Here is a 68,570-nt window from a genome sequence, read left to right as displayed (position 1 = left end):
TAGGTTAATCGGTAAGTTTTTGGAGTGGAGGATCATGTGTTCTAAGTTAATAGAAAAAACTAAAAGCCTATTATCTATTAAATATTAAAAGCCTGTAATTTTTGTAAATTTGAAAGTTTTTCCTAAACTTCTGAGACAACCGGTTTTTGTATTTTCGATGTTATAAATATTTTAAATGTTCTTTTGTAGAATTTTTTTCAATAAATGTAGAAATGCTTCAGGTATTAACCATTAAAAGGTGCTAATTTTACTCGTCGTATTTTGCTCGTTATTTAAAAAAGTGCATTATCTAAACTTTTGACGAACTATATCTTGGAAATATCGGTAGGCCGGAGCACGTTGATACAGCGAGATTTTCTCAGGGTGTGCGAGTAGAGAAAGTTACGACACCGGTTGGGGACATAATCAACATCAGTACTCACCTATTAACCATGTATACGTTACTGTAAAAGTGATGTGGTAAGTTTGATGAATGCGGTGTGTAAGTGATGAAAAAGTTATCGACTCTCTTCTGTTCATTTAACAGTTTACTAGTTTTCTCCCTACGTTATGCCTAAACTGTACGCATTTCGTCATAAAAATTGAACCAAATTAAAATAAGTCTGAAGAAGATAAAACACATAAAAACCATTCAGTCTTGTATATATAATATTGACTTTCTCCATACATACCAACATGTGTAAACAAAACTATTGACACACCATTACCGATTGAATTTATCACATCTTAGACTTAAGTTTAAGCTTCTTGTCTAATACATGTACATCACATTTATTTAACAAACACTATATCGGATAAAAATGGCACTGCAATATGCAATACCTATCGGTATCATTCCCTGCGAAGAATGGACTGTGAAAGCCAAAAATGCTAATGTGGATCTGCCCTGATGATACCAATCAGAATCATCAGGGCAAAAAGGGTTGACAAAGTTTTTTTTCCCGACTCGATTGAATATATTAATAGAATTTACAGTTGATTATTCACCATGACTCATGGATAAATATTTATATCACTTTTCCATTAGTCGTACTAATGAATGATGAATTATGTACAAAATTTCTTGGTAACATACAAAGGTATATTCTACAATAGCTGCAGGCAAATCACACCAAATATATTGCTCTCTTGTGTTATACACTACCAGACTCTGGTGTGTTACATATGATACATTACAGGCTTATTTTCCTACACCGAATATGTATCCATATTTTTTCTCCTTAAATTTCCAAATTTATTAACCATCGAATGAAATGAACCACTCAATATCTGTTATTTCGAGTATGCTATCTTTTATAGCCTTCTTAAACATATAAAATGACTGCTGCTGTCTAATAATAACATCAAATTCTCTACATATTCCCGGATCAAGAAAACAATGATTTTTTGAAAATATTTTTTTTAGGTAATGGTATATGATACACAGATATTGTGATCTCATAGTGCTTCTTTGTATACTTACTCTGGGGTTCCAATCAGGGGTCTTATACATGTGAATAGTAAAACTTTATACAAATAAAGTTGACGTATATAAAATTGAATTTGTGGCAACATTTGTGGCAACTTTTTTCCGGTGGCAACGGCACGGAGTCATACGCATCCCGTTGATGCTCGTAAATTAAAACAATAACAAAAAGTTAAAATTATATATTCAAACAATTAAATTCTAGTCAATATACTATAATTAGTAAAGCTTGTCGGGGTTGCTACCCTAATCATGGTGTACAACAACATTCAGATGTGTTTACCATGCAGTACATCTATTCAATCTGATGAAGACAAAATTGTGTGTTCGAATTGTAAGGCAATGTTTCACTTTTACTGTGCTGGACTTGCAGAAAAAAATTTCAGAAAATTAACAGTGTCGCGTAAATCGGCATGGAAATGTGGCAGGTGTGTTTATGGTGCTCCTACAACTTCTGGTGTTTCGACGGTAAAATCAGTGGCAAGTGATGTGACTATTAATACAGAATCAACAAGTGTCGCTGAATTGGTGCCGCGTATAAATGAAAATCTCGCTAAAGAAATTGGTGAAATTATAACCGATTCATCGCCGGAATCTACCAGTGTCATAAAAAACGTTATCGCAATATTCGAAAAGCAGTTTCAATCTCTGATGGTCTATATCACCAACCAATTTACAACTTATTCACAATCTGTAGATTCATTGAAATTGTTGCTTGAACAAAATTGTAATGAACTGAGGGAATGCAAAGAAAAACAGCTTCTCTTGACAGAGGAAAATTCAAGCTTAAAAAATGAAATAAAACGATTGCATTCCGAAGTTGTTGAACTTCAACAATATTCTAGGAGGTGTAATGTTGAGGTTTTGGGTCTGCCAGAGACAGCTGATGAAAACATAGAAACGATCAAGACAGCTTTGTTCCAACACCTAAAATTAGATATAGCTGAGAGAGTTACAGCCATTCATAGAGTACCAACTTCAAGAAAGGACAAGATTAAGCCTATCATAATCCAATTTGACTCAAAAAAAACCCGTGATATGTGTTTAGCTGCGGCTCGTGAACTGAAATTATGTGCTTCGAAAATTAATTCTAGGCTGAGACCGAATACTGTTTATTTCAATGAACATTTGGCTCCTTATTTAAAACAGGTATTGTATCACGCTAAACAATTCAAAACGGAGCATGATTACAAGTTTTGTTGGGCAAAAGGAGGTAAGATATTTTTACGTCAATCGGAGGGTTCCGGAGTGTACAGGATAAGTACTATTGAGGATTTAAATAATATCGTTCATTGATAGAGAAATAGATTGTCTTGTACTGTGCACTCTGGATGATCTCCGAAATTTTTTATACCCGAAATGTGATTTATCTTGCCCAAAACTACAATTTAACATACTCCATTACAATATACGTAGCCTACGAACAAATTTTGACGAATTAATTTTAACTTTAACACCTGTGTTGAAATATATAGATGTCTTGGTTTTAAGTGAAATATGGGTTTATGAAAATGAGATTGCTTTGTACAATATCCCCAATTTTTCAAAATTTTTTCAGTGTCGTAATGAAAATAGATCTGGAGGAGTTATGGTTTTTGCAAAAAAATCACTCAATTTCAATCAAATCGCCTTTGTAACTATGCAAACCGCTGAATATGTTGTAATTTATAGTGATCTCTTGGAATTGTTGGTTTTTAGTGCATATAGATCTCATGCGTTCTCCTCTGACTGTTTTGTATCTGAAATTAGTCCGATTTTACAAACACTTAAATATCGGAATGTTGTTCTGATTGGTGATATAAATATAGATTTATTGAATGTTAATGATAACGTTGTCATTGATTATCTTGATTTTCTCTATGGTATTGGTTTCCAATGTTTCATCAATAACATAACCAGATCATATTCTAATGGCAGTGGATCATGTATTGACCACGTTTTCATCAGAATGAGCAGAAACATGGAATGTGTTAATTCATTTGTTTTCCAATCTAGTTTGACTGATCATTATGCAATTGGTTGTAAATTAAATTTTATTAACAATACTTACAATTCCAATAAATTGAGAAAGAAATTTATGTCTGTTGATTACCAAAATATTACTGATTACTTAAACAATTATGAATTTGCATATGTAGAAAGTGATCCCAATATTTCATTTGACTCTTTTCTCAAAACTCTTGAAATTATCACTATGAATCATACTAAATGCTTTAATAAACCGAAAAACAGAAAAAAAAAATAGTTGGGTTACAAAGGAGGTTTTGGATCTTGTAAAACTAAAACAAAGTCTCTATTTGAAATGTAAAAAAATTTCCATTTGATGTCTTGGTGAACATTGCATATAAATCGGTTACTTCTTGTGTTAAAATGAAAGTTACTGAAGCAAAAAATAAATTTTTTCTTCATGAATTTAATAAATGCCATACATCACAACAACAATGGAAATTTGTAAATAAAATATTAGGTACCGATGGGCCAAAACAATCTTTGCCTATGGGAAGGGATCCAATTTTAACTTTAAATAATATTAATACCCATTTCATCACGATGTCGGGTGGAAATAACTCTTCATATCAAAATTATGTTCCTGCCTATTCAATTAACAATAACTCTCAATCAATGTTTTTTTCTGAAATAAGTTATACTGAGGTCTCGAATATTATATTTGATATATCTCGAGGTAAAAATTGTTCTAACATTATTAATTCAAAGATACTAAGAGTGCTTCCAAATAATGTGGTTTCTTATATGACCCAACTTTTTAATGACTGCATTAAATACTCTATTTTTCCTGATGTTTTAAAAATTGCAAATGTTACACCAGTTTACAAATCAGGAGATGTGAATGTTTTTAACAACTATAGAGCAATATCTGTTCTTCCAACATTTTCGAAAGTGTTTGAGACCATCATAAAAATCCGAGTATTTGACTTCCTTAACAAAACAAAATTCTTTTCTGATAATCAGCATGGGTTTCTACCTAAAAAAAATACTGAAACAGCATTATTAACTTTTACTCAATTTGTCTATGAAAACGTTGATAAATCCCACAAAGTAATAGCAATATTCTTGGATATAAGAAAAGCTTTTGATTCAATAAATCACGATATTCTCCTTTCGAAAATGTATTCAATTGGCATCAGGGGTGGTACACACGATTTGATGAAATCATACTTGGAAAATAGAATCCAAAGAGTCAGATGTTCAAGTTTCTACAGTTCTCCTTTAATAATTAAAAGGGGAGTCCCTCAGGGCTCAGTTTTAGGTCCCTTATTGTTTCAAATATTCATAAATGACTTTTGCGACATTGATATTTTTGGTAAAATTATCTGCTTCGCAGATGATACGGTGGTCATGTATGCAAGTAATGATCCACTAGAGGTATTGAACCAAAAAATAAATGAAGATCTTTTAAAAATTCGGAATTGGTTTCTTATTAATGATCTGGAAATTAATATTGAAAAGAGCAAATACATGAAATTTTCCCTACGAGATAATTCTCCTGACCCTATTCAATTGATATACCATACTAACCAATGTAATCTCACTTCATGTTCATGTAACTGTCTTAAAGCTGTCAAGAGTATTAAATATCTCGGCCTCTATTTCGATAATAATTTAAAATGGAAATCACACGTAAACTTTCTACATAAAAAATTGAGGTACATGATTTTCAAGTTTTTTCATCTCAGAAGTCAGGTTAATAAAGTGTTCATCAGAAATTTGTATTTTTCGTGGTTTCAATCACACATATATTACGGTCTTTGTATATATGGTGGAGATTACAATAGTAATATTCGTCCTATAATTAATCTACAAAAAAAAGTAATTCGACTAATATATAATGACTATAACACCCAGTCTAATATTCTTTTCCGTAATGCTGACGTCTTAACTGTTCGTCAGCTGTACTTGCTAAAAGTTACAATTACTCTGTACAAAAAACAATACCATTTGCCCATGCGCACTACAGTAAATCCACGTAGACCAAATTGTATTTTTTCTATTCCACATGCACACAAAGATATTTTGCAAAAACACTTCATTTTCATAGCGCCAAGGTTCTTCAAGTCAATACCTTATGAAATGCAAACAATTACAAATCTGCCTCATTTCAAAAGAAAACTTAAAGAATATCTTCACTCAATAAATGATATTGAAATTTATTTTCACATAGCTCCATAACTGCAAATCTTATTAATCCCTTTTTATGTGTAATTAAAGTAGCACTCCGAAAGCCAGCCACAATATGTACATGTATATACACACACACATTTCTTCCCTCCCCCTTTTTCTTTTTTACTTCAATGTAATGAACACATTATAAATATTTACTAATTAATTTCGAAATACTTGTACTACTAATTAACTTGATTTTGTATTTATGATTATTTTTGTGTTTGAATTTATGTATATATATATATTTTTTCCCATGAAACGTTGTATCAGTTTTTAATTTTTTTTTTCATGATCATAACCCCAGTATTGGCAGCCATTTGCCTCTTGGGTAGTGTTATTTTTGCGAATGTAACTGTTATTTAATAAAATAAATTGAAATTGAAAATAAATTGAAATTGAAAATAAATTGAAATTGAAAATAAATTGAAATTGAAAATAAATTGAAATTGAAATTTTAAGTAGATTTCCAAGGGTGAATGTTCAAGTAAATTATTATTATTTAAAAAAAAAAAAATTAATGTGAAGGACTGTTGGTTTGTAGAACATGACGTCGAAAACATTCATAAAGATGATTTATAGTATAGATTGCATTTTTTTATATGTAAAAACCTCTCCCCCAAACTGTTAATCCATATAAAATATGTGGGCACACCCATGCATAGAACACTTCTCTCAAACTTCGGTGTGTGATGACAGTCTTCAATTTGAACACCATCTCTATAATTGCTCTGAATTTATTGACAATTTGATCAGTATGATCTTTGCATTTTAGGTTAGCCGAAATAATAATTCCAAGATATTTATAACGCATCACTCTTTCCAGGGGCGTAGCCAGAAATTTCGTTCGGGGGGGGACCAAAGTGACAGAACAATAGATTCGGCCATCTTTTTCCCTTTTTTCGGTCATTTTCTCACATTTCGGGGGGGGACCCAGACCCCCAAGTCCCCCCCCCCCCCGGCTACGCCCTTGACTCTTTCAATGTACGAACAGTTACATATAATGTTTAGGGGGAAATAGAAGGGCACTTGGGCAAAAGAAGCCATTTAGTTTTGTTATTCTTTTGCCCAAGTCGAAAATTTCGAATTATTTTATATTTATTGTATATATATAAATACCTTTTCACAAATTTTTAATCAACTTTTCAGTTTTTTCAGCGGAGGGAATCAGAAGCGTATCATCTGCGAATGAGAAAGTTCACCGGAAATATTGATATTGTGAATTTCATTAATGTAAATAGAAAACAAGTATTGGGCCCAGAACCGATGATAATTCATTAACGATTTTAAATAATTCAGTGACGATTTATTATAGTCATCAGTACGAGCCGGGGATGATACATAATTACAGGTAACTGTGATGAAATACGCAATACAAATTATAAACACTATACGAAAACTGCCAAAATGATCGATGACTCTATTCAAGGTTTTCTTCGTAGTTGCAGTAGACTTTCTTCGTCGCTTATGGATGATTTTCAGTAATTTAAGCAATAATTGGCAACTTTATTAACTTCAATTTGCGCTATTTCGTATTTCTCTCGATGAAATAGTCACTTTAGGCAGGTAGTGTAAATCGTTTGGTTATATTGGTGCTGCCATCTCTTAGACATGGATGATATGACGAAAGTAATCACTAGAGCCCGGATTATATGCACTAAAAAGTGGCAAAATATGCTCTAAAAATACCAAAATGTGCATCAAACACCTCAGAATATGCATTAGAAATCTTGAAAAGTCAAAAATTCCGAAATATGTATTAAAAAAATGGGAAAATCATGCAAAAAATAAGCTGATGTGTTTGTAAAATGCACCTTTTCTATTTCTTAGTGCATCTTATGTATTTACTTACAAAAAATATCCCCTCATATAGCTACATATATCGCATATGCAAATATCTTCTTCATACTTTTACTCAAACATTTTTTCAATTTTCAGTTTCTTGTAGCTGCTCAATAACGAAAATAGCATTAACCAAAGAATTTCGACACTATTTCTAAAAAAATTTAATACTTTGACATATCTCTAGAAATAGCCTTTACAATAAAACGGTTAATATTATTCGTAAAATACTTCATAAATTTCACCTGCGGGGTGAAAAAAAGAAACCCAAAAAATTATTTAAAAAAATTGAGTGAGCTTAAACAAACCTTCAAAAATATGCACTTATACTGAAAATTCTTTGATTTTATGCATTTATATGCATTAATGCTAAAAAAGGCCAAAATATGCAAATGCATATGCACATATGCATTTGCATATAATCCGAGCTCTAGTCATCACATTTAGATACACGAAGGAACCAGAATTGACTTATAAAGAGTTTGTTATTTGAAAAATTAACCAAGGGATTGTGCTGGCATTCTATCAGCAAAATTGAAATTAAAAATCTAACGGATTTTCCCAACCAGACATGGCCTCTGAGGCAGGAAAGAAATTTTTCTGTCTCATTGACTTTAGCCTACCAGGCCTTTTGTAAGCCGCTGTAATCGCCCTGAGGGCAGGACTCGGCGTACCAATTCCTCGCATTCCGTAAAAATTAACCAAGTGTATATGCTTTTTTATGAAGTCCCCCAACCGATCTGAACATTAAAGCAAAAATAAATATTTGGAGGTTAGGAAGACTTATCAACAACGGCTTTACCAAAATCTAGAAAAATCACATCTCATGCTATAGAAGCACGAAAAAGTACTAATTTTCAACTTTTTTTTTCTTTCATCAGCTGGTTGGATGCCTAATTTTGCTATCAAAGTTTTGTCGGAAACGTAAATGTTTCACCCCTATTTATATATATGTTACAAAGCATTTGAGGAGAATGACACATAGAGTAGAGTCATGGGAAAATGTCATTTTCCACGTTCTTTTTTACCAATGATATTGCATACTTGTGCTTCTGGATTGAGGGGGGACGATATGTATAGTGATTAGAGCCCGGATTACACGCAAATACATATGACCATATGCATATTTTGGCACTTTTTAGCATTAATGCATATAAATGCATAAAACTAAAGAATATTCAGAATAAGTGCATATCTTTTAAGGTTTATTTAAGTTCAATCACTTTTTTTTTACATAGTTATTCAAATAAAAATTGCTCATAATATTTTCATACCATCGGTTTCTTTCCGGAGATAGGATTTAGGAAATTAATAGAGATGTTTGTAAGATACGTATTTTCCAAATATCGACCGTTTTATTGCATTCGGGGCCGCAACTAGGCGGGGAGCAGGCTGGTCTCGTGCCCCGGCGCTGGACCAGAGAGGCGCAAATTTTATTCTCAAACCTCTCCTTCAACACTACAAGGGGGCGCCAAAATGCGCACTTGCCCCGGGTGACCAAGCATCTAGCTGCGGCCCCCGATTGTACCGCTATATCTAGAGTGTTAAATTTTTTAGAAATAGTGTCGAATTTTTTTTTTTGTTAGTTTGTTACTGAGCAGCTTCTACAGACTAGAAATTAAAAATGCCGAAATAAAAGATATTTACAAATTATTAGTAATAGAAGTTATTTGCACATACAGTATACACATACATGGGGATATTTTTTGTAAATTAATATGCACTAAGCAATAGAAAATATGCATTTTAAAAACACATATATGCTTTTTTTCTTTGCATGGTGATTTTTTAATGCATATTTTCTCATTTTCAGTACATATTTCGGAAGTTTTAACATTTTTAGAATTTTTTAGAGCATATATTGGGTTTATTAATGCATATTTTGGCATATTTATTTTTAAAGCATATTTCGCGGCTTTTTTGTTGCATATAATTCGGGCTAATGATAATATAGACGTACTATGTACACATGTATAGATATTTCTGTATCTACGTTATTGAAGTTGCATAAAACTGAAGCATCAACAATTCCGTAAGAAAAATTGCTCTTTCTCACTCTTTTTTTCAGGAAGTAGTACAAACTTTGCAGGTCTGCTCATGTTTACATCAACATACGCTGAAATATAATTATACAATCAAGATTTTCGGGGTTATCTAGCAGGAAGCGAAAAAAATTAATTACGGGGCTGAATAATTTTTGCTGATTCATCTCCTTTCCTTTATTAAGATTTATATTTTCATACTTTAGCTCAGCGATCTTTTTCAGGGGTTCTTGAACTTTTGTGTTCCATGGATCCTTTGAGCTAATAACAATGACGCCAGGGACCTCTTTTGCCAGTAATATGAAGGCCCGAACATTATTATACAATAATTCAGTATATAATAGTGCAAAAACATTAAATCAATTGCTTTCTCAGTCAAGATAACGGACCTTCTAAAACCTTTCAAGGACTCCTGGTTAAGAACCACCGCGTTAATACAAATTTCTCTTTTCTTTTCAATTTCTATTAATGCTAACCGTGTCCCCCGGTGCGACCGTACCTATACCCCCTGAGGGTTCCTCTGCTACCTAACGATAATGTGCTAGTGACATTTAGATTCATCATCCCATTAAAGTTTGTTTCGTTGAACGATTTTTCCTTTCTGTGGCAGCAAAATATAATCGACTATCGGTAAAGAAAAGTTACACGCTGTTTCTTCATCAAAAAGGAATCCTCGTTTAATCCATAAATTGGCAACTTTTTGGTATATATTCCGAAAAATTGCCTTCAATTGTTTCAAGCATTCGAACCCTTCATTTTTTTTTCTTTCTGTGTTGCTGATATTTTGCACAATTGGAGATTACCGGAAACAGCAGTCAGTAGTGAAGGATACAAAGAATGAATTTCCCACTAGTGGTGTTGAATGAATGAATTTACGTTGTCGGTTTTACTAGGAAAGATAAGCTTGTGCTAAGTTAGATATTTGGAATGCAAAGGGAAATTTTGAGAGTTGCTGCTATACAAGTAAGTACGATGGCTAGTCAAAAAAGAATGAAAATTATTTCATTAAACATCTAGAAATGGAACCATGGGCGGAGATACGGGGGGGAGGGGGGGCAATGCCCCCCAGGACCAAAGGTGGAGTCGACTGATATAATGTATATATGTATATATGAATTGACATCATCATCGTGCCCCCCCCACCCAGATTTCCAAGTCTATCTCCGTCTATGAATGGAACCCATTATTTGACATGAAAATCACCTCCGCTTTCTCCGGAGTTGTTGTTGATGAGTGAAATCGTCTATAAGCCTTCTCGTTGCTCACCTTTTCACCTACGTTCGCTCACTCTTCCCGCAAAAGGGTAATTGACTTGCTCTTACAATAAACCCTTGATATTGCTAGAAAAAGAGAAACTTTTTCATCAATAGTAGTTTCGGGGAGCACGATGGTAATTCTGTAGAATGGGAGCACCATTTCGAAACCGATGTCAAAAGCCGGGCCTTACAGAAAGTATAAAATTTTTTATTCCTTTGTTGGTCCTCTAACGTTCCAGCAGGACCAGAAGCTGGGTCAGATGCAAACAAGTCGATCAGGACCATTTAACCTCTTTACGATACGTATTAATGTCCAAACACCAGTGGAATAAATTCAAACAAGTGATCTATGTTTTCTTTCTTCTCTCTTCACAATCGCGAAGTTTTATAGCAGTCTTCGTTTTTTCTTTCCCCCTCCTCTTTCACTTCTGATTTTTTTTTCACACATATAATGTATCTTTCTATACATGTGAGAGCGAAAGAGAATATGTAGAGTTAGGGGTGAAAAAAGGACTCTAAAAAAATCATCTTATCCACCTTATGTATTATAACTTTTCTTTTTATATATTTTTTTTCTTCCCCCCCCCCCCCTTCTTCCTTTTTCCAACGTGTGGTTAGGTTAGGATAAGGTTACCATATTTATCACCGATGCGTCAAATAGAGATAATCCAAATTTCTTGCAAGAAAACTTGTACGTGAAGTGGTTAACAAATCGTAAAAATAAAAATTAGACTATATGATTGTAACATTCAAATCCCTTGACTTCGGTTTTGAGAATTTCACCGATATCAACTATAATATCTTCTTAAGTCAGTAAAATTACAAAAAATAAGGAAATCTATGATCTTATTATAGCCTTTTTTATTTTTTTCAGAAGAAACACGTTTTCGAGTTCAATTGCAGCGATGCCTGTAGAACGACACGCGCGAACGGTGCTGTGGCCAAACTACTCGAAATTATAATCAAGGAACTCGACTACAAGTAAGCGAATATTCGTTCCTCTTTCTTTTCACTCGATAGATTTTTTTATTCACTTATTTTATTTTGCGTATGTAAATAGTTTTATATCTACTCTAATTTATACACGATGTATATATATTACGGCAAAGACCGAAATTGGCCAATTCATGAAGTGGCCAATTTCGTTGTAAATTGACCCGGTCAATGTACGGAATTTCGGGCTTTGGCCAGACTATTGCTATCCGGTTCGCGAAGTGGCTGGAGATCCCTGACCGAAGTCCGGGATCATCGCCTAGTTGGGGTAATTTTTTTTATTTTGTGAAAAAATTATGATCATTTATGATTACGGTTAGCTATGACAACCCTAACAATCAAAGGAATCGGAATATCGATATCTCAAATAATATAATACTCACTTGAACTTTTTTTTTTTAAAATCTTTTATATTTTATCACCTGGTCTCATCGTATATTATCACATTTTAATAATCAATGCTTTTCAAGACGTGTGCTATCGGACTACTAATGAGCGAGGTTTAGTTCAGGGGTATCCAACGTAAAGTTTCTTGTGGAACCCTTGATAGAGTTGCAAGGCCGGTTTTGCAGAACCCACGATGATAATGAGACTGTTCTATGCAAAACTTAAACACATTTTTCAATATTTATACAAAAAAGTGTCTTCTTACTGCCGTCTCAACAGCATCCTAGCTCCAGGGCAAAATGAATGAAAGCTTCGTCAGAACCTCTAAATATACATATTTATTGTGACTAACCACAATGGGCCAGATCTTATCGTGGAAGCCTCTATCCAACTGAGGTCACTGCATCGCCCCCCCCCCACAAGAGGGTGAGGCTTGCAGGGCTCCAGCTCGGGGTGGGGGTGTTTTTCCACACTATGAATTCACAATAGAGGGTCCCGTGAAGAGTCTGACCTGGGGCCCACCAGAGGTCTCAGCGAAGGGTCCCTACTGTGGGATGTGAGGCCATGGGGTCTCTGTGCCGTGGCCGTTGAACTCATGGTTCGTACTCATGAGGTTGTATCCCTGTCACCTTATTGGGAGACATATTCACGAATCAAGAGCCTTGATTATAACCATCACCAGAAGGAAAGCTCCCGTAAGAGAACTTCAACATATGCTTTAACCGAAATAATCATGATGCTAACCATTGAATCACAGGGTGTTTATCTGAGGTGTCGGCAAATTTACCCAAGTACGAAATCCTGCATCTATCTTCAATGGTTTAAGTTAGGAAGCCTAAAACTACTAGAGCGGGCTCATCATTAAGAGTTGCAACGCTTTTGAACCAGGTAATCGCCGACGATGCCTCGGAAATCGTAAAAGAAAAATCCTTAAAACGTCACTTTCTTCATAAAGACGAGAATATCTAGTAGGGGTTCACGTACCAATATTAATCACTTTACGATCAAGGACGTAATAGTGCGTGCAAACGCCAGTGGAATAAATTCAAAAAAGTTCTTTGTTTTCTTTTCTCTCTACTCATCATCGGAAGGCTTTGTCTACTTTGTACCCTACGAAAAAAAAGTAGTTATTTTTACCTCCGTGATATATCCGCCTACTATTTACAAGGCGACCATAATTAAAAGACCCTATTTAAGAGTAGTGCAGATAGAGATATCTACTTCGTACCTATTCTTTTATCTGCTTATCTATTATACTATTTTTTTTCATTTATTTTTTCTACTTTTTCCCTTCTTTTTCTAACGTGCGGTTAGGTTAGAACAAGGTTACCATATTTATCGCCGATTCGTCAAATAGAGACCATCTTACTTTTGGCCAATATCTTGTAAGCGAAGGGGTTAAAAACAGAAAATAATAAATCAAAAACTAGCTTACGTATAGCAACAGCAAATGCGTAGCCATCATATCTGCCATTACCTAGCACTTTGACGTCAGCATTATCACTTGATGACGCTATAGTTTAAGTGAGCACCATAACTCCCGCAGGACTCTAGCACGGATCCGGGGCGAATATATTTTTTGTTTAAGTTATAAATTCAATACAGAGGAGAGACCTCCACCAAATATCTCAGTCTAGGGTCACATCAGTTGAATACTGAAAAGATGGGAAAAACTTTAAGAGGTGATAGTAATGAATATAAAAACAATATTCATTAGCCTTTGGCCAAAACTCTCGGCCAGTTCGCGATCTGGCCGCACTTCCGACTTTGGCCGTAACTTGTATTTTTACTAATTTATAATTCGTAACTTATGAGTTCAATATTCAAACATGTTCCATTATAATTTCCCCTGTGTGTTGTGGTTCATGCACCGAAACAAATGAGATTGATTTTATTGAGTGATATTCAATCATTACAGAGATCCGCTTCAAAACGAATGTGTGAATATTCATGATGAAGAACTTAAATTTTTGAAATAGGCAGGAGAAAAATACCGTGCATCATGTTTATTAATATTAGAATATATTTCTACATGACATAAAAAAAAACAAAAGAACATAAACGAATACGACAAGAAAATTGATGTTGTCGTGGAAGTCATTCAAATACAGTTTACATAAAAGATTAACGATTATCAAACTAAAAATGTTGTTTGTATTTTACATTTCGCTTCTATTCTGTAGCGATCGTTACTTACGTCGTGATGAAAATTGTGAAGCCAAACGAAGTGGAACTTTTTTTCACCTTTTGAATTCAAAACTCTATCGCCATGGGCAATTTACTATTTACTACCGATTGAGTTGTGCCAGAAGCGCGTGTAGGTAACTAACAGTCTGAGTGCGTATCTAGTGTCATGTTTTTTGAATTTTCAGTGCTACCATCTATAAGTGATTGAACATTTGTACCGTTGTAGGCCTTAAGCTCTCTGTGGCGAAAATTTTTAACGGGGACATCGGCTCGCGATCACGCTTCGAAGTTGGAAACCACAGAAAACCTTCAGCCGACCACCACTGTTGTGCCGGTGGGGTTCGAACCAGGTCTCCGCGATTCGAGTCCATCACTATGACCGCTCGACCACCACAGCGGTAGTAGTGGAGATATTATATAAAGAGATATTATTAAACAGTTGTAGATTGATTGATTGATTTTTTTTTCATCACATCTAATCTCGATATATATGGCCAGCTGTTATTAAATTACAGTACTTGAACTTGATATTGAAATTTTGGTACAATTTCCCCGATGAAATAATCTGATAAGTACGTGACATAATGCATTATTATTTTTTATTTAATACAGGTTAGAAATCTCGACTCCAGAAGATAAGTCCTGGGGTACAATTTCAGCGGACGGTAAATGGTCCGGAATGATCGGAATGCTCACTAGAAACGTAAATTAAAAATTAATCAATATTCTTTTTTCTTCTTATTATTATTATTAATTATTCGTTAAAAATTTCAGGAATGCTGTGTATCACATTAACATCCTCATTAGCGGTTGTATCATGAGATTGCACGAGCGAACGCGACTCTTTTCCGCATTTTTTACCAGCGTTCCAAGAGAAAGTAAACGTTAAAGAAGCGTGATTCACAATAAATGTCGATATTTTTCGTATTATGTCTATAGGCCGCCTTCGTGGAAAACGTGCCCAGGCACGTTTTCCAGAGATGTTATACGGGAAAAAACAATCCTATGTAACCATACAAACCATATATTTTCTACTGGTTTGAATGGTACACACAATTCAAACACCCTAAAGCAAAATTGAAATAATGCAATCTCAACATTCCGGTGATTTATACTTATTTGTTCGGAGAAAATCGTGTTTCATGCAAATAGCTATTGAACGACTCAAGCTGCATGGTGTATTTTTCTTTTTAATGCTGTGGAAAAATAGATTTAAATGTTGTACAACACGTATGTAAGAATATATACGAGTAGAGGAATTTAAAATATATAGACCAATATATACATATCAGACATTGCAAGAAGAAAGACACTTTAATATCAAGCATTGCCAAATTTTCTGAAACAGATGCATTATTTGTACATCGTTGCTACGAATAGTTCATTTCCATTCAATGCTTAAGAAAAATATGGAAAAATTGAATCATATTTAAAAAAAATTCCACTGGCATATCGAAATGATTCGTCATTTTTTTATTTAAACATGATTCGATACTTTCCACAGATCGAAACGAAAATCAGACAAACATTTAGGGAATTTATGAAGCGTGTTTCAGAATGGTTTATAGTACATATTTACTACTGCAAATAATATGTGCATGACGATACCAAATAACCTTTTTCCGGAAAGATGATTTGGCAAAGTAGACTGAGGTTGCTACAGTTGCACCTGTTCCAATAAGATCATTAATGTTTAACTTTATTCTCGTAGCAATGACTCCTTTATATGTTTAGATTATATCATACTTCAGAATAGACAAGGAAAAAAAACAGACACGTACACACTCCAGATATAGTAAACTGCAACGCTCAACCAAAACGTGTTTTTATCAAATCATTCAAAACAGAAATAAAATGTAAAGTTGAAAACTATCAACACACACAAACCCGAACTCCCCGAAATCATAACTCATCATCATTTACGCATACAGTATATAATACAGATAAATGGTATATTTCTTCCGTTTGCCTCAGAAGAAGGACAAGGTTCTAAAATGCGCCTAGCTTTATTGGACTTACTTACGTTACTTTAACCCTTTAAGCGGCATTGACGAGATATTTCGTCTCTTTAAAAGCCCCTTTTTACTTTAGCATTACCAACCCCAGATGTTTCGTAAAGTTGATTTTTCAATGGAACAATTTTCCTTATACCCATAAGTTTGCAACTTCTGAAAATCGGAAGAAAGCCTTCTTCATTGGCATTTTGAAAGGGGGGAGGTTCATTTATTTCTGTTATGCCGCTTAAAGGATTAATGCATACCCAATTCTATATGATACATGCTAAAACGCGAGCCGACATTCTAATGCCACTCTTATATACCATCGTTAACGAACACATACGATCGTTATTATCATGAAGGACACCGATCACACGCTAGAGCAGAGGAGCTACTAATGTCAAAAGTTTGCGGAACAATGCTCAGGGTTAAATAAAATACTCGTCCCCCAGCGACAAACAATTTTCGGAGGTATTACGAGTTCGATATCAGATTCACTCTCGTCAGAAGCTTTCATGGCGCGGAAATACAACAGAAAAATCGAAAAATTACTGCTACTACTCAACCGCATATGTACCTCGCACATATTTCTTTGCGGAATTACTAATTTGTACATGCTGGAACGAGTTGTGTGCGTGCGTGCGTGTAAACCCTTGGCACTAATATATTTATGTCGTCAGAGTTGTGCTAGTTTCGTGTTTTTGCTGGTGCTGTTTTCTATATTTTGAAGTGAAGATGGAATATTCCTGATTTTTCATAGCATGTTGGAAATATTTTCGTATTATGATGAAGGTCTGCCTGCTCTCCGCGGAGAGAATTTTTTCGAAAGGGAGATTGGCTCCCAGTTACTCCTCGAAATTGGAAAACCGCAGAAAGCCAACTTCAGCTCACCACTGCTGTGCCACCAACAGGGGTTTAACCTATCCTCACGACGATAGTCCATCCGATAAGATGAAGCAGAACATGTTGCTACCGTAGGACGTCCCCCCCCCCCTCCCCCCCGAGGGAATAACATACCAACACTCCTTAGCGAGTTATATGAAAGAAAAAAAAATCGAATGTTTCTGTTCGATTTCGGCAATAAAACTGTGGGTCCCTATTTATCTAGCTATTGTGTGCAGGAAATGACAATGATATGACAAAAATAATCAAATTAGAAACAATGTATTTGGATGATTAGTTTCAGAATGAAATGGTGATTATGAATGGCGTTAAATGACATAGCGTTAAGTGGCGAACTTCAATGGACGAAACAATAAACACTTAAATATTGTGAACGTGGTGGATCAATCTCAACCATTATAAAACTAGCCAGCCAATGTAAATTCGGGAATGATGAAATTCTCCTACTTGCCCAGGAGAATTAAAATGTAGGGTACTTATGAAACAGCAATGTGCGCATAGATCGAGCTAAACCACATGGATGACCGAACATAGGCTGACTTGGACCAGGATTCCATGTAACGCAGACGTGACGCGCGATTTGTCGTTGTACGGCCTACATGACTCCAACTTGTGACATGCAACACATGCGGATGGACCGCCATAATGGACCCCCGGGCCAAGTGGTTTTTCGGAGGCCCTACCTGGTAAATCCTAGAAAATTTCAACCGGATATCATTTTTTTGGTGAGGCCCCTCTTCTCTTGAGGCCCCCCAAGCCGTGCCCGGGTGGGCCCATGCGTTAAGACGACACTGCCACCAACAAATATATATATATACACACACATATACTGTACTACTTTTGTACTACTATACTGTATATATATATACACTGCATTTTATAGTGTATATATACTCATTTAATAAAATTCCGGATATACCCATCTTTCGGGAAAACGCTTCGATATCTCCTTCAGATTAGAATCTGGGTGTGTCCGGTCCTTCAATATTCAATGCAGAATGAAACTGCGCGAGTAAGTCACATGATAGTCCTTCGAGAAAATGTCAATGTTCTCATTGAAAAATGAGTTATTTTCGATTTTTAGGAAGCTGATTTCGCAGCTAGTGAATTGGCCGTTACTGGAGCAAGGTTCGACGTCGTGGATTTCTCTCCTGTCATTTCATCCAGCCCCGTCACGTTTTACACGAGAGCTCCAGGTCCGAAAGACAAGATATTCTCGTTTATATATCCGTTTCAATACTCGGTTTGTATGCATTCGTTTCTTTAAGTGTGGGGGTGGGGGGGGGGGATTTATTTAAATGCACACACATTGAGCAAGATCTCGGGAAAAGACAATTGTCAGAAAAAGAGTTTTTTTCCCAGAATCATACATATATCTAAATTTACAGGGTGGGCAGAAAGTCCGTAGAGACTATAAAAATTCATAAAAACCGGAAAATAACCGAAATAAAAAACGGTTTGAAATAAAAATAAAAACGACATCGCTAGGTCACGGGAATTTTTTTAAGACCGAAAAAACTAAAAAAAAAGCACCCGATAGGTGGCGTTGATGTACACAAGTCAAAGAAAAGATACGCAAATAACGAACAGATTGCCTCGAAATCGTTTATTACAGCAGTATGTGTTCCACGTGGCCACCACCACCACCACCACTACAGGGAATATCACATTGCAGGCGATTTACAAATGCAGAAACGGCACAGTGCAGCAGGTGCATCCACGGTTTACAACGGTGAACTGATTGTGGATTAGGAGCACAAGTTCTTATAACCGTCTCATTTGCATATTTCCATTGAAGTCACTCGCACCAGCATCACCTACCGGCTGTTTTTTGAATTTTTTGCCTTTCAAAAAAATTCCCGTGCTAACCGTCTTTTATTTGTTTATTTTTTCCGGTTTTTATTAATTTTTATAGTTTTTTACGGACTTTTTGTCTACCCTGTAGCATCCTGAAAGTTTTTCCAGTTACTGAACGATGGTTATAACTAGGCTGACCATATTTCCTCGGGAGAAATACGGGACATTGCGTTTCCAAATACGGGATAGCGCCAATTTTCACCAAAAACAACGCCAAATTCCAACAAAGTTGAAAAAATTGTATTGCCAAATATTGTTGAAATTACGGAAAAATCACAATGGCGGGAAATGATGCAAATTGCAGTGAATTACGATGTATTCCACGAAAGACAAACGTTCAAGGCAAATGTGGGAGATTAATATTCTCATATATAGTTGTAATTATCGTAAAATAATTTATGAGTTGAAAAATAATGTCAATCTTTGACTTCAATAAAGAATAAAAATTCAAGTTGGCTTCGTGTAAAATACGGGAAAAACCGGGACACTTTTGCCAAAAAGTCGGGACGGCCAAAAAAACAGAAAATACAGGGACTGTCCCGGGAAATACGGGACGTATGGTCACCCTAGTTATAACGCGTTCCAAAGAAATTAATTTTGTATATGTTTCCAGTTTTAGTCAAAGAACACTCAAAAAATTCTTGCATTCCGCAGAACACTCAAAAGTTTCCATATTTTAGGACATTTTTGAAAATGAAACTCACTCGGCTACATGAGATGAAAGAAAAGAATTTTTTAGTTTAAAAAAAATCAATGCACTGCATTTTTCAATACGTTTTTTTTTAGGTATCGATCGATTTCACTTATTCTTAACTATTTTTTGAAAGTTTTTTTCTATTAAAAACTTTTTAATAAAATTTTTATTATGAAGCGCAGGTGTGGCTGAGTATTTTACTCGCCCTTTCCGTGAGCACAGTGTTCTTTTGGTGGCTCCTCAAGTCTTCTGAGAAGAAGAAAAACTATAAGTTACTGACTCTATTCATTTATCTTTATGGATATCTCATTGCGAAAGGTAACCACGAGTTTCTTGTTATATACTCTCTTCAAAAACGGTCATTTTATACAGAGAAATTAACAAAAACTGCAGAGAACTTGGTTTTCATAAACTTTTGCAAACGTGTATACAGGGTGATTACTTAATTCCCTTTGCCGCATTTTATTGGTGAATCGTTGATCCTAGAGGCAGACAGACTTCCAAGCAGGAAAACGTATCCAAATAACGTGTAAACCTCAGATACGTCCGTCATTCGTGTGGCAAGGAGTTGTATAGTTATTAAAGTAAAATAATTAATATTCCCTTAATATTTGTGGCGCTGCTTGTCTTGCGCAATTTTTATATTTTTATTATGTTTTTTATGCCACTCACTAGCTAGGCATTATCTAGTGTCTTCTTGTATTGGAGTTCAGTCTGGCTCCAACTGTCGACCGAACATGTCGTAAAAATCTCTCTCTCTCTCTTCTATTAAATAACTAAAAAAGAAAGGAGTCAGGACTGTATGTTTCCGAAATAACAACCAGACACATATTTTAAAGAATTAATAACTTCCGGTTTTGAATTCAAGCATCTCTGCAAGTATCTCTCAAGAATATTGCACTTGAAAACGTGGAATTTTTTTTGTTGGCCTTAGGAGAGAGAAGGAAAAAACTTTCTGGTTGTGTATTTAAGAACTGGGTGCTAGTTTAAAAAGTTAATTTTTTTTATTTTGATAACTATACAACCCCTTGCAACATGAATGACGCATCTGAGTTCTATATACTCGTTGTTTGGATAATTTTTCTAATAAGAAGTATGCCTCTAGGATCTACGGTTCGCCTGTAAAATGCGGTAAGGGGAATTATGAAATTGTCCTGTTCTGATCGACAACCCCTTCCAATAAATAATTGAAGCATCTTTGGAAACTTGAAAATTTCAGATCTGATTTTATATGTGGAAGGATGTCTTCGTACTCGAACGTAATTCGTTCAGGAGCTCATTCGAGTGTCGAAATCAGCGAGTTAAGGACTCATCTAATAAGTCAGTGTTTCTCAAAGTGCTCGCCACAGTTCCTACGGGCGTCGCAGCAAGTAGGAGAGGCCTATTTGTGTGACTATTTACACTTTGAAGTGGTTCTTATATAAGTGAAAATATCTGTGCTAAACTATTCTGTAGTGACACAGATGAACGATAAAATGGGCAAGGGAGCCGCGGGTAACAAAAGTTTTAGAACCACTGCAGTGAGTCGTCTTCCAGGCCATAAGGGTTGAGCAGAAACACTGTTCATAAAGGTGGGTAGTTTTCTTATCAAATAGGGGTGATGAGTTTCGAGACTTTTTATTCTCGTAACGGTGACATGACCACAGAAAAAGATGCTACCGCTGAGAATTCCCCATAGAGGGGAACAACAAACCATAAAATAAAAAGAGACCGCCGTTCGGAATTGGCAATAAATTGTAGGTCCCGATCTAATTAGCTCTAGTGTAGAAAATGACAGTGGTGCGACAAAAATTATCAAATGATCTATGATTATTCTCGTTGAAACGACGAATTCCGAGGTATGTCCTATCACAGAGTTAGTATAGTATCGTTGTGGTTCAGAAATGCTTTAATTTTTTCTTAATGGGCATCGAAAGTTCTGATTTATAATTAAAGTTGGTCCCGAATGTATGTTTCGAAACGGATTATGAAAATTGATAGTTATAACGTTTTACAGGTTGCGCAAAGAAGTTCAAGCGAAGTCCAGCAAGGATATTCATCTCGTCTTGGATGATATTTGCAATTTTAATTACACTCAGCTACGACGGTGTGCTGTTATCGCAAATTTTTGCACCGGCCACAGAAGAATCTCTTCATACCGTCACCGATCTGGTCAAAGCGATTGACCAAGGAAGGTATTCGTGCGGTGTCGTCGCCGGAAGCTATTACCAAGATATATTTCTTGTACGTGATTTCGTTTATAACTTTTGATTTCTTCCATTATGTAGGTCCGCATGAAGAATATCGCAAAAACTAATAATCGAATCGATAAAAACAGTTTCGAAAGTGTCTTCTCTCTCTATTTTTCTTTGCTTTTTTAATTAGGGATTTTTATTCCGACAACGGAATTAATAGCCTGCCGATAAGGAAATGAAGAATCGCGCGTTTTCAGAAGAATACGAAAATACACACGTAAAAATCTAAAAAGGGAAGTTGTGGCTTACATTGAATTCTATATTTTACCCCTTAATGATTAGGCACGAACTATCTCGTCCTAACGCAAATGGAAGAAATTCATTGTAGCTCTTCCTGTTTTTTTTCCTCCTCTTTTTCTCGAAGCTTATCCCGAAGCTTCATTGTATCCCTATGAGCCAAAGCTGCATTAACTTTCCCCGTTCTTTCCACGCTGCTGCTTGGTGATTTGTTTACTCCACATATAACGCATCTTTCTACTATACATATAAAAGAGAAAGAGCACACATATGGGGAAGATGAGCGAAAGAGAAATATGTATCTACGTTCTTTTCCACCTTTCTATTTCTAACATACGAACAAGGAAACCAGTTTTTTTAGATTTATCACCGATACTTTAAATACATGTCATAAAATTTGTTGCACAAAGCCTGTACGTGAAGAGAACTTAATTTTTAGTTATTTTTGATTCTCAGTTGTGATTCGTCTTATTGACACATTTATTTTCTCCATCAGAATACACACGACGGAAGTGCCGTGGCTAAAATAGGAGACCACATACGAAAGAAGGGAGTGTTATTTCCGCCCGATGTAAACAAGGCCTTACAACTTGTACAGAAGAGTAACGTCGCCCTGATCCATGCGAAAATGCCTTACCTCGTGGCTAACGATCCAGATAAATTCTACGTATCGAACGACTTCTTTTTCATAGTTTACGGCGCTGCAGCCACCAGAAAAAACTTCAGGGGCAAAACGGCAATCGATAAAATGCAAGTTTTAACATTTCTATTCATATACGTAGTACAGTCACGCTATAACATTAAAAATGTCATGAACTCCAGCATTATTTCGACATTTGCTCATTGATATTTTTTTTTTTGTACATTGGAGAAGTAATTGCCATAAAACTGAATCAATTTTATTTTGCGTGCTGATAAGTACGTACGCGTTAGGCATCCATGAAAGGGAGAGCCAACACGTTGCCCATCTGAGTAAATCACACGTTTGCCACTCCAAGTGATGTCTCCGAAATCGTTTAAAAAACAGGTTAGGGAATAGCGATTGGACGTCACACTTTTGCGCAAAGATGACGGATGAGTCAGACTGGTATTTCAAGGAGCTTTCGTACGCGTATTATCAATACCAAATTTTTAATACTATTTTTATTGGTTAAAAAGGCACGGTCACACCTAGGTCCAGCCTAGTTCAATAATCATTCGCAAACATTTGTTTCCGATGTTTACCTCCCGCTGCTGTAGTTAAGCACCAGCGGCATAGACGGACTACACACTGGCCCAACTAGCCCAATGTTCCTTGGCGAATAATTGCTTCCTGAACGACAACGCGTATTGTGGCTGTTGGCGTTCTTTGACTAATATGTATGGACAAACGGATTGGAAGATCAGGAATGAAGGTGGCTCCTTTGACTGGAGGTGGGGGCTTGGAAGGCTTGGTCGTTCTCTTCGACAAGCCTTCAACATTTGACGATCATTGCCAGTGGTGGAGCAGCGACACTAATTCACCCATGACCAACCAATATGAGGACGTACTGTGCCAGGCTGGATACGAGTGTTGTCTCGGCTTAACTCTACTTTACTAAAGTCTCTCGCCACTTTATCAAACTTTAGCTTCGCTATTCGAGCATTTGAAATAGACGAAGCTGATCAAATTAGTTTCGTCACATCAGCACTTTGATGCAAATCGATGTTGGGGAAAACTGAAATTTCCTAGAAGATTTTCTGCAAATCGTTCAATGAATGTACTAATGGAAATAAGTTAGTCGGTTGTGTGGCAAAGTACTTTTATTACTTTTGTCGAGAGAAAAAGATTACAATATAAACCGTATTTATCCGTCGTTTTTATAAACTATTGATGCATCAACACATTTACCGATTCATTAAAAACTATGTTAAAATAATTATACCTGTGAATTTCAGAATCTACAAAGTTTATGAAGCTGGGCTGTACGACAAATGGACGAAGGATACCAAGTTTCGGTTACGCAACAGGAAAAGACCGAACAGCAACGAAACATTCGCATCCCGAGCTTTGAATTTCCACGATATGAAAGGCGTCTTCGCTTTCCTTCTCCTCGGTTATCTCGCGTCGATTCTGGTGCTCGTATCCGAGATTTCCTTTAATAAATGCCTTCTAATGATTAGAAGAAACCACCAAGCTGTGAAAACCCGACGTCGAAAACCGTTGCAAACGAAGCAGAAAAAATATAAAGATATTTTAAATGTTAAAGTATCTCTGGAATGAATAAGTTTTGGACCGAGTCTTGTGGCATCACATTTTTCGTAGGTACCCATTTCCGAATGGAGTTCGAATTTCGTCCTGAAGAGAGAAATAGCCTCGTTAATATTGTAGAAAGTTCTAATTTCTCTTTAGCGTCCATGTAATATTCAGCATATCAGTAATAAAGTGTAACCTAACATTTTGTGCTTTGTTTCTGATTTTCTTTCTCATTTTAAAGCACTCTGTATAGGTAATGGTACTGAATGTAAAGCCCGTTTAAGACTTAAATTTATTGACGTCACACTACACTACGCGTTAAAGAGAAGATTCGTGTGTCTGTGAAATATTGGGTAGCCCACTTGCTCGGATTGTACGAGGACCATGGTTGGAATCTCAGACAGCTAACTTTCCTTTCCGAGTTCATCTCTGTGCATTTATATCCAGAAAGTCTCTTTCCCCGACGCAGTGGATGTTAGCAAGATGAAAGTTCAATATTTTGCAGGAGCTGCCGTTGCGCGGTCGTGTGGGCATCGTGCTGGACTTTCATCGCGAGGATCCAGGTTCGAACCCCGTTGTCGGTGGTCGACTGAAGTTGGTTTCCTGAAATATCAAAATATTATGTTTAAATACCTACTATTACACTAAACCACACATGCACCTCGTACAATTTTCTCAGGTATTTTGAACGAATTGGTGCATGTCCGAATGTGTTATGAGCCTAGCATGAAGCTCTTCCCCCGAGGAATACCTACTATGTGTTTGAGATAGGCTGCCACCAGTCTTCCGAGTTCGAAAGCAAACATCTAGACAGGATAATTTGCTTGTCGTATTGTGCGTCAATTCTAAGTATTATAAGATTGTTTGTGTGCTGTCTGTGGTGATAACTTTGCAAATGGAAGATCGGTTCACATGCGCGGGTTGAGGAAATGGAAAACCACGGAAAACCAACTCCAGCCGACCACCACTGGGGTCCGAAACTGGATCCCCGGGATGCGAATCGATCGAAATGCCCACACGACCGAATAGTGACGATGTTCAAATAGCTATGCATTGATCTCGCAATTGAAACATATCTCGATGTTTTGATAGTGGTAGGGACCAGGGAAAATGACCTTCATCGTGGAGGAGGGTGTTTCCAACAGGATCGTGGCTCTCAAAATTGTCAAGACGGATGTTACATTGTGGGTTTCTTTTTTAGATTCTTCCTCATACAGTCGATGCCCGTTATAATGATCACATGTTATAGCGACGTTCCATTACAACGACCGGTGGGATAAGTCCCAAATCTTTTTGCGTAAGAAATATACTATATTTATACCTTTCGATATAGGATAAATATAGGATATTTATCCTATACTAGACCACCCAATATAACGTCCGTTTTTGGCGGAACGATGGGGGCGTCCTAACGAGCGTCGACTGTACTACAGTGGCTAGAACAGTTTCTGCCTTGTTGGGAAGGGGGATCCGGAAAATTCACCCCAGAAATTTCGTTCCGGACATTTCTTTCCCGAACAGGGCCAAGTGAGTGGGTGAGTGATCGTATGAGTGACCTAGTGAGTGCATGAGCTGGTGAGCGAGTCTTTTATACATGCACTCACTCAGTCGGTAACTCACCCACTCACTTGGTCACTCAATCGCATCTCATTCACTCCTATCATAAAAAACCATATTACCACACATTGATGAAGACGTAATGCTTCAATTGATTTTCCTCGACAGAAAAAGAAAAACTCCGGGAAAATTTGAATGTGGACAAAAAGGAAAAAAATTCCGAAACGTATGTGGACTTCTGGTAACCCTACCTGATTGACATTCAGACAAGTGCTTCGAGAGAACTACTGCATTTCAAGCTACGTATTCTGTTCACCAATAGTATATTAGTCATATCTGAAGAAATGTTTCCAGCAACAATCATTGACTACTACCAGATTCTGTTGATATTATTAGTCAATGAAAATACTGAAATGCTGATAAGAATAGATGCCCAAACAGTTTATTTTACGAGACTTTCTTTACTGTAGGTATTGATTTTGATTTTTTTTTTTTTTCCGTTCTGGGCCCAGTGTTGATAGTAGATCAAGTGAGATTAGTTAATAGTTATCGGGAGCAGAGAGCTTGAAAAATTGTCCATGGCTCATAGTGGTCAGCCATCAGAGTAAGTAGAAAAAATGAAGTTTAATTTATATGTATATATAAGGATTTGATTAAATTAGCTGTCAATCTATGATAATCATCCTATGAATAATTTCCCTAACCTTCTCAGCAGCAATCACGAGATATCTCGCCTCCTTGAAACACTCTTTTTTCGGCAATGAAGAGCCCAGTTATTTTGTAATTTTGCTTTTGCGTTTACTAAGAACATGCTTTCTTTTCCCCTTCGCCAAACCTGTCAGACCAACTGCTAGTGCACGGAGTCAGCTATTGCTCACAATTTTATTACAGGAGGTGGGGGGGGGGGGGAAGACAGTGTTCGCGAAAATTTCCTTTTTTTCCTCTTCTATTTGTGATAGTATAGGGATATGCGTACGCAGTATAATATAAAAAATATTTCTCTTCCTTGTTTATTGTTCTCATAGTCGGGGGGGGGGGGGAGAGTGGCAATATCACCCCTACACGAATTTGAAAAATGTCTTCTTGAAAAAAAAAGTGGATTTTATAGAGGGTTTGTGGTTATTTCTACTCTGTCAGTAATAAGGAGCAAGTATTACGTAAGTATCAAAAGTGGGAGGGAGCGGGTTTCGGATTTGCTGCCTTTTGATGACAAGGAAAGAGGGGGTAAGGTTTTTGAATAATGATTAGGTCATCAACCACCCTTTATGAAAATATGAAATGTTATTAATGATATCTTTAATTTGTGTATTTCTGCGTGTATTTATTACTACGGGAAGACACGAGCTTCCATGTTTCTCCCACCCTCTCTGCGTGCGCCTCTGATCTCAATATGCGGTAGGAGGGGGGGGGGCGAACAGAGCTGACGAAATTTGGCTTGAAGCGGGGGGGGGGGGAAGTCAGAGTTTTGCTGACAAGCGAAGCGGAAGGGTCAAAAATGGCAAAAAATCTGCTAACGTAATATTTAAATGGCCCCTAGTGATGATCAGTGAAATTTATAAAACCGCTTAAAGAGTTAATAGCGTTCGTGTTACATCCAGTATTAAAGGTCTGGGCGATTTTTGACGTTAAATTTCATTTAGCTTGACGCCTAAACCGAATTGATCTTTTCAAACATCGTAACTTAGTTTAGTTCAGCAACAACTTATGAGATCTTATGAGTATCTTATGAGATCACATCCCACAGGTTCAGAATCAATATCGTAAAGTGTTCTATAGAAACTAGTAAGCGAAACTCATTTGTATCTCTATTTCGTATGATCATTTTTCAACATCTTTATGTTGCCTTGGTGTGTTTTATTCTGAGGTTCAACAATCGTGTCGAACGTTGTCGTAATGAACGTACTCAATCCTATCCTCAGGATTCATCAGTATTCTAAGAATAAAAACATTGTCACCCACAGAGATTGAAATTGTTTTTCAATTAAGCCTTTACCTGTCAAAGAAATAAGTTTTACATCAGAAACACATGAAAAACATTTTCAGAAAACTTCAGATGTTAATAAGTATTGTTATTTATATAATATAATATTAATATTATAATTATTATTTTTCAGAAATGCCCGGAATTGTGGTGGTAGGCATACTATCACTGCCCCGTTGCAGCGAGGCCTGAAATTCACTCCGATGAAGTGAGTAATTGCATGATGAAGATTTACTTTTGGGGCAAAAACCATTGATTTCATGATTCGTAGATAAATGCGAAAGGTATTGGTTAAATAAATCACTGGTGAAAAGAGCGCAGGAGTCGACTCTAGGATTTGCGTTCTCGTACTTTCCCGAGCAAAAAATTAACGATGAAAGTTTCAGATAATTTTCGTAATTTACTCCTATTGTATGTAGCCTACTTGGCTCCACAGACAGCAGGCAGAGACTTTCAACATAATACTTAAATAACATAAGAAATCAAGCATTTACCATTTTCAGTTCAAAATAATGAAGACAGATGGCTGCACCGGCAAGATCATGAAATAAAGCACAATTCTGACAACATAAATAAGGTAGAGTCGTGCATAGATAACATACGTTCTGATTTGCAAGAATATATAACATATCCTCATTTTTTATGTCATTTTCAGCATGCTCGTACGTTTTTTAAATTTATCTATTTTGTCCTCATTTTCAGATTTCTAGAATCATTTTTATTGCTATGCTTTCTATTTGGGAGAGAAAAAAAACACTCTGAAACATATAACTCTTGAGCGGTGTATGTTTACAGTCGGCCCCCCGTATTCGCGGTTTCCGTATTTTCCGGTTTTTTTCCTTTATTGGAATTTTTTTTTCAACTCTCAAAAATCGTCATTCATGTGTTTTGTTTACAAAATTTTAGTTGTGCATATTTAGAATGGCTCGCTAATGACATTACTGTCATCACCAGAGCCGTGGCAGCCCCCAAGAGAGAAACAGTTCTCTTGGGTTGGATTAACCTTTTGCCACAATGTGCACTAAAGAATACAACCACTTCTACAGAGTAAATTGAAGAGACTATAAAAGACATTGTCACGTTAGCGAAACAGGTGGGTGGAGAAGGGTTCAATGATATGGATATAGAGGAAGTCGAACAGCTAAATTAATAGCAATTCAGAGGTGTTGACCGAGGAGGAATTAATGCAGGTTGACTGCTCCTGAAACTGAAGCGGTACCAGATGAAGATCAAGATAAAGAAGTAGAAGACAGGTTCACCATGAGTAACATAGCGGAAAGGCTTCGCACGTTCGAATCAGCAATGGATTATTTTCATGGCACAGATCCCCATATGGTACGCTCTTCACATTTAGAAAAATTGGTAGAGGAAGCCTTGTCATCATATTACAACATACTTGATCATATGAAGAAGATACGACAAATAGAAATCACAATGTTCTTTCAGAAAACATCGCCAACAATCGCTGCACCCTCTTTTACATTTCGTTCTATCCTCTGCGTCACCCTGCTCTTTCCCATGATGTTCAATAAACGAGATATACAAGAAGAAAACTATGGTTTCGGTTATTCGCGGTCACCCCCGGAACGTAACCCCCGCGAATACGGGGGGCCGACTGTATATGGTTTTTCTAGACACACTCTGATCAATGACCCTCGCAATTCGTAGAAACCGAAACTAAGTTGCCTAAAAATATGCTAAACATATAAGAAAGAGATTTCCTGGACATTAATGCTGAGGCCAACTTTGGAAACAACAGCTTGTTGTTCCCGCCGGGACTATAACCCTGTTTTCTTGTCCGGATTGTGCAAGTTAATTTAAGTTAATAGCAGTTCTTTTGTTATAATGAGAAAAACAATGGCTGTGTCTCAGTGGTATTTTGGTTAGGGGGTTTGCTCGGCTTGCAAGAGAATAGATACAAAGGGTTAGATTCCCAGAGGGGACAATAAAATTTTATTTATAAAGCTTTTCTCTGGATAAAAATCCAGAAAATCCCTTTCTTTGATGTAGACTATTGTGAAAATACCACCTCTTTTTTCGATAGCAATTCTGTTTTGCTAGGAAAACTATAGTTTTTTCAATATAGTGGCACTATCTGAAGTTAACAGAGGTAAATGAGTCGTTGCCACATGAACGCGTGTCCTCATTTCGATGCTTCTGAATCTGATAACCCTTGTTATGCACACAACACATTCCTTCATGTACCAATTCGTTAGAAATTCCGCAGAGGAGTATGCACGAAGTGCATATACGGTAATGTAGTAGTATGTATTTCAAGATAAGTAATGTGTGCCTATTTTATGATTCTAAATTTACGAACGAATATATTGTAAAATCGAACACTACCGATATCTTTGAAACGCTTTCACGTGTTACGCTCATGAACGTTACCGAAAAGAAGCCTTTTACACGCGATAAGACCATCATCATCGTTGCATCTTTCTATTCGTGCAAAGAAAGAGGATGCACGCAGAGTCGCTTCTAAACGAAGGCCACCAAATCAAGTGTTCAAAGTCTAGAAAAAAGAAATTTCTACCTTATACATTAATATTAAAAAAAATTAGTTTCTGGAAGAATATAGTCAAACTCTTTTATGGAAACCCTGTTTTGTGACGTTTGGAAATTCCACAATATTTGGCGTCAAAAAATTGTGAAATTATTGTTTGATAAACAAAAGACGAAATTCGATTGTAGTTTCGAAGTACGGGAGGGGGAAGGTTCCATAAATTCGTAAATAGTTAAAAAACTCATAAAATGTTTCGGAATTGGCGTATTTGAATGCGGTTTGAGAAAAAATTTATTCTCAAGAAGAGGGATTTTTTTTCTGGTACAGATAACAAATTAGTTCAAAGTTTTGTAGACATAGAGCACTAGTCGTGCACCCTGCATAATTGATATTAGACCTGAACCTTTTTTCCATTTCTTCTGCCTCCGAAACGTCCGTAAAGCTTCAACTGGTTATTCGTGGCTGAGGTAATACAACTTCACCACAATAGTGCTTCACCCACCAATCACATTTAAAAAACTTATGTAAGCGCCAGTAACCGGAAAATTCAGAAATGAGCTATCGATCGAACACCCTGCACTTATTTTGCGTTTGCATTGATTAGGTTCCTTGAAGCGCCATCCATCGACAAAAAGTTGAACTATAGTTTTCTATAAAAATGCTCTGCGTGAGAATAACTTTTTCGCAAACCGCATTCAAGTTTACCGATTCCTTCAATTTTGATGAATTCTTAAACCGTTTACGAACTTATGTGACACCCTGTACTTTCCCAGGTTGTTTAATTATCATTAATTACAATTGACTACGCATGAGAGTATCAATTTGAAATATTTATTCGATTGATGAGAGCGTTAATTCGAAAAGAAATTTTTATAGATTGAAATGGGGCTTATATATTCCTACTGATTACGTAAAGACCACAAACATTACAATTGTTTTCTTCTCGCAAGAAACTAAAAAAATTCCTTTTCGTATATAGTGTTTTTTTTGCTAAGCAAAACTTATTTATCGTGACTAATGCCACATCATTTTCTCTTTTCTTCGTAGAGTATTGGCGGACAAAAACCTGTAAGTAGAATCTCACAGTACTATTCTTCTTCTTCTTTTCTTTTTATTCTATTAAAATAAACTTTTATACAAATACTCTTGCAGTGATTGAATTAAATGATTGTGTCCAGAACAGAGATTTTTAATTAGTCGGTCATCAGGGTCCATAGCAAGAGTTCTCAACCTGTTGGAGAGTGCGGGCACATTTATTGGTTTAAAAACGTTTCGCAGGCCAATTAAGTGATCTACAGATGTTCCGGGAGCCACTTACGTGACCTGGGAATGTGCTACGGGCCACCTGAGGGAAGTTAGAATGTGCCGTGGGCCACCTGAGGGAAGTGAGAATGTGCCATGGGCCACTTAAGTGATCTTTAAATATGCCGCGGATCACTTAAGTGATCTGTTGACGTGTCGTGGACCACTTAAGTGATCTGTAACTGTGCCGTGGATTACTCGAGTAACACGAGAATGCGCCGCGGGCCACTTCAGTGATTTGGAAGTGAACCCATGGGTCATTCAAGTGATCCAGTAATGAGTCGCTTAGTTCATTTTTCAACAAAATTGGGTTCGTTACCGAGTGCTACATTTTGCCCGTGGGCCATGTGTCGAGCATGTATGGGTTCATGGAGTCTGAGAACTTGTTGGAGGCAAAGTTTTTGGCGTTAACTTTTAGTTGTCAATTCTCTATTGTCTACTCTTGTGTTCTGGAACACAACTGCGGGATTCCCGTAGAGCATCTTTTGAATACCGCCCGTTTAGACGACTGCAGCCTCCTCTTCGAGGAATAATGAGATAAATAAATAAATTATGTACTTTCTTTTAGCTTTAGTCGTAATACAAACGTGATTCGCGATTCCTTCATATCACTAAAATTGAAAAATCTTCCGAAATTCAAATGTAGATAACTCCCTTGAAATGTTGATCAAGAAACATAGTGCAGTGAGATCTCGATATAAAGATACAATGCGGAACAGGAAAAAATATCGTTGTAGAGGGATTATCGTTATATCGAGAGGCAACACAGGTTAAAATTATTGGCATTCCTAAATAAGACAAAAAAATATCATTGTGGAGGCATTTATCGTTATATCGAGCATCACTATAGCGAGGTTTCACTGTATTTGAATACTCTTCTACCATTCCTATGTGCTACCCGTTTGGCTATTATTTATTTTTGTAAAGCAAACCTTTTACAAGTTTCTTACTTCTGTAAATTTAGCCAAATTGGAAATGTTCTCTTTTGAAAACAATCTCAACTAATTGAATGTTTTCTTCTTCTCTCATCAACGTCTATAACTACAACGTAGTGCAACATAAGGGTTTTGAATCTCCCCCTATTAAAGGCATTCTCTGATTTCAAGGTCACTTATATTTAAAATAATATCCATACAAATACTACTGCATCTACTATTGAATGAGAAAAAAAAACACAAAATTCCAAGATGGAATCGATCGATTTTGCTAATTAAGGCACATCGCCGGGTGGGATTTTGTTTCTTCCTTTTTTATATAAATAAACTATCCCAAGTACTTTCCTTTCAGAGAGATTTCGATTAAGATACGACTTCTCTGTCAAAGAGGCGTCGTCACAAGAGCTCGATCAAAGGTTGAAATAAAAATATTCGGAGAGTTCAAAAACGTTTTTAGAGAGTGATGAGCGATTGCGTCGCGCCATATTGCAACACGGGGAAAACTTTTTTTGCTTGTGGAAAAAGAAAAAACATTTTAAGCATGGACATTTTCGCGCACCGCCTTTCCAATGTATGTAAAAAATGCAGTCGAACAACTCAATAGAAAGTCATGTAACTCAATAATAATGGATTAAAACGTATGTACAAGTAAAAATATTGAATTCAATCTTCGGAAAATCGATCTCATTTACGGTACAATGAAATAAAATAAAAAATCTTTTCTTGTATTTTTAATTTAAAAAATTTAACTAATTTCTATCGACATAAATATTTTTTAAAATTGAAAACAAATTTTGCCGAATCACTGTAATAAACTAGCGATCAACATTCACAGTATTAGGTGACTAGATTTTCGCGGCCGTCGTTCAACGAATGATTCTCTCGGTCTCGACGTTTTTCCTAAATCAGAAGTTGGCATCATCAAGAGATTCGATTGAACTGACAGAAATGAGCTGAACAAAATCAACTATACGAAGTATACAAGAAGTAACAGAATCAAAACAATTACTAAATAGTAGAAGTTGTGATTCTATTTTGCTCGTTTTAGTCAATTTCATTCAATAGCTTCTGATGATTGTTAGCCGCCGTGTCGGAGAAACATCGAGTCGATACTCAAACTCGGGATGGTCCCTAATCCTGAGAGAATCTCATTCATTTGCGTTATTGTTTTCGACTGAATGTATTTACAGGCGAGACGCTTCTCTCTTTGGATCAGATGGAGTAATCTACAGAGGCGCCATCGCCGTTAACGAGGAAGAACAGGAGATTCCGAAGACTGCGATCCTCATCACGGAAAAGGAAACGTGAGTTTCTAAGAATGTCTAATGCAGTGATTCCCAAAGTCACAATAAAATGATGTGATGTAGTGATCGGAAATCACAGCCCTATCTAGCTGCATCAAAAAAAAAATTGTTCCCGAAATATCTCGCGGCACCGTAGAGCAATGTTTCTCACACCGGGCCGTAAGATCAAGCATACCGTATGGTATTAAGTACTTCATAGGATGACAAATGAGGGTGTTTGTAATAATTAGTTATTCGTTTTCAGTTAGTAAATTATTGTAAAAAATATCATCTCTTCATATAAGTTATTGTAATGTTGGTTAATAATCACGTACATATAAATGGTATGTAATTAGTACAGCAATTGATTGTCTGTGATTATCTGTTCTTTAATTTTTTAATTACTGGTTCTAAAATTTCAATTACTGACGATTTCCTAATCACACACAATACCCATTACAATTGACGCTGCGATTTCATAACAACATATATAATGGGAATAATTCATACATTGCACAATAATTTATCGCCGAATAGGATTGTTTTTAATGTTTTAGATTTTCTTTGTTTCTTGGATCACCCGAAATTCTACAGGTTGGTGCTCACCAACAACGCTGGGCGAGAAAAACCTCGACCGAAGATCATTGAAAAAAAACCGGAGAGAATTAAGCCTACCTATATAACGTGAGTATCATTTCACGTTCATTCGACAAAAATTTAACAATAACCTACTTATGTACTATACTACTACTTAGTCCTTTGAGTACAGGTTTTGGCAGCATAATTTGACGATGCACACAGTTGAAGTACCAGCGAGAAATCTCAAAAACTAATATTATTGTTAGCATGTAGAAAATAATGAGAAAAACGATAAGTGGAGCAGGTTTTCCATTCTTTCACCCTCTCCCTGCCACCTTTCTATATGATATGTATCGCTACTTTGTTTTACTCGTCAAACTGTAGCGAGGGAGCAAAAAAAAATCCATTTGTAGGGTCTGGAATGAAGGGGAAAAGAGAAGTGAAATATATTTTTTCCATCGACTCTAGACCGAGATATCTCACCACTGTACGGCAAGATGTTAATATTTCAGGTGCAAATATACAGGTGCAATAAATAGTAGTTTTCACTTCAATTTTAAGGCTTTTGCGTATGGCGTGGATTAACTGATGTGAGGCTTCCACCATACAGTATAGGACGTAGGCCTCAAACTCTTTCCGCCTACGGCACCCTTAACCTTGTCCTCGTTTGCACCTGGAATAGTCTAGAAAAGAATCACTTCAAACCACTTAACGAGCATACATTCAATACACTAACTCACCGCGATCAGGAGCCTCGACGTAGGGCCGTCTTAAGAGCATCATGGGCCCCCAGGCCAAATGATTCTTCTGAGGCCCTACGTGGTGAATTCTCGGAAATTCCAACCTTATTTCATTTTTGTGAGGCCCCTTTTCTCTGGAGGTGCCCGGGTGGGCCCATGCGTTAAGACGGCACTGCCTCGGCGTACGATTTGAAAACCGTTGGAATCAGGACCACCATTATAGTATTTCTTAGAATATTCATCACTTGGCTTATACAGGGTGGGAAAATTCAGTCCGTAGAAATTTTTAAAAATGAATAAAAACCGGAAAAAGTAACCGCAATAAAAAATGGTTTGCACGATTAGCATCGCTAGGTCACTGGAATTTTTTTTAAAAAACAGGAAAGAAACCTAAAATACATCCGATAGGTGGCGCTGGTACAAGTGATTTCGGTGTAAATATGCAAATGAGACGGTTATAAGAACTTGCGCTTCTAATCCACAACCAGTTCGTCGTTGTAAAACGTGTATGTGGACCTGCTGCACTCTGCCGTTGCTGGATTTGTGACTCGCCTGCAATGTGTTACCCTATGTGGTGGTGGTCATGTGGAATACATACTGCTGTAATAAACGATTTGGAGGCATTCTGTTCGTTATTTGCGTATCTTTTTTTTTTTACTTGTGTACGTCAGCGGAACCTATCTGCTGTTTTTTGAGTTTTTCTTCTTCCTGTCTTAAAAAAATTCCCGTGACCTAGCGATGCTAACCCTGCAAAACCGTTTTTTATTTCGATTATTTTGCCGGTTTTTATGAAGTTTTAAAGTTTCTCTACCCACCCTGAATGTTTTCAAAGACATTTTTAGAGACATTTCAATGTTCACACTGATACATGTAAAGTTAATCCATTTTTGGTCAAAAGGCTGTCTCGGTATGCTTAGCTTCGCAAGTTCAGAATCTACTGTGATATAGCGTTGAAAAGAGGAAAGTCAATATTCATGTATGTATGTGCCTCGACATGCTTTCGTTGTTTCGTTGAGCAAATCAAACGGGGGTTTATGCAAAGGCGCCGACGTGAAGAAGACATTGGGGGGGGGGGCTGAAAGTTACTGGTCGTCCGCAGGATAGGGATTGTGCATTACATTGTTTTTCAAAAATTATTGGGGGGGAGGCTTAAATGGCCTCAACCCTTAGGTTCCGGTACCTATATGGGTACCTCCTGAAACCACATCATTTGTTATTCTTGAACCCCCATTGTTGAATGTTTCATTTCATTCCTAACGATGAATTGACGTTTACGGGTATGTCATTTTGACAACCCTTAATTTTTTTTTCTAGACCATGGCGCATACGCCTATGCGGCACAGTGATTCCGAGAAATACTGTACATATAATTCTATCGTAGGCATTCACATACACAAAATGTTGATAAAAGAAATTTCCATGGACGGTTGGAAGTTTCGTCAACGATTTGTAAACAGTTTTGGGCTACTTAGGGATAAACAGCTGCCACAGAATAGCGTGTTTCCTTAACTAAAGTTCATTGAACTCGAATAAAACTAATACTTCTTTGAAATCAACGCAGGAATTTTAACAAACTGTACAAGTTTTTTTTTTTCATTTTTATATGTATATATCGATTTATTTTTTCCTTAATTTTTCCAGGATGCCTGTCGATCCAGAAGAGTAAGTGCCTTACACATTTCCCCATTTTCCTCTTCTTTTTTGCAAATGCAATGCTTCGAGAGAAAAGAAAAGCTTTATTTTTAAGTGACTAATGAAAAATGAGATATTAGTTCAGTAATTTCGTCTGTTTTTTTTGTTTGGTTTTAGTTTGCAGAAAAGAGGAATGGCTGTACACCGCGTTGCCAGTTTTCGGATTCCCCAACAAGGGGTAAGAAATAAATTTTTGTAAAAAATTTTTTATGTTTGCTTCAAATTTTATTAATTTTCGGAAACATTTGAATCAAATGACCGATGAATGTTCTTTGAAAACCAGACAGACTTCAGTTTGGATTTCTCCAATAGGTTTATACTATTTTCATACCTTCTTAGACTCTGTGTAAAGTTGGTGACTTTTTTTATGCCTCGAGTAAATGTGCAGAATAGATAAGTGCCAGGTATAATTACCTGGTATACGGCGTATACCAACTCCTGGAGCAAAAAAAGAGCAACTTATTATGGTTTAATAACGTTTAATTATAAATCACATAATAAATCCACACCACCGATCGCGGTGCTATGGCTTAGATTCATTAAGTGCGTGAATTATTAGCAAATTCGAATAGACTAATCAAATAGTTCTATTTCACAAGTAACCAATAAAAACGCTGCTTCAGACTTACATACAGGTTCTGAGCTTCATTCTAATCACGATGCCTGACTTCAAATGACTTGAAACTGACAATTGAACTTGATATTGAACTGACTTGAACAATTTGACGGCCTTACAGATTTTTAATCTCTATGTTTCCGCCTGCCTGGCCTTTTTAATCCGATGTCTTGAGGACAGACCTCAACGTAACACTACTCTCATTCTGCATTCCGAATTAAACAGACGTACTTTATTTTCGCTGAGCAATCGGGAGTTGAGATTTGGTAACCAACCCAAGCGGGATTCCTCGTTCAACGTGATAGTGGTTATATTTTTTTCTCTAAAGACGGCGCCCGTAGTGTGTCGAAATGCATTACGAATTTCGTATTTTTCGCTGCATTTGCCTTTCCGTTTTTCTTCTGTGATTCAAGTAAAAAGTTCATTTCTAGTTTTTCTAGATTTTCTTCCAAAAATAATCGACTAATTTTTTTTAAAGCTCGGTAGCCGGCGGGAATGGTGGTTTCCAGACCGTAACAGAGAAAGAGTGAAGGAAGCATCCCTCGAACGGAGAGTCGTACCGGAAAGCGTATCGAAAAAAACTGAGCAATCGACAGAGAAAGAGCCTGATTATCTCACTCCGATGCAAACAGACCCGGCAAAGGATCAGGAAACAAGCCAGAAAAACCAGGAAAACAACGTGGTTGCATCGAGCGTTGAATCTGAAGAGTCAGAAGAGAAGAAACTGGAGTCAAATCAAGAATCTCAGCAAAACCAAGAACCTGAAGCAACTTCAGAACCATCAACTGAACAATTGAGTGAAGAAGTGCAAGTACAGGAGGTCCAGATGCCAGAATCAAGTGGTACGGTTGAAGGCACAGCCGATGCACCAGAATCCAGTGGTACCGATGCCGTTGAAAGCACAAGTGCTACAGTAGCCGATACGGCAGAATCCAGTGGTACCGATGCCCTCGAAAGCACAAGTGATACAGTAGCAGATACGCCAGAATCCAGTGACGCCGAAACCGTTCAAAGCACAGCCGATTCAGTAGGAGATGCACCGGAAACCCCAGAGCAAGTGGCACAAACCCTGTCGGACGATGAAGTAAAGCCGAGCGACGAACCACCACAGCCTGTCACAGAAACTGAGCAATAAAGAAAAAAAACGGGTCTCTAATAAAAGAGTAATACAGTATCAGAATGAATGAAGTGTAAATTGCAGAAAAGGAGTTGTACAGTAAACGTCTCTTGTTAGAATCATGGATGATGTTAGTATTCGGGTATTGTTTCCACTTTCGCAAAGTACGTAACAGTTCTCAATATTTCTTGTGTGTTAACAAGTGGAAAGGACAACTTTCCTTACATATATGTCGCCACCTAGTGGCCTTGATGTCATTTACGAGCTAATGGCTCATAAATGACAAAATTGCTGTCACCGTTCATCCATTGCACGGCACCATTCAGCACATATACGTTCCACGGAAGAAATATGCCATCTCTTTCTAGAGCGTAGTGGTAGCACACTCACTCGGAATGGGACCGGGCGTAAGTTCGAGTTCCCGTGGAAGCAGAGGTGAATTTTTCTTTCTATAAACCAGCATTTTTACTTAAACATCCAGTTTTCAATATTTCTTGCATTAACAAGTGGAGAGGACATCTTTCTTTACAAAGTACGAAACAGTCCAATATAACATGGGAAAAATTCGTTCATAGTAAACAAGAATTTAGTTTGTTATCAATTATTTTGATAGATTTTTTTTGTATTTTGAAGCTAAAGTGGAACCAGACATTTCTTTCTTCATAAGTTACCATTATAAACCTCCAAATTTATGTATGAGATCAGAAGGCGCACCCCCTTCCCTTGTTTTTACAAACATTTCCGTACTCACAATGTCCTATTTGGGCAGTAGTAGCCACTATAATCCATTGCATCTCATGAAGCTACTTTTGCAATGGCCTACCTATATTGGAGACAAGTTTAATATATAAAAGCCCCTTTTTTCAGGTCTTCGTCAATTTCACCAGATTATATAATTTCCAGTTATTCTATTGAAAATAATGGCTGAATAACAATGATAAACGCAGGATTTTAGCTAAAAGTTAAAATATCCTGTTTTGTGTGTGTAGCTCATGAGAAATAGCACAATCGAACATTTTTCAACCAGTTATGTGGTAAAGAAATACTGAGTTGTCCCGTTCGATCAAATGGGACGTATGGTTATTATTTTCACTTCGGATTTCTTTCTGATATAATTATTATCCGGTTATTGTTATCAGAATCCAGAGTCCCGATGTGATCACATTAAGCGCGTACACTGTAGATAATGCCGCTGTGGTGGTCGAGTGGTTATAGTGACGGACTCGCGATGCGAGGATCCGGGTTCGAACCCCGCAGTGGTGGTCGGCTGAAGTTGGTTTTCTGTGGTTCCCAACTTCAAGGCGCAAATACGAGCCGATCTCCCCGTTAAAAAGTCTCGCCACAGAGAGCAACAGTCCTACAACGATAAATCATTCAATCATAACACTTCACTCATAGTTAGAAAAACTGGTGGCAGATGGCAGCACTACACATAACAAGCATTACAGAGAAACAAAAAACTTCACGTCAGGTTTAACTACACGTACACGCACATTCCCGCATGTACCGATTCGTTGGGGGTTCCGGGGGGGGTGTGTGGGCGGGGTTCATGTTTGGTGTAGCAGTAGTAGGTAGGGCCTCCAAAAAATGGCTCGGGGATCCATGATGTTCTTAATTCAGCCACCTCGTTGGGCAATTTGCCTGTTGTGGCGTTGTATTTGTATAATCGTAATATTTGTATTGTTTGTATAATAATAACGTGATCCTCACGGATCCTCACTCAAGGGATCAGCATGATCCGTCCAGGGAATTTGTTAGTGTTAGTAAACATCCATGCCCGAACCGGGATTCGAACCCAGACCTGCACAGTGAGAAGCTAGTTCCCTAACCACTCGACTGCCAGGTGGCTGTATTAATAGTATTCCAAAAAATATCTCGGCGTAATGTACTGAGAACTTTTTCAATAAAATTCAACCGAGTCTTGATCGCGTTAGATGATTTAATACCAATACTACGATTGGCTCTTCAATCGTATACATATTTAATTTATTAAATGTATGCTTTGAGCAATCGCACTTTTTCTTGAGGTATCCGAGTACCTTCCTCAGCACTTTTCTATCAAATGGTACTGGAGTGAACATTAATAAAGTAAAATCCCTCTTTTGCGGACACTCGCGGGACAAAAAGAAATTGTTCGTACAAGAGGGATGACCGTATCAGAAGGGGTTCCTGTTTTAACTGTGTTTTACAGTATTAACAATAACTGAAATGGTTCTTTACTTGAATATGAATGAATTTCTGACAATATGAGGTGCGTTTGAAGTGATAAAAAATACATAATTATTGCATAGATACGAAATTAAAATTACAAAAGAACTATTATGCAAAGTTTATTTACTAAATTGACAACTTTTCGAAAAACTGGTCAATCGCAGTTTGGTGGGTTTCGCTGAGTATTTCAACTCCTTCATAATATATATTAAACTGAGAGACCAAATCCAATGACTTTCCGTCATTGCGTTTACAGGAAAATGTATATATTCAATCAATGCATTGAATTATTTTGCACTAACTCCAATTTTGAGACATCAATTTTTTCTCTTAGTGATAGAAAGCGACGATCACTAGAGCTGGCCATATTAAACAGCGTGGAATAATGTAAAATATAGCAGCACGACCAGTAACACATGATTTTAGATTCTAAGCAGACATCAGACGTGCCAAACCTCAACATCAAAGCCGAAATTTCATTCAAAAGTAGCCAAATACAAAAAAAGTTGATAAAATATTTAAATCTTTGCTGCCATCCATGAGCGGAGATACGAGTGTGGGGGGGGGGGGGGGGGGCAGCGTCAAAGGCGGAGCCGACTGATCTAATGTATATGCATATATATGAACTGACATCATTATTATCATCATGTCCCCCCCAGCAATCATCACCGTGCCCGCAAAATATCCTACCCGTACTCATGCTAACCAATTAATTATTTGATTTTTCATCAAAATTCAACGTCAAAGAACGATTCAAAAATTCAGAACGTATAAAAGATCCATGAAGTGGATGGATTTTCAGAATCATCACGTGGAAGGGTATTGATGTAGCTTCTCTTCAATTCTACGAAAAGAGTAGACATGAAAAAATCTGGAAAGATTTTTCTTCTTGAATATGTACGCATTTTCAATCTTGAGAATTTTCAAACAACGAAAGTTAGAAGCGTGTTATTTCTTGCTATTCGTGTTATCAGGCCGCCTTTACCAGAAGCGGGGGCTCAGTGCCTTATTAATTTTATATATTCTGCGGAATTCATACATTATTACAGAATGTACAGGAATACTGAAAAATATCAATATAAAAAGTATAGATATAATTAAACGTAAATTAACAAAAAAAAAAAAAGAAAAGAATGAAAATTTTGAACTGTAGAAAGTTTTAAATTGATGAAATAAATAAATTCTAAAATGAATTAAAATTAGAATCTAATTAAATAAATTTTCTGAGAAATATTGAAAATTCAGAATCCGTGAGTTGAAAATAAGAAAAATAATCGACAGATAATTCCAGCAGCCATGAAGTTTATGAATAAATGAAAGATATAGTTTCAGAATGGATGAAAATTCATAATAAATAAAAGAAATGCTTTTAGAATTGATAAAAATTCAAAATTCATTGAAGAAACGATTCAAGAATTGGTGGAAATTCAGAATTTACGAGAGAAATAATTTCAGAATTATTTCTTTCCAGATGGAAATGCAGAATTCCAGAGTGGACGAAAATTTAGAATTTATGAAAAGTTATTATTCCCATACATACAAATACAAAGACCACAACAGACAAATTGCCTAATGACGTGGCTGAAAAAATTATGCCCATAAAAGATATGGATGTCAAATATAACCAAAATACCAAAATATAACAGCATATATCACCAAAAAATAATAATAATTAATAATATATAATACACTGCCCATAAAAAAAAGATTATGGTTGTCTTATTCTAAGTATAGATAGCTTCGCGATTTATCCCAATATGTACGTCGTACTTCTTTTTAAACGTGTCAATTGTGTTAGAATTCACGACTCCCGGAGGTTAAATATTCTATTTATGGATAACCATATTGGAGAGAAACTCCCTGCGAGACACCACAACCTAGAATTGTCCCTTACTAAACGGTGCTGGTGTCCCCTTGTCGGAGCAGTTGATTGACGGTGTATTAATAACTCAAGGTCTATCCTATCCATCCCGTTGAAAATTGTAAACACTTCGATCATACCTCCTCCTCCCCCCGACACCTGCGTTCTTGCAATATAAACATATTCGAGAAATCAAGTGTTTCTTCATAGCTAAAGCCTTCTGTGCCAACAAGAGAGCACGTAGCGCACCCCTTCAACCATATCCCTCTGTAGGTATGGTCTCCAAAACCTTACGGCATACTCCATTGCATGACGAACTAAGTCTCGGAAAAGTGGGAGAGTGGCCTTAGGAGAACGCGAAGAAACCTTTAAGAATGAAACCGAGCATTCTATTTGATTTTTCGACCACCGCTGAACAATGTTCAGGAAACCTAAGCCGCTCGTCAATGAGAATTCGCAAATCGGTGACCCTAGTTGCATCCGGGATAGTATTGCCATTCAACTCGTAAGTGAAACGTGATTTTGACTCTGTTTGATGGTCAAAAATGGGTGACCATGCACTTATCAACACTATTCAGAACTATTCATTAAAGTTGTAGAAACTATATAAGAGCGACTCCCGGTGCGACCAGGTCCCGCGTGTGGGGTTCACGCCTGTCGCACACCCCTAAGGGCTGCTCTGCGTGTTTTTATAAAGTTAGAAGAGTTATTTCGAATGTTAGAAGCTAATATTTAAAATGTTTAATGACTTTTTCTTTCATAAAATCACTGCAGAATAACAATTATTTTTTAATTTCTTTATTGTGAGATTTGTGTTAGCATTTATTTTCCACCGGATCACACGATAGTTCATTGAAAATACATAGTATTAAAATATTTCTTTCCTCACACCATTTTTATCTATTCTGTACAAAGTGGCATTGTATGTCACATAATTCTTTTCTTCATGCGAATGTAGTTTTTTTTTGTTCTATTCGTATGTATCGTGCGAGTAGCTTCGAATAGAAGTAAGAGGAATAGAGAGGATGGGGAACTATTAAAGCATTTTCACATGCAGCAATGAATGCATTTCGTGCTGATTTGCTTGTCATTACGTCAAACGCACGTTGGTATGTTATTAGTTGGCGAGCACGCATTCTGGTTCTGTGCTCACAGAGACTATTTTGATGGAAGAAAAAAACGAGGAAAAGAAAGGAAAAGTCGCAGAACTGCAGCAATTTTCAATGAAAGAGATGCACAATATCATTCGGGGATGTTTGTCTCGTGAACGTGGTCAAACACTGGAAAGAGTTGAAATCTAATGAAAAGTTCACTTGGATTCAGAAACACGTAAAAAATGAGTAAGTTTTTATTGTTCTTTTGTAATGAAAGATTCTCTTAACTATCAAAGACGAGCAATGAGTGAAACGCTTTCTTTTTATTACTGTTATATTTTTTTACACGTTCTTCTTAAGGCAGTGTGTCTAAAACTTTTGTCACCCACGGCTCCCTTGTCCAATCCATGTTTCATCTGCGGCTCCCCAGAACAGTTTAGTAGATATTTTCATTTATAAAAGAACCACTTCAAAGAAGATAGGCTCGAACTTTGAGAAACGCTGTCTGAAAATACGAGAATACATTGTTGTTTGTCAATGTATTTTATTTATATGGAAAAAATAATTCTATATACCTTATAAGATAAATGTAACTTTTATCTAAAAATATGTTATATAATCCTTTATTATAGTTGTAGAACTATTCATTAAAGTTTTAGAGCTATATTTACTAAAGTTATAGAACTTTAACAAATACAATTCTACAACTAATAATATATATACAAAAAATATGTATATATATTATGTTATGGTAATATGACAAATGAGTGGTTATGCATAATCACCAAACGTCCCGGTAAGCATAGGCATCGAAACCTGGGGGCTGAGGATATTTGAGCCTTCCTCTCCAACTCTTGATAAATCTGCAACACAACATACCATTTCCCTCCTACGAAAGGTCTTGAATCCCAAATATAAGGGGGGGGGGGGACTGGCAGCTTTCAGCTCCCCTCAATATCTTCTTCATGTCACCACCTTTGCTGGTAAGTTTTATAAATTTCACTGCATTCATCACTTTCACCGGTGAATATAAGTTAATTGATGCATAAGTTAATTCCCAAATAAAGTTGGTAAGTTCGATAAATAAGGAAAATCATGCGTAAATATCACTTAGATTCAACCAATTATCAGTTTGTCCGTGATGGGTCACCCCAAGTATTTTGCCATAAAAACTGCATTAAATTCAAATAAGTTTAAAGAAGATAGAAACATAAAAATATCTTGTCCTGTAATGTTGCCTTTCTTGACATTTATCAATATGTGCAAACATAGCTAATATCACCGATCAAGTTTATCATCCTAGACCGAAATTTGAACATAATGTCCAATAAATTTAAGTAATTCATTGACGATTTATCATATTTACCAAAACGAGATGGGTATTACACATAATCGACGGTAAATATGATAAATTCACAAAATTTGTCTAACTTACCAAAATAGTCAGTGATTATGCGTAAAAACCGGTGATTGTGCATAATCAATGGATTTATCACATTTACAGTAACATATATATATACATATATATCCTCAATAACTGAATTCTAGTAAAAATGAAGTAATTTTATTTTACTTCAGTACAGTTTAATAAAAATAAATCTCGAAATTTCGCGAGCTTTATAAATTTTTTTTTTAACGAATGAAGTTATAAAAATATTTTGATGAAAAACTATATTGAATCAAACAAATGTTTTTGAGGAAGAAGTGTTCATGGTGAAGAAGATGGTAGACTTCACTGAAGCTGCAGACGTCTCTGAAACACGGAGCTAAACATATTGACTGCACTGATGAACTTTCAGATAACCCCGATGTTACTTCTAAAACTTTACATCAGCGAACGATGAAGAGCTGATACGATCTCTTCTTTTCTTACATACATTTTTTTTTTCAACAGTGTTTTACAAAGGGGGTTTATTTTCCAAAATATGTCTTATAAATGTTACGAAATGCGATAGAAATCTAAAATGAAGCTCAAGAGACTACCAAATATGTGTGTAGCAACATATACATGTATGTTTGTGATCGCTCTTCTTAACCCCCCCCCCCCCCACAAATAATCAGAGACGAGATATATCGTCCTAATACCAATGGAAGAAATTCATTCCAGCACTTCGGCGGGTTTTTTTTACCTCTTCTCCCGTTAGCTCGAAGTTTCATTGTATCCCTATCAACGGAAGTTGGTTTTTCCCATATATATACACTTAAGCCCCGTTCACATGTACAATAAAACATCCCGGGAAGTTCCCGGTAACGGGGATTTTCGCTACCAACCGTTCACATGACGTTAAGTTTATGCCGGTAATCCCCCCCCCCTCTTCTTTCCGGAAGTCGTCACTGGTTACGTAGGTTGAACGGAAGTGATTGAATCAAGATGGTTGACGAAGGAGCTTATAGCAGTTTTCGCGGCGCAAAGAATTATGGGAGAGAAGGCCGGTGTCGACCTCCAATCCACGCCAAGAAAGATGGGCTTTTTTTAATGAGCTTCTCTCCCACCTTTTTCTTCCCTCCGAGGGGAAAAAAGTTGTCATGCCGGTAATTACCACCAAAGCGACCCCCAATCTTGCACATGTGAACGGGGCTATACACACACACACACCCATACATAAAAGTAAAAGAGGGGTGAGGATGAAAAATATATCTACTCTATACTCTTTTTAACTTCTATTTCTATCATGCGAATAAAGAAACCAGTTTGTTTAGATTTATTAGCGATACTTCAAATATAGATCGTCTAAATTTGTTGCCAAAAGCCTGTACGTGAAGGAGGATACTCCAAAAGAAGCGAAGCTCTAGAAAGTTAACTTAAAAGTTATTCGAATGTTTCTGGTAATGGTGTATTTAAAATTTGTTGACTCCTACTGCATATCCGGAATTTCGTGTACCCGTGAGAGTTACTGATAAATATTTCCATTTAATAATTTTTTGAACAAGTCGAACAGAAAAACTACGTTAAATATGATTTCATTAATTGCCCTGACTGCTATAAAACCTTTATGAAATTTTCTTGGTAGTTCGAATAAATTAGGGATTTTTTTTTTTGTATTATATAAGAATATCGTTTTGATTACGATATCGCGCGATTTGCTTCAGATTGGAATCTAGAAGGTTTAATAAATGCTCATTTTCAATACTTAAATAAAGAGAAAATAAACAAAAATGGGAGGAAGAAGAATTGTTTACGAACATGTAATTGGCGTCGAAAGAAGTTTTCTTGGAAACACTCCTATTTTATTTAAAAGAAAAAAAAGAATTCCTTTTCTTTTCTAATCCACGTGACTTATCATCCACTTGTTTGATAAAGTTGAGGGAAGGAAATCGCGGATAAGACGAAAGGATGGACATGTCTTTCAATATGTTACTTCAAAGTGGAATAACGAATAAACAAAAGTTTTTTTCACTCTATTTCCAAACTCAACTTATTGACATTGAAACTAGTCAGACAAGTGGCACTGATGAAATCGATTCGTTGAGCCGCGCTCTTTCGCCACGACGGATATCGAACGGTTGACGGCAATTTCACTTTACGGTGTTACATTAATTTGAAAAACTATGTGATGTATTTAAAATATTTAAGTCATTCGAACTTTGGAAATTTCTGAAAAATTTCTTGGAATTCTAGGTAAGAATATCTTTCATTCCGTTCCAATACTAATATACCTGTTATTTAGAGTATTAGAGAGTACAGTACTCAAAGGTAGCTAAATATTTTTAAGAACTGCTTAATTTAATAATCTAGTTATTCTCAGTTTGCATCACATTCATATGAAATTGGTTAATCACTTATATTTATTTATGTAGGTATCATTTTATTTATTAAACTATCACCGTTGCAGCGTTGCTGTATTTTGTTTTATCTCCAATGTGTTTCTTCTTCATTGGCTATCTGAAACAGATAGGATTAAACAATTTTAACCATGCTTAAAACTTGGAAAGTAATTCTGCCATTATTTTTTTGCGTTTTTGTTTCTTTATTAAAGTAGTATTAGAAAGAGAGTCACCTTAGATAGAATGAGAAAAAAAAAATTGTTAGAGGCTGCGTCGTAGACACTGCCACAAGTTTTTGCGTGAATGCGTTCTTTGTGCCTTGAATCTCGTGGTAGGTAACAATTTCGTTACGAATACGGGTCACGAGCCTTGTGCCCAGACCGGAAGAAGTAACAAATTCAGAGTGATATCTCATTAGATATGTCTTAGCGAGATCTACCCACAGACATCAAAAAGACTGACATGATCTAAATACTTCCTGTGATATGCGCGTTTAAATTTTTTTGTTATACTTTCTTTATATTCGTTAACTTTCTGCGAATGCACCGAGCATCGTCAGATGATTTAAAAGACGTATTCGCTTCAAAAAAATTCGTTTTAAAAATGAAACTAGTCTGTGTAAACTTTTTGTATTCTCATTTTATACCGAAAACAGAAATTTTCAAACGAAAAGATGTTCGTGGAAATTTTTTTATATTTAATGGAAATAAAAAATTAGATTCTCGACAGTGTGAGTGAAGCGATGATACTTCGGACGTGTTAAAAACTAAACGAATAGATTTTTCATGTCTTTGCATACAAAAAAAGAAATACTTCTAAATACTTTGCATACTTTCGAAGGAAAAAAATCGCTATTTCTTATCATTCTTTAATTTTATCTTTGCTCTAAAGCCAGAGGAAAACTTCCAGTTTAGAAAATACATCTTTCATTGATTATTATCGATTACTTTCAGAGATTGATCATGAAAAGAAAATTGTATCTGACCTATGTTTGTTTTTTAACGTTGCGAACGCGTGCGTGTGATATTTTCGCATCATTATTTATATGAATTTCGAGTAGCCATTTCATGACACCATATATTCTTACAGGAACCTCAGATCAAGAGATTTATTTGGACCCGAGTGAACCCGTGGAAAATTTTCCTAAGATCATGCCTCTAAGTCTAGGTGCGACCGATTATGCTGTTATAGGAGTGACGCTAGCGATATCGGCTGGCGTCGGAGTCTTCTTCAGGTTTACGGGAGGCAGGCAAAAGACCACCGAAGAGTTTTTGATGGCTGGCAGAAACATGTCCATCTTTCCCGTTGCTTTCTCACTGATGGCCACTTACATGTCGGCAATAGCATTACTTGGTATTCCTTCGGAGACTTACTTATACGGCACGCAAATAGTTGTCTGGAGTTTAGGTGCAATATTCGGAGCAGTTATTGCGGCGTACATGTATGTGCCCGTGTTCTTCGACATGAATGCGTGCACCGCTTATGAAGTAATGTCACATTTCTCTCTTTTTTCAAATTGAGAGCTTTTTTATTTGATTTTTCTGTATTTTCTAAAAATGGTAGTTTTTATGTATCTTCAATATTTCTGTCATTAAATAAAAATTTACATAAACGTTTAAATTTTTGTCTCAATATATACAGAGTGTTCACTCTTAACGTTGTCCAATAGCAGATTTTTTTATTGTTATACTGTTTTATCTGGTATAAAAACGTTTCAAATGGTGGATCTTCTTTTTTTCATGTAAAGTACCTTGAAAGAAGATTTGGCAAAACTACGAGGGGAGTCGTCTCTTTCTTGTTCTCGCTCCAAATGGTGAGTTGATGCATATTTCACAAGTTGATTAGAATATTTGATATGCAAATTGCCTTCCATAAGAACTACGAGCAACATCATAAATAATCAAGAAATATAGGTACAGCAAAAAATAATTTATTCTTTTTCCAAGTACTTTCTCTCAGATAATATGCAATGACCACATCGTTCGATTCTTTTTATTTTTAAAGCAAGTAGAGCAAACTTTCTCCGAAAGCTGCCTCAACGAATCCTGTAAAACTGAAATTTCTACCAGCTCACGACACTTTCTTGATATGCGTTGTCACAAAATTTTCAAAACTGAAACATAAAATGTCGATGTAATATTTAAATCATGCCACAACCCCCTCACGGTCCGGATCTTGCAGCATGAGATTTCTGACTGTTTCCAACGTTGAAGGAGAAGCTCCGTGGGAAAATTATTAGTTATATAAGTTATATATGCAGGTTTCGCTGAGAATACTTCCAGAAAAAGATTTATATATTCTCTTTGAAAAGTGGATTGAACGGTAGTATGTATCATTGCTAGGGATACGTAAATTTCTCAAATAAAAAATAGAAATTTCACCACACAAAAATACAATATAACACCTAGTAGAGATAGATTTCTTGACCTCCTTCGGACTTTAGCCTAGCTCTTCAACTTTCAATGTTTCTATAACTAAACCACAACTTATCGAATTCATATTATCTTAATTGATTTCAATTGATTTAACTGACTCTATGAGTAGCTTGAGCTGTATATTTTAATATCTTTTACTGACATACATCCTATACGCATACACCCAATTATCACATACAAACAATTCATAATCATCTTCATCCAGCTCGTACGGAGCAGCATCGAACAGGGAAGCTTATGGGAGTCAATAGACTCAGTTTGACCTGGGAAAATACAACTACCTCAGTCAGTCAGCCTGTATTTGTCTTCATAACCAGATAGACAAATATACAGTAGAAAAAACGACTTGAAACGAATTCAATCCAATCCCATAAAAATGAGCCTCTAAAAGAAAAAAGTTTAATCACTGTTTATGAATTTATTCATTTAATTACCTCGTATGCCTCCAAAGGCTAGCACCAGCTTCAGTAAAATAGAATCAGCTTCATGAAGCTTCTCTTGGAAGAAAATAAGGTGCAGTTAATTCATCGAAATGAATTTATTCTTGAGACTATAAATTTCTATAATGCACTATTCCAGATATTCTACATGGCAGTTGTGCTTTACGCTCCGTCACTGGCATTAAACGCAGTTACAGGCCTGTCCACGTGGGCTTCAGTCATCGCTATAGCCGCTGTCTGCACTTTCTACTGTTCACTGGTAAGCGGACTTTTTTTTTCATTACAATTTTCCATACAGGGTGATTCTAAATTTATGGGACAAACTTTAAGAGGTGATGTAAGACACCTAAACAAGCATTTTTGATCATAGAATGTGTTATAGAGAGCGTTTTTAGAGAGAGGGTAACACTTCACCAAAAGCAAATATCATATCTTTCCGACGGATTAGCTGCGATATGTGCTATTAACCATTCGAGGGTGCATGCATATGCACCTTCAGATTGGATCGGAGTTTATTTTTAATTGGTGCAAGGACTATCAAGGTTTTGCAGTGCCAAACAAAGATAAGAGGTCATTCAAGTATTACGTCAGCGTCGAGGGGTCGGGAGGAGTTTTCGGATTTGCTGACTTTTGATGAAAAATGGGAAAGGGGTTTGAATGATACTTACGTCATCAACCACCCTTTGTGAAAATATGAAGTATTCTTAATGGCATCTTTATTTTCCATCTTTTCTAGGAATACCAAAAACGGGAAAACCTTTCCCTAGTTTGTAAACACCTAAACTAACATTCCTAGTCCTCTAATTCTAATAGACCTCTTAACTCTCAAATCTTTCTAAATATCCTCTGTAGACCGCCCGCACGTCCTGTCTCACTTATGGACTGGGGGGGAGGGGGAAGTGTCGACTAAACTGTTTTGTGTCCACTCGGCGCATCTCATGCGTTGTCTTTGAGTGATTTTTTTACTCTCGTACATAAGTGGATACATGCTCTTCGAATGGGGGAAAGGTGGTTCTCACCAAGGGTGGACATGGTGATCGGGAGGGAATTGACAATATTTGCCCTGCCCTCTGCCTAATGCCAATGATACAATTTTTCGTGAACGGCACTTTCTTCCACCTCTGTCCGTCTATGCTTCTGTATGATGTGGACGAGAAAACAAGCTACGATGATTTACGGGACAAGAAAGGAAAAATTACTATTCCTGAAAATAATTTCTTTGTATGATTGGAAAGCTGTCGTCGCAACTGGTTTGTGCGTAGGTGGTATATTACAAAAGAAGCAAACTTTTGGTGTATTTATTTACCACTCCCTCGAAATATGTGATCAGGAGTGGTGTGGTCACACCTCGCGCTCGGAAAAAATTGGCTAGTCATTGACTAGCCAAGACCAGACACTTCTGCAATAATTCTATCAATTGCATCAATAGCTAAATAAAAAGGAATTACTGTATTCAAATTATTCAAATGGTTTTTTAAATCGAACCATTTTGGCAATGATTGATTAGCATCTCTGGAATTCAGAAAAACCATGATGACGAAGACGAGAGCTCAATGCTCGGTAGTTCGCACCAACTAGCAACAGTATTGCACTCCATTAATTAATGCTTAGACCATTCATTAATACACAAGCTGAAACTATATTGTGTTCAGTCTATAATCATGTGAAAAATGATCCCTTGCATGCATAGCAAAGTTCACTGCTGCGGTGTCAGTTGGTTGTGGTCAGACTCTGTATATTATCGAAGGGCAATCGCAATTAGGGGGCACAAGCAGGATTTGGAGGCACCTTTGGAGGTAGCACAAAAAGCTTATGTGACACAATGAATTTCTTGAAAGAGAAATTTCGATTTACTATCCTCAAATAGCATTGAAATTAACAGGAGGTTCTTGTCTCCCCCCACCGGAGTACGACTCTGCTCCCAATATGCGTCAAGAGTTCTGAAAGAGTTCGAAATTTTGCTGACAAGGGAGGTGGCGTCAGTTTTTTGCTAACTTTTGCTGTCAAGGAGAAAGGGGGGTTAAGAAAGGCTAAGCATCTGCTGACGTAATACTTGAATGTCCCCTAAAGCTGTATAATGACCTCAAGAATTTGCGTTACCCAGATTGAGAATGCTTACCACATTACATTACCGTGCACCCTCGAATGGTTGATTGCATTGATTGCGGTATAACCGTCAGAAAAATATGATATATGCTTTTGGTTAAGTGCTGTTGTGCACTCTCTAAAAGCACTCTCTACCGCTTTTGCTATTGCGATTCGACCACATATTCTAACAAAATCAAAACAGAAATTCATCACCTGTGTCAGAGGAGTACGCATGGCCCCACATCCGAGAGCAGGACTCCTAGACTGGGATCTTTGGCAGAACCCCAAGCCAGAATTTTCACGAGAAATTCTATAGCAAATTAAAACATGAAAAAAAAAAGAAAAATAGTAATTGCTCCGGACCCTGGGGCTGGAGCCCTGTCAGCCCCACCCATGTGGGAGCCAAGTACGTACGCAGGATTGACTTTTGGAAGGGTCACGCCAGATTTGGACGGGGAGGAAATAGGGAATTTCTTCGAGATTTTTGAGTTGCTAACCTGAAACCGGCTTGTCACTTTGTCAATCTTCTCTGTACTTGAAGAAAACCCGGGCAAGTGCCAGGTATTATACTTAGTACCCTATAAAGGCGTTTTAATTGCTTCACAAAAATACTTGATAATATTTTCAATTTTTGATCGTCTTGGGAGCGACATGAGGCCCCTCCCTGCTTACGTCTCTGACCTGTGTGTGGATGTGCGTACCATGATTTTGAGCTGTAAATTTTGTGTTTTCCACTTCTCTCAATAGCTTCATATATTGAAATTGGTTAACGAAAAATCCGAGTAAAGAGGTAAACCTGCTGCTTTTTGAGGATTGTTTCCCACTATAAAATTTTTTGTAACGTCCAATATGTTGGGCATGGGCATGTTTCATTTTGAGAATAAAAAAACCTCGCACCCAAACACACTTTCAGCAGATTTAGGTTTCAAACTAATAATTATATAACACAGTTCCATTGAAAATCTTTATTATTCTTCTAATTTATTTTAGACCGTTCACCAGCAGCGAAGATGAAAAAGTAGTATTTTTTTTTTTCTCATGCAAAAAAATGTATGCCTATATTCGTCTAGAGATGAACGACTATTTCTTCTGCTTTTATATTTGGACGGCGATATATATATATATATATTTTGCACCACATTCGTGACAGTTAGTGCACAGTTCCTCCCAGTTAGCTGGAAAAGTAGAAATTCCCGAGTTTGTGCAGACTTGTTTTGTCATTATCCTCCGTGAGCAGCAGATCAATTTCGAGGATGCTTTCCGTGACTGACTTTCTGGATGGATGACCATGAAAGTTGCTTAACAGTGGAAATACCCCGTTTCGCAATTTCGCGATCGCGAGAAATGGCATCGCACTGAAAGTGTTGAACTTCATTAAAAACTTTCCGAAGCATGGGCGGAGATACTGGGGGACGGCAACATCAAAGCTGTGACGGATGATCTATATACACTGAGCGGCCACTTTATCATGACCACCTGACAGTTTTAAACAAATGAGCTATGACATCACGCTGTTCTGTAATTTCGGGCATGTAAACATAATACTTGAACTCACATTTTCAGTGCACACATACCTCTATGTCTTTACTAGAGGATCTGTGACTGTTGCCATATACGTATGAGGATGACATCTTAGAGCTCCGTGTTCGCCTTTTTCGTGGTGCTGTCGCCTCATATTTCATTTTAGTACAAATACAAATACAAGGCCACAAAAGTAAAAAAATGGACGACAACGTGCGTCCACGTAGGGGTGATACAATGGACGAATTTCTGGAAAGTGAATGTATTCGCCGGATGGAGTAGCCCTATATCTAACCCTATATCTCCAGTATCTCCAGACCTAAACCCTATTGAGCATGCCTGGGAAGTTCTTTTTGGGGGGGGGGGAGGAGGAGGAATTGCAGCTTGTCAGCCCCCTCTCCTAGAGCGATTCAGTAGCTACTAGTACTAAACCAAACATGCACCTCATACACATTCCTTCGCGAAATTTCTAACGAATCGGTACCTGTGGAAATGTGTTGTGTGAATGTACGTACAAGAGGATCATCTTCGAGGATGGCCCTAGTATATGTATGTTGTCCGACTTTTGATTGTTTCGTGGGATTACTAGGGCCATCTGTGTTCCATATTTTGAAGTAAAGATGGTAAATACTTGAATTTTTATGTTATGTCAGTATCGTGTTGTAGGACTGCCTGCTCTCTCGGAGAAACTTTTTTAAATGCGAGACCGGCTCGCATTCGCACCTCGAATTTGGAAAACCGCAGAAACAAAATTCAGCCGGCCATCCAGTAGCTGAAAACAGCGTGGCTGGAGGAGGAGCTGGACTGCAACAGCGATTCCTAAACAGTCTGATTTCTAGTATGAATTAACGTTTTGTGACCTGTATAACGGTAAGAGGGGAACCATACGCCTTATTAACTAATTTTTTTGTTCGATATTGTAAGCTCAGCATAAGACCGTCCAGCAGTGATGGACGGTCCCTTATTCCGGGACCGTACGTTCCCTTTCATGAACACGCGTTCATGAAAGGGAGATGAATGTGTATAAGTGTATAACCGTTTCATACCTATTTTGTTTGTATTGTATCAACCTATGTCCATACCAAATTTCATCAAAATTCGTCCAAAAGTTCTGGAGATAAACAGTCAAAAGTGAAAATTCTCTCAATTTCGAACACCAGCGTATGTCTATTTTCATTTCAGGGTGGTTTGAAAGCAGTTCTTTGGACAGATGTGTTTCAGTCCGTGCTTATGTACGTTACAGTCTTTTCCGTCATCATAAAAGGTACCATAGACGTCGGAGGATTGAAAGAGTCGTTCAATATAGCCGCCGAGGGTGGCCGTTTGATCATTTTTGAGTAAGCCCGAAAATATCGCTCTATTATTTATTATCTTATTAAAAGTGTAGTGATACAGTCGATCAAGAAAATTAATTGAATTTCTGTGAAGATCGAAGATATTCGTCTCACCACAAACAAAATCTATGCGCGTACTATCAACATTTCTCGTTCATCGTAAATCATGTCAAAATTGAAGCAATAATAACTATATCACATAAAAAGAAAAGCAAGCTCCATCACGAAATATACGCGCAAATAAAGGCTTCGTGTATCGTCATCTGATCACGAAATTTAAACGATTACTGGATAAAATATTTTTTCGGGATACAGTCGAATACCCTTATAGCGAAAATCTCGTTTTAAAAAAAAAACTAACACTTTTCTAATTCCCCCAAATAAGTTTTCATATTAACAATGCAAAAACCTGGAATTCCTTTATAACGAAATTTCGTTTTAACGAAGTGATCTCTTCGGTCTTTTGGAGTTCGTTATAAGAGTTTCGACTGTATTAAGTTCTACTTCTAAGTTCAATGGAAAAAAATCTCGAAAATAAGTCACTCTCCCCATGAGTAGCATTTAAATAGATCATAATAATATAGTTACTATTCCTAATATCCTCATGAAGAAAAAAAAATTGGTGTATAAAAAAAACTTGGGCATTATTTTCTATTTCAATAAATTTAACGTTATAATAGAAAAATAAATAAAATAAACCGATGTAAGCTTCCGTTGTTCATCTACCACAGGGTGAGGTTGGATTTTTTTTTTCCATTCAACACTAAGTAATCATTGTTTTCTCGAGTAGAAAGAATAAGATAGACCTGTTTCCGAAAAACTCATAAGCTTATATAGAAGAAAATAAAGTGTGTAGATCGTTAACAAAAGGTCAATTTACTCATCTGTTTTAATTTTTAACGTTGGGACAACGATTCCAATTTTGAAGGATTTTCGCTGCGACCATCATTCAAATTTGTCAAATCTAGAAGTAGTGAGGTTAAGCGTATTTTGTAGTTGCTTTCCCTCATGTTTCCATGTATGTTTGAGAGTTCACTGAATAGCTTAAGATTGAAGTGACAAATAATCTTCTTGGAACAGCGTTTCCCAACCTGTGGTCCTCTGCCAGACTTGATAATTTCTAAATGAATGAGAAATTATTCAAATGCAACTGATATATTAGTACGTACGCAATATCTTTACGGATCGAAATAAAAAGTTGGACCTTAATACTAAAGAAATCGACCATATTTCATAGAGGAAAATATGGGAAATCGATTCTTGATCATATAGATACGGGATATCGAAAATTACGTAATATTATATTGCAATTTGTTTGAATTTTACTTATGGCCGCTTTTGAACAGTGATTTTGGTTATTGTGCTAAGCATTGCCACTTGTGCACAGTGGCATCTTAACAAAAAGTGTGTGTGTGTGTGGGGGGGGGGGGTCGCAACGGGTCCCATAACACACAGAGTGAAATAAAAGCCTCCAAATTACTGATAATTTTTATCAATACATATCCCAACATTTTAAATAAATTCAAGGAGAATCCAAAAAATAAAAAAGAGCTAGAGTCCCCGTGCCCCCAGACTCACTCCTGGAATCAACGCTGAGGGCATATATCAGAATATGCTCTGAAATTGTAATTTCTCAGGCTACAATGAAATAAAATTAATGAATTCACTATATAATATAGTACTATACTTTCATTTTTCATACATCAAAGTGACGCCAAATTAACACACTGTAATTTCCTTGTGGGGGGGGGGGTAAGTTTTCCCATGAAACAACTAAGCCCGTTTCGTCTGGGACAACTAGCCCCAGATCCACATATCAAAAAAATTTAATCCAACAACGATTTTTTTGTTAACAAGGAAGTTTGCAACTATATATCCAAAATAATAGTTAATAAAAATAGTAATTACTTTATAAAAGACATACTCGATAAAATCGATGAATAAAGACATGCCATTGAAATAAAACATAACCGATATATCTCTCGGTTATCCTTCCTTTTTAAAATTCTCCACGGTCATTTTCATATCGACATCTCGAACCTTCTGACTTCGGCTTCATACTTTTCAAAAAGAATTAACCATTCACAAAAATTGAAACCCATCTTGGCCTCCAGATTGTTTCAAATTTAGTTTCTTTCCCCGAACATTAACCGATTGAAACAACCTCCCCGCAAACATTATTGATTGTGAAACAATTTCCGATTTTCTTTGTGACAACAATCATCTCTGTCTAACTTCATCACCGCATTCCTTTGTATAGGCCTCGGCCAACCAATATTGAATAAATAAATAAATGAAACCGAGACGACGAAAAATGACTAATTCCGAAAAATCTTTCTAAAAATTTACGGAAGTGTACGAATCAGATGAATACTAGGAAGAAGAATCCCCTTAACAAGATGAATAAACTGTACCATTATGGACACAGTGGGTACCATCTATACTCAGACAAATTAAGCGTGTGACAACTTATCCGTGTGACAAAACGCCCCGATCTCCCCATATAACCTATAGGGCATACTGAAGAACTTTTAAGTCATATTTAATATTTCATACGAATTTCGGTATTTTTTAATGCGTACTTCAGCATTATGTATATTACCACAATTTTAATGAATTTTTTTCAGCATTTTCAAATACATATATATATATTTCCGTTTTTACGTATATTTTTCATTTTTTGCGCATTATTATTTTGTATTAGCTAGGATTCATTTTCATTTTTCGCACATATTTTTGATTTTATGGCATATCTTGACATTGTTTAAGTGAAGATTTACCTTTAATTTTAGTGCCCATTTCAGCATTTTTAGTGCATATTTCAACGTTTTCAGTACATATTTTGCCACTTGTTTAGCGCATGTAATGGCTCTAATGATGACATACCTTCTCAAAGGAACGAGAATAATGCACTACGAACTTATCCACTACGCACGTAAGGGGAAATTTCGATTAGGATGAAAGACACGCCCATGAAAAGCTTGATGACCAGGGTGCTGTGTATCGAAAAGACAAGAGGAGAGTGACTCATCGATGACAATTCATTGACCCGACGACATCATGGCACTGATTCAGGATGCTGAGGGTAAACGGCAAAAATGGAAGTTTGTGATCAGCTGACATAATGATTCCTTATACAAATATAATTGACGATCACATGTGACTATTAACGATTCATCCATCAATTGAAGAATCCTATATGATGGCGAAGTTCCATCTGTTCTTGCGTATACAAGCGTTATTGCCAATCATGCGACGATTAACAATCAATTGATAAGATTTCTATATGACGGACAGCGAAACACCATCACTTTACATCATTATTCACGTATCGCCCGTTGGCAAGTGTTTATAGCCTATTAGCATATATTGTTGGTCGCCCGGGGGCGCTAATGTGTTATTGATGCACATATTTATTTAAAAAATGGTAATAAATTTCCGAACGCACCCATTCTGAGGGAACGCTTTGATATCTCTCTAAGATGTAAGCCCCTCCCCCCTCAGGGTGAGGCTGGCAGGCTTCAGCCTTGTGTGCTGTCCTTCGATGCTCAATGTTGTTTTCCTCGTGCTGAATAACTCACTATCTTTACTTTGTTTCAGATCATCACCTAACTTATTAACGAGGTACACTTTCTGGAACTGCATGATTGGAGGAATTCATTTTTCAATTTCGACTTTTGGCACGAATCAAGCTCAAATCCAACGTATGTTGACCGTGAAATCACTCAAAAAATCTCAGATGTACGTAGAGTTTTGTATGTCAATTCGTTAAGGAAATATTAAAATACGTTACATTATGAAAATCTAAATATAGACTCACCGTAGAAGAAAAAAAAAGATTCATTTAAAAAGCGTGGCAGTTTATAATACGTACATCCTATATTAAGTAGCGCCTTGAATGGTATATAAATAAAGTAGCATTCCATGAGCGGAACATTTCATCCACTTTCAACATCCAAATCTAAAAAAAAACTAATGTTCTCTACATTTATGCAAATTAGTACCATGCTTCCGGTTTTGCAAAGCTTTTAAAAATTAGAGATCACGTTCAAAAAATAGGTTAAAAACCCTCTGCGTCAATAACACGTAGTTTTTATTGCATGAACTCCGATATTCAATTACTATAATAAATTTTATGGCACTGGTCTATATTCGTAATTTATGAAAAGCCAAGGGGAGACATTGAAACTTGAAACTGGAAGAAATGATAAAAACCCTACGTGTTTCTTGTTTGAAACATTATTTATAAGGAAAAAAATAAATATACCGTATTCTCTCCCACATTAGCATTCATGCCAGGAACCATCGGGGCGAACGAGCATGCCGGGAATGCCCGTATAACTGATTCTGAAAAGTTCTTGAACACCTTTTTAAAAAAATCCATTGAATTGGCCGAATGCATTGAATGCAATCCATTATCCTTGTTAAACCTCGCTTTTCCGGGCATGCCGAGAACGGACCAATGCCGACGGACCGTGCCGGCTGATGAGGGGGAATGCATTAAATCAAATTTTGTTAGATAAAAACCAAATTGATTTTTACTTAAATTGTTTTTTATTAAATTTGAGAATTGATATCAAGTCACCGTGGAAGTAAAATTATTCGAGCGCGCGCATGTGTGTGTGGGGTCATTCAGACATTACGTCAGAAAATATTTATCCATTTTTGACCCCCCTTGTCAGCAAAATCATCATCAGCTCTGCCCCTGCCTCTTAACGCATATTGGTGGGATCAGAGACGTACATGGGGGGAGGCATACGGGGCTGCACATCCCCCCCCCCAACGATCAAAGAAAATTTTTATGCAACAAATATTTTTCTTTTTTAAATTAAAATCAATTTCTCTTAATTTCAATGCTATTTAAAGGCTAAGAACTCGAAATTTCTCTTTAAGAAATTCATTGTGACCCACCCTCTAAGCCATATATGGCAAACGCTTGGCCCGCGGACCAAATATGACCCTGGGGGGTTATCTGATGTGGCCTGCCCCCTCAAACCTAATTTCGTAAAAAGCGGCACATTTACTAAGAACTAAGCGGCACATTTACAGATCACTTAAGTGATCCGCGGCATAATTACTGATCACTTGAGTGATGTGTGGCACAGTTCCAGAGCAATTGAGCGGCCCGCACACATTTCCAGATCACTTGGATCCGCGAAACATTTCGAGATCACTAAAGTGGCTCTGTAGGGGACTTATCAATAGGGGGAATGTTACTTCAGGTGCCCAAAAACCACTGAAAAGTTCTTCTCGTTTTTGGCACACCGAGTATGGTGCCATTAAGAATATTTCATATTTTTATAAAGGGTGGTTAATGACGTAAGCATCATCCAAACTCCTCCCCCCCCCCATCGATGCTGACTGCTGACGTGATACTTGAATGACCCCTGTGTGTAGTCAGGTGTGGATCCGAAGAGGGGGGGGGGCGATCGCCTCCTTGGCGATCTTGACAGATCTTGTCCCGTAAATTATGGGATGATCCTATGTCTTTACACAATTATTCGCCTCACCTCCAATACATCACTCCGGTTTCTGCGCCCTGTGTACTCTATAATCTGGCAACACACTGGTCCGACTCGTCTAGTTGGGCGTATCCTCTCAAGCGTAGAAGTGGAAAACATGTCACTGCGTTCTGCTGGTCAGTATTCTGGCACATATCGGGCACAACCCTTAGTGAGAGTACTATATACAGGGGGTAATTCCATAATACCCATTGCAGCATTTTACTGGCGAACCGTTAATCCTATAGGCATAACTTCATATTACAAAATGTATCTAAATAACGAGTAAAATTGAGCTTCGCCATTCATGTTGCAAAGGAGTGTATATAGTTAGTAAAATATAAAAATTACTTTTTTATACGGACATCCTGTCCTTAAAAATCCAATTAGAAAATTGCATTTACAAACATGGAATTTTTGTTGGTCCCAAGTGAGACAGAGCGAAAATTTTCTGATTGGGTTTTTGAGCACAGAAAAATGTCCGCATAAAAAGTTAATTTATATATTTTAATAACTATACAGCCGCTTGCAACATGAATGATTTATGGGTTACAAGCAGTTTCAGGAGTTTTGGGTCATGGTTTAAGGTAGTAAAGGCACGAGCGAAGTATTTCTCGCTTGTCGCAGAAACCTACATCCATTTAACCTCAGAAGATAGCTACCACACATGTGGGCGAAACGTGAAGAAAAAAATGCTTTAGACACTGATATATACCCCGGACTGCTTGTAACTCATTGAACACCAGCCATGAAAGCCTCAGACAATACATGAATGACTTATCTTAGTTCTGCACGTTATTTTGATACTTTCTCTAGTTGCAAATAACTAGATTATACCTTTAAGATCAGCGTTTTTCCAGTAAAATGTGGCAAGGAAATTATTGAGAATCACCTTGTATACAATACTTGTATACTGTATAAAACCATGGATTATCTTTTTCAGCGCCCTTTTCATAAGCGTCCCGATGATAATAGTATTTGTGACTTGCTGCTGTTGGGATGGCGTGGTGATTTACGCCGCTTTCCATGACTGTGATCCCATATTGAGCTCCATGAATGTCACGACTTCGCCAGATCAGGTGTGTATATGTTCGATAAATACGTATGTTCATATATAATACTGTATATATTTATCTAAAAAATTTGAGAAATTCACAGAGCATTGAAATCGTTGTAAACTTTATCCCGGAAATATATATATTCTTATATGTATCCATATACACAAATTTAAATAGCAATTATGCGCATAAATGGTGCATAATTAAAAACAAATCTATTTACACAAGCAAACCAAAATTAATCAGTATGCAATACATATATAATACATATATGCATAAATATGAGTACAGAGAAGCCGAAATACATTGAACATTGAAGAACCATACACACCCGCTTCACATCTCAGATATTGAAACGTTCCCGAAGAATGTGTGTATCCGGAAATTTAACTCAGTTAATACAAGAGCTTGAAAAAGATTTTCAAAATCAGCCTCAGGGATTCCTCAACAAGTCTTATTGGCTTGTTTTTACGAACTTATTATTTGAGTGCTTGTAAAAAGAATGAGATTGCTAGTGGAATTGAGAAGCGAACCCAATTTGGTATAGAAATGCTGGTGTATTAGCTGCGATATCCCATATTGACCGTGCTGATCAAGCGACTGTCTGATGTTCTGAAGACCATTACTTACCTTTTTGAAGTTTGTTCCATGTTTGTACGTAGAAATCTGAAATTTCATGTCCAAATGTTCCAGTTTTTACAGTTGTCTATTTCGTGAATAAAATTTCTCATCTGAAATTTAAGGAAAAATGTATATGAGTCAGCAAATCAAATTTTATTGCTTCGACATAAATACCCTAGCAAGGTGGCATATATAGTACTGAAACATCTCAGGACATTTGAGTGATCAAACAATCGAATATTTTTTTACAAGCTGCTAGCGTGAAAATATCAAAATGATCATGATCTGAAGTAAAAATATTCATATACAGGGTATCTTATTAGTGCTGATGCAACCTTTATCGCATCCATAGTTTCATTAGGTACAGTTGTTGAGCGTTATCCGTTAGATTTTGCTGTTCTTTCATAACTTTTCTCCGATTTCGAATTCAACTACTTAGCGAATATTGCACTTACAAACATGGAATTTTTTCGGTTGGCCTCAGGAAATATAGGACAACACCGTTCTAATTGGAAGTTGGAGGACAGGGAGACCCATATAAAAATGTAGATTTTTTTGTGACACACCTAATTTTCACTCTTAAAGCTAGTACAGGGTAATTTTTGAACGCCTTTTGAGCATATTTAAATTGGAATTATATACCTGTACGACGGACGGAGATGAAGGCCGCATTAGCACGTACAGGACACCCTGCATACAGTGTCGTCTTAACGCATGGGCCCATCTGTGCACCTTAACAGAAGATAGGCCCTCACAAAAATGAGATCAGGTTGAAATTTTCTAGAATCTAACAGGTAGGACCTCACGAAAGCCACTTGGCCCAGGGGCTCATGATGCTCTTAAGACGGCCCTGCCTGTATATCAACCAGGAGTATATATAATCACCAGGTTGTATATACTGCACAGAAATAAATATAGGTATATAGTCTAATCCCGTTATAACGAACGAGTTATCACTTCGTTATAACGAAATTTCGTTATAAAGGATTTCCAGGTTTTTGCATTGTTCCTGTGTAAACTTGGCTGGGTGAATTAGAAAAGCGTTCGTTAAAACGAGATTTTCGCTGTAACGGTATTCGTTAAAATGGGATTCGACTGTATAAACACACACATAGCTCAGTTTAGGTAAATATACCCTTTTTCTTTTTTTTAATATCGTGGAGAAATAACAAAAAAAAAATCACACCTCAATTTATTGCAAAAATATTTTCTACGAGCTTATGAAAATAGTTTCTCCCTTTTTTTCACTCCAGTTCCTACCTTATGCCGTTCTAACCATGTTCAGTCAATGGCCAGGCGTTGCTGGTCTGTGCATAGCTGGAGTTTTTAGCGCTGCGCTGAGCACCATATCATCAGCAGTGAATTCTTTGACCGCAGTGACAATGGAAGATTTCATTCGCCCCCATTGCTCTTGCAAGAAACTCACAGAAACATGGGCCACGTTCTTAGCTAAGATAATTGGTGAGCACAATCCAACTTTTTTTCTATAGACTTAATGAAATTCTGCAAGTGGCGAAACGGTTCCTATTTCCGTTTCGCCACTAGTTCCTATATAAATGCACAGATAGAGAGAAGAAATAAATAATCCATGTTTGCGTGATGGTTTTTTTTTTTTTTTTTTTGCAGCTGTTGGATACGGGGCGATTTGTCTCTTACTAACATTCATAGTTGCCAACTTCAGAGGAGTTTTGGAAGCGTCTGGAGTGCTCTTCGGTATGATTGGAGGACCCATTCTAGGAATATTTTCTCTAGGACTACTGACTACGAAGACGAACGAGAAAGTAATTTTACAGTACTCAACTGGTTATCCCTTATTTTCTTTTCTTGATAATATTTTTATTCTTTTTCTTTTCTGACCATTCACAACTGCAACCTATCGTCATTGAGGAAATTTACATTTACTATGCTCGAACCAAAAACAACAATCGAGTACAACGCTCCACTATTCGTTTCAGGGTGCTCTATTTGGAGTATTCGCTGGTCTTGTACTGAACGCTTGGATAGGTTTTGGGTCGATGACAGCTCATGTCACGATGGCCACTCTTCGAAGATCAACGGAAGGGTGTCCGTTAATGAACGGCACGTCTATTGCAGCCGATGCTGAAGAATTCGAACACTTGTTCAGCAGCGAATATGCAGACGAACAAAATAAGTAGGTTCCACACACAAACTGTGTGAGCTTTATGAGCATATAATATATAACTGATACACTGCGCAACATATTTATACATATTGTACATATACACATGCGTATGAGAAAAAATGATCTTTCACACGTTTTTCCTTTCACAGAGATATCTTTTCGGCCTACAAGGTTTCGTACCTGTGGTTTTCGGTGTTCGGGACAGTTTCGGCTTACGTCGCTGGATACCTCGCCAGTTGGGTCATGGGTGAGACATTTTTTTTTAGCATTTATATAAAAAGAATATAGTTTTTTCTTTTAGAGTGGTTGTACAAAAAGTCAAAGATTTGCCGAGAGAGTTTTCAGATAAGAAAAAAATCGATAAAATTGAACCCGATGCGATTCGAAACTACATTAAACTACAAAGAATGTCTGAGAGCCCTCACGGGGTTAGGTCAACTGTCCTCAACATGCGAGGGTTGGAATTTTCGATGTGTTCCCTCAACAGGTCAACTGCAATCAAGATAAATAAACGGTTTACTTGTAATTCTCCCAGAACAACTAATGTTTTAAATTAGATTGTTAGCTCAAAAGAAGAGAGAAGAATTAAAGAATGTGCACAAAAACACTAAACACATGAAAAACTTCACGCAATATGATTCATATTCACGTATCATATGATGTTATGCGATATATATGTTATGCGATTATTATATATAATACTTTTTTATCTTTACCACCACTGCCAATTGCAGATTTTTTCGAGGACCAGTCAGAAGTAAAACCAGAATACATAAGCCCACCACTGAGAAAGTATTATTTCAGAGTCAACGAAAGCACCGATAAGAACGGCACAGAGGTTAGTCCATGGATATACAGTAGAACTTGGATAATTCGAATTTGGTCAATTCGAATTCTGGATAATTTGAACTTTTACAACCCCCCTCCCCCGGTTTTCTAATTCAATGCTGAAATTTTTTATTTGATTCGAACTTTTTTTTTTTTTTAATTTTTTGGATAATTCGAAGTTGGGGGGAAAAAATCTTGATTTTTGCATGAGCAAATTTACTTTGGAACAATTATACACGAAGATAGACTTTGATTTTCTCGATCACGATGTTAAATTAAAAGTTTGAAAATTCTATTTTTCCTCTACTCTTTTATGATTTACTTATGATAATTTAATGCCCCCCTTGTTGTTCAGCTGAGTGCATCGAGACAACACCACCTATAGAACAGGTATGGTGTTAATCGAGACCGTGTATCACTTAATACCGCGTGATTATGACTTTTCAACCTATATAACAAGGTGTAACATTCAAAATCTATTTGACGTCATTAGGAGTATGGAAAGTATCGAAAAGTTTTAATGCGTTAATGAAAGTATATTTCGTTGACAGCGTAAGAATGATAAGCAAAATTTGGGATACAGTTTCATAACAGATGATCATGAACTGTTTCCGTAAATCAGGTTTTGAACATGATCAAGAAATTTTGCAGTGATTCCAAACCAGTGGAATAATGTAGCAGCTAAGATTAATTATTATAATTATAAATTATTAAAATTTGGGAAACAGTTTCATGGCTGTTGATAAAATTTTAATAATTGATAATTATTATCCCATGTGAATATTGATGATTAAGTTGCAATTTGTAATCATCCTGCAGATCCAAGATAGATTAATTGGATAACTCGAATTTTTGATAATTCGAACTTTTTCAAGTGACTTTGGACTTAGAATTAACCAAGTTCGACTGTGCAATGCAAAAGCGTATTTGATTTTTCGTTAATCGACTTTTTTCTACTTTCTCGTGTATATTTATTTTAACATTATACTTTATGGGTTTATGGTTGAACGATGGCGATTTATTATATTTCAGATGAGTTCCCGTGACAAACAGAGTGACGTGTGCCAAAGGAAAACCTCGACGGGAATCAGCACCATTTCTGCACCGCACAGGAATAACGTGTCGGTCTCCTACTTGATGAACAACACCTAGCGTCCCTTTTCAAATTTCGACTTTATCCCCGAAAGCTTTCGTTTTAAACGAAAAATTGCAACTATACCGAAGATATAACTTAACCCTTGTCATTGTAATGTGTTATCATTGATGCGTATACGTATATTATGGACGAAACTTTGGTGTCATTTTAGAGAGAGAAAATGTTTGTGAGTGTCGATTCATCTCCGCACGAATTTTTCATTTTAGTTTTTGAAAGAAGACATAAATCGCGGAGTGAATAAAAACTGTTTTACACGTTTTTCTCCTCACTTCATTTTCCTAATTGAACACAAGTACTTTGCTTCAATGGTTATTTGTACGCTGCAAATTGAAAATATCTGCAAAGCTCATCATCAATGCCAGAGCATTTTTGGTATGTCGACCGAGTTGATTTGATAACGCTCATCTGACTCCACTCTAATTAAAAGACGACTTGTCACAATCACCAAATTAATTTATTTACAAAAAATGCACTCACACGAAAAAACATCAACATGTCATTTACACTCACTCGCAACCACTGAATATTTTTTCTTCTTTCCGTCGCTTGGCGCGCGTAACCTGCGTAGTCACTTTTTACGCCAAGCGTTGGCGAAACTCCGTCACACAACTCCCCCGCGTCTCACACTTCATTTGTGAGACGAAACCGAACTTTACGACCATATCGGGAGATGTAAGTTTTGTTCTTATCACTGGAACGTGATGAGTCATCCTGAACGGCTTTATCCAACAGCAAAAATGCCGGCTTTAATCTGTCGATGTTGACCACCTTTTCTTCGTCGTTTACTTCCACCACGAAGTCCTTGGTCAATCTGCGCACAACACGGAATGGACCTTCGTACGGGCACTGGAGAGACTTCTTGAAGGGACCACGGCGGATGAAGACATGAGTGCAGGTGGTGAGCTCCTTCGGGACGTAGATCTTTGGAAGTCCATGCCGCACAGGATTCGTTGGTTTCAGAAAGCTGATGATCCTGTGCAATCGGGCAATGTAGTCGGGAGGGTTAGACAATGGCTGATCGTCGTACAGCTGACCAGGAAGACGAAGCGAGGAACCATAAGTCAGCTGGGCTGTCGAGGCATCAAGGTCACTCCTATATGCTCACCTTAACCCAAGAAGAACCAATGGGAGAGCTTCATACCAGTCTGAGTCGAGGCCTTCCAGGACCTGTTTTATCATATGACACATCAATGCTTGCTTGAGTGGCCTATGGAACCTTTCCACCATTGCATTGCACTGTGGCGTATATGCAGCGGTCCTTGCAATTTGGATGCCAAGCATTCGGGAAAGAGCCTGAAAAAGACCAGATTCAAATTGTCCACCCCTGTCGCATGTTACCCTCTGAGGTGTACCAAATCGTGCAATCCACCCATGTACCAACGCTCTGGCGACACTTTCAGCCGTCATGTCGGATAGTGGCACTACCTCGGGCCATCTCGTGAATCTATCTACCATCGTTAGACAGTAACGGAAACCATGACACGGAGGAAGTGGTCCTATCAAGTCTATATGAACATGTGAAAAACGTTCATCGGGGACTAAAAATTTTGTCAAAGGCGACTTTGTATGCTTATGCACCTTGGTTTTCTGACATAGCACACATGCTCTACACCAAACAGTTATGTCCTTGTTTTGATTAGGCCAAAAATAACGGCTATTGATAAATTGTTTAGTGGCCTTGATGCCAGCATGAGATAAGCCATGCACGTTCGAACACT

At 36.9% G+C, this 68,570-nt stretch overlaps 2 protein-coding genes across 3 annotated transcripts; both read left to right on the top strand.

Annotated features, from left to right (window-relative positions):
* Positions 1 to 26,623: 26,623 nt before the first annotated feature.
* LOC149086464 (uncharacterized) lies at positions 26,624 to 38,913 on the top strand. Its single transcript, XM_089231775.1, has 8 exons — positions 26,624 to 26,649; positions 28,160 to 28,234; positions 31,580 to 31,600; positions 33,960 to 34,073; positions 34,647 to 34,736; positions 37,013 to 37,033; positions 37,181 to 37,241; positions 38,158 to 38,913. Exons 1-8 carry the CDS (start codon positions 26,624 to 26,626, stop codon positions 38,812 to 38,814), a joined length of 1,065 nt encoding a protein of 354 aa, XP_089087901.1. The 3' UTR covers positions 38,815 to 38,913.
* Positions 38,914 to 44,070: 5,157 nt separating this feature from the next.
* LOC149086463 (putative sodium-dependent multivitamin transporter) lies at positions 44,071 to 67,296 on the top strand. Of its 2 annotated transcripts, none has more exons than XM_089255636.1 (13): positions 44,071 to 44,208; positions 48,817 to 49,214; positions 49,475 to 49,540; positions 50,742 to 50,861; positions 55,394 to 55,548; positions 59,146 to 59,286; positions 61,990 to 62,125; positions 63,979 to 64,186; positions 64,352 to 64,506; positions 64,681 to 64,877; positions 65,018 to 65,115; positions 65,603 to 65,706; positions 66,729 to 67,119. In XM_089255636.1, exons 1-13 carry the CDS (start codon positions 44,205 to 44,207, stop codon positions 66,846 to 66,848), a joined length of 1,902 nt encoding a protein of 633 aa, XP_089111762.1. In that variant the 5' UTR covers positions 44,071 to 44,204; the 3' UTR covers positions 66,849 to 67,119. The 2 variants fall into 2 exon arrangements, with proteins under 2 accessions (XP_089111762.1, XP_089111769.1); XM_089255643.1 differs by lacking the exon at positions 44,071 to 44,208 and adding an exon at positions 47,270 to 47,581 and having other exon boundaries at positions 66,729 to 67,296.
* Positions 67,297 to 68,570: the final 1,274 nt, after the last annotated feature.

This window comes from Pholcus phalangioides, unplaced genomic scaffold (assembly GCF_987345545.1).
Source record: "Pholcus phalangioides strain wild (caught in Gottingen) unplaced genomic scaffold, Ppha-v1.0 ptg000004l_1, whole genome shotgun sequence".
Classification (NCBI taxonomy): Eukaryota; Metazoa; Arthropoda; class Arachnida; order Araneae; family Pholcidae; genus Pholcus; species Pholcus phalangioides.
The sequence above is the reverse complement of the archived record's forward strand: the minus strand, read 5'-3'. Positions and strand labels throughout refer to the sequence as shown.

What these genes read in the sequence shown, in the direction of transcription:
- LOC149086464 (XM_089231775.1), top strand. Translation starts at nt 26,624, where the DNA reads ATGGCTCATAGTGGTCAGCCATCAGA. An exon ending in ATGCCTGTCGATCCAGAAGA is followed by an intron (nt 37,034 to 37,180) that starts GTAAGTGCCTTA and finishes GTTTGGTTTTAG; the next exon opens with TTTGCAGAAAAGAGGAATGG. An exon ending in TTCGGATTCCCCAACAAGGG is followed by an intron (nt 37,242 to 38,157) that starts GTAAGAAATAAA and finishes TTTTTTTTAAAG; the next exon opens with CTCGGTAGCCGGCGGGAATG.
- LOC149086463 (XM_089255636.1), top strand. An exon ending in CCTCGCCAGTTGGGTCATGG is followed by an intron (nt 65,116 to 65,602) that starts GTGAGACATTTT and finishes TGCCAATTGCAG; the next exon opens with ATTTTTTCGAGGACCAGTCA. An exon ending in CCGATAAGAACGGCACAGAG is followed by an intron (nt 65,707 to 66,728) that starts GTTAGTCCATGG and finishes ATTATATTTCAG; the next exon opens with ATGAGTTCCCGTGACAAACA.